At 40.1% G+C, this 72,089-nt stretch overlaps 3 protein-coding genes and 2 pseudogenes across 4 annotated transcripts; 2 read left to right on the top strand and 3 right to left on the bottom strand.

Moving 5' to 3' along the window:
* Positions 1-2,129: 2,129 nt before the first annotated feature.
* LOC117472999 (L-rhamnose-binding lectin SML-like) lies at positions 2,130-8,496 on the bottom strand. Its single transcript, XM_034118467.1, has 6 exons — positions 8,404-8,496; positions 7,836-7,871; positions 7,503-7,553; positions 5,758-5,899; positions 3,253-3,407; positions 2,130-2,337 (listed from the first exon to the last, which is right to left on the bottom strand). Exons 1-6 carry the CDS (start codon positions 8,432-8,434, stop codon positions 2,309-2,311), a joined length of 444 nt encoding a protein of 147 aa, XP_033974358.1. The 5' UTR covers positions 8,435-8,496; the 3' UTR covers positions 2,130-2,308.
* A 1,923-nt stretch (positions 8,497-10,419) lies between these two features.
* On the top strand, positions 10,420-24,433 carry LOC117472611 (annotated as a pseudogene).
* Positions 24,434-31,006: 6,573 nt separating this feature from the next.
* LOC117472993 (actin, cytoplasmic 3-like) lies at positions 31,007-35,227 on the bottom strand. Its single transcript, XM_034118461.1, has 9 exons — positions 35,112-35,227; positions 33,817-33,941; positions 33,586-33,714; positions 32,912-33,022; positions 32,705-32,789; positions 32,408-32,569; positions 32,116-32,307; positions 31,686-31,867; positions 31,007-31,536 (listed from the first exon to the last, which is right to left on the bottom strand). Exons 2-9 carry the CDS (start codon positions 33,937-33,939, stop codon positions 31,393-31,395), a joined length of 1,128 nt encoding a protein of 375 aa, XP_033974352.1. The 5' UTR covers positions 33,940-33,941; positions 35,112-35,227; the 3' UTR covers positions 31,007-31,392.
* A 9,268-nt stretch (positions 35,228-44,495) lies between these two features.
* Positions 44,496-51,047, bottom strand: LOC117472610 (annotated as a pseudogene).
* Positions 51,048-54,762: 3,715 nt separating this feature from the next.
* On the top strand, positions 54,763-61,181 carry LOC117472995 (RING finger protein 223). Of its 2 annotated transcripts, XM_034118463.1 has the most exons (5): positions 54,763-54,911; positions 54,988-55,167; positions 56,395-56,550; positions 57,409-58,298; positions 59,153-61,181. In XM_034118463.1, the coding sequence occupies exons 4-5, from the start codon at positions 57,589-57,591 to the stop codon at positions 59,409-59,411; spliced, it is 969 nt and encodes a 322-aa protein (XP_033974354.1). In that variant the 5' UTR covers positions 54,763-54,911; positions 54,988-55,167; positions 56,395-56,550; positions 57,409-57,588; the 3' UTR covers positions 59,412-61,181. The 2 variants fall into 2 exon arrangements, with proteins under 2 accessions (XP_033974354.1, XP_033974355.1); XM_034118464.1 differs by having other exon boundaries at positions 54,763-55,167.
* The last annotated feature ends 10,908 nt before the right edge of the window (positions 61,182-72,089 follow it).

The raw sequence follows: 72,089 nt of genomic DNA, 5'->3' as shown, positions 1-72,089 counted from the left end.
TACTTTTTTAGTTCAATTGTTTGCTACTTTGTACTTAACTACACCTACAATTCAGAGTACAATCATTCGTTGATGAACTGAGTTCATAATATGGGCTGGACTCATTTAGGGACCAACGAAGTGCTGTTATTATTGTCAGGATAATTAATTCAAGCTCTTCTCTCTTCATCATGTGACCTAATAACTTCAAAACACTGTCTGAAAAGAAAACGAGTCTTTACACAGCAGACACACCTCTTTATATTGAACTTTGGTACTTTCTTTATTTACTATGAATATTTGTATTGAAATGTCAGCGTTTTTCTTCAATACTGTAGCTTAAGTCATGTGACCTAATATCTTCAAATCCATTTCAGAATGTAATACTATCTTTACACATCAGACACACCTCATTATAATAGATGTTGGTCCTTCCTTCATTATTTATTAATATTTATATTGAAAATTCAGTGTTTTTGATGTAATAGCATATATGTCATGTGACCTTATAACTTCAAATCACTCTTATAAATTAATACTAGTATGTAGACAGCAGACATACCTCTTCATATTGGATTTGAGTACTTCCTCTATTTCATATTAATGTTTTTATTGAATATTCAGTACATATTTTCAATAGCTTCTCTGTCATTTGACCTAATAACTTCAAATAACTCTCAGAAATTAATACTAGTCTGTACACAGCAGACACATCTCTTTATATTGGATTTGGGTACTTCTTTTATTTAATATTACAAATGTTATTGAAAATCCAGGGTGCTTTTCTTTCAAGCCCCCTGGCTCATATTGCAGTGCCAGTGTTTGTCCAGCAGGTGTCAGTGCAGCTCCACGCACAGTGATGCTGCCGGCACCACGTGTCTTGTGATTTTTATGTTTTTATACAGAGGCGAAGTCCCTCCCCTTCCGGTGGGACTCATGGGACCTTATTTCGGAAAAAGTTTGTATTGAAGTCAATGGAGAGAGAAAGATTATCTTTCGATCCCGTTTGAATTGTGCCACGAATTACACATATGATGTTTGTCAATCTTAAAAAATAATTTCCATGTCAAAAAAGTCACAGTTTGTCGTAAAACTGTTGAAATATAAGACTATGAAAAATACGCAACTAGAAAGACTACAAATCCCAGAATCCCGGTCCCGCATGCTGGCTCTTACGGAACCGACTAACTCCCCTTGTGTGTATGTACAGCTCTCAACATGCCCAGACTTGTAGTGATTTTCATCCATTTTAATACTTTTCGCCTCATTCTGAAAGAAAGAAGTGAAATGTGCCAACGTGACGGCCGTCTTGGTGTGTGGTGCGAGACGGGAGATGTAGTTCATTGAGCGGTTTCACACAAAAAAAGTGTTACTTCACAGTTTTACGACACATTTTTATTTTTTTGACTTGTAAAATTATCTTTTAAATTGACAAACATCATATGTGTAATTCGTGGCACAATTCAAACGGGATCGAAAGATAATCTTTCTCTCTCCATTGACTTCAATGCATAACTTTTCCGAAATAAGGTCCCATGGAGCTCAACCGGAAGGGGAGGGACTTCGCCTCTCTTTAGCTTCTCTGTCATGTGACCAAATAACTTCATACTCAGAAATCAATACTTGTCTGTACACAGCAGACACACCTCTTTATATTGGATTTTGGTACTTACTTTATTCAATATTATTATTTGTATTGAAAAATTACGGGTTGGGAATAATTTGGACTACCTATGTTGCAAATGTATCATCTTTTCAATTTACACACGGCATCTATTGCACGTATGTCCGTCCTGGGAGAGGGATCCCTCCTCTGTTGCTCTCCCTGAGGTTTCTCCCATGTTCCCCTTTAAACTGTGGGTTTTCTCTGGAAGTTTTTCCTTGTACGATGTGAGGGTCTAAGGACAGAGGGTGTCGTATTGTCATACTGATATTCTGTACAAACTGTGAAGTCCACTGAGACAAATGTAACATTTGTGATATTGGGCTATATAAATAAATATTGATTGAATTTCACACCGCATTTTCTTCAGGAATTGCATTCTATCTACTGCTGTACATAAAGGTGAGGTTTTGCCAACTGAAGATGCAGTGTTAAAGACTCAAGAAAACACTTTATTTCATCACATAGGAGGAATACATTGATTTCATTCAATTAAAATCCTTGTTGAGTAAATACGCTCATATGTATGTAAGCATTTAGATACATGACTTGATGAACAAACTGATGTAACATGACAAACATTTTTCTGTGTCCACTTATTAGTCTGATGTTAGAAATGGAGACTAGGTGTCTTCATAATGTTCTGTTCACGGCATCTGGCAAGCATCAGGCTTCATCTGTGGATTTTTCTTCACCTGCAGAGAATACAAATAGAACAATATCATCGCCATGACTAGTAAGGCGACTTTCAACACCTGTATTTGTGGGTTCTAATACCAGAAAAAACAGTAATGGAGTTAGAGGGCACACCGGGGGTCTAACTTTTGATAATGCAAATGGAATAAATTCTATGCTATTTATGATACACATATGATCATCATTAAAGATCAAACTGCCTGATAGCATATTAAGTAATGTAAATGAGCTCCACCTCTAACAGTTGGAACATTACATGATATTACTATTATAGATATTGATGAACACAATTACAATCCAACAATATAAAATGTATTATTTCGAAATGGCAAATTCTGCATAATAGGTGCTTTACGTATTGCCCTATGGGTATGATGCTAATTATTGTGCAATCTTACATAAGTTAGTGTTTTTTATACTTTGGTGTTGTTACTTGACTTAATTACTTAGTGACACATGTGGGGAAAAGGATAATTTAGTAGCAACAGTTATATGCACCTCAACACAGGTCGGTTTATTGCAGTTTATGAGCTTTTTATTCGCTGTTAATAATGACTTCTTCTCCGCTTAGTGACAGTGGAAGGGCCTCACACTAAAACGTTGACTTTAAATAAATGTATTATGTCAATACATACAGTAACTGTATTAGGTTAGTTGAAAGCAATACTATTACCTATTATATGTGAAATCTGTTGACATAATACATTTAATTTAAGTTCATTTAATGAAGTTTAATGACAGTGCATGATGATAAGAACACAAACATGTCTTTGTAAAGTTAGGGACTAGGAAATGTATCATTTCAATAAGTGTATTGACTAAAAGTATGTGTGTGTTTGTGTGCGTGCATGCATGTGTGTGTGCGTGCGTGCATGTGTGTGTGAGTGAGTGAGTGTGTGTGTGTGTGTACGTACAGTCAGCTTTGGTTGGAGGTGGTGGTGGAGGTGGAGGAGGTGGTGGTGTGGCGCAGGTGTAGGACACCTCCAGGTACCTGGTGTCCTCCACACACTCATATTTACTAAACACCAGCTCAGTGACGGGGACCTTACAGGACCTCTTGTTAGCACAGCTGGAGACAGACAGACAGACAGACAGACAGACAGACAGGCAGACAGACAGACAGACAGGCAGGCAGACAGGCAGACAGACAGACAGACAGACAGACAGACAGACAGACAGACAGACAGACAGGCAGACAGGCAGACAGACAGACAGACAGACAGACAGGCAGGCAGACAGACAGACAGACAGACAGACAGACAGGCAGACAGGCAGACAGACAGGCAGACAGACAGACAGACAGACAGACAGACAGACAGACAGACAGACACACACACACACAGACACACACAGACAGACAGAATGTCAATTAAATCAATGCCTGTCAGTTGCTGAGGAACTACAACATCCATGAAAACCTATAAGACCAGGTACATCATCTTATCTTTGTCAATATCCATAAAACTCACCAACGCTCTGTTCGAAAGCCAGTTTTTCATCTAATAATGTCTAAAAACTTTACTTTATTTGCTCTTTTTTTTCCTGCTGTTATTGGTGAGACCATCAACTTCTTATTTAAGTAAAAGTAGCAATACATTTATGTCAAAGTATTCTTAAGTAAAAGTACAAAAGTATTGTCAAGTATAAAAAGTACTAATTCTGCAGAAATATGGCCTCCATATTTGATATATTATTTAACATTATCAGATTATTAATATTGTTGCATAACGCAATAATATCAGGTTTAAATAAAGAATATTAGGTATAACTTATTATTATTGCTTTCAACCAACATAATGTGATATTTGTTGAAATAATACATTTCATTAAAGTCAACGGTTCAGTTTTTTCAGTGTATAATGCAACATCTTAATCTGAAAAGTCACTTAAGCTTAATAAATAATACATTAATGAATAAGTAGTGCAGTAAAAGTATTTATAGTGCTTGATTAAAGATACTTAAAGGTAGGGTAGGTAAGTTTGAGAAACCGGCTCGAGATCGCTAGAATTTGAACATACACAACCGGAGAAAATCTGCCACTTCCTTCAGACTTCCTTATAGAGCCCCTCCTCCAACACACATGAACGCGCACATGACCAATGAGGGCACGAGATGAGTTTGTGCACAGGTGGAAGGCTGACAGGCAGGTAGGCCATCCGGTTATTTTAGCCGGGCCGTCGTGCTTTTTATGGCGCATTTCCACTACACGGTCGGCCTCGGCCACACTCGGTACGGCTCGGTACGGCTTGGCCGCGTTGGGCCTTAACAGGGCCGACTCACTTCATGCTGCGCTTCCATTACAGTTTAGGAACTGGGGTAGTTACTATAGTAACGCAGTGTAGGCGGAGCCGTGACGTCATCTTCAATGAGAAATCCAGAAACACAACACAACCGTTAGCTGTTAGCACTCAGAGCTCACAGCTCCTTATATATGTTCAGAAACTCGACAAAAGTTAAACAAGTACACACCACAGACTGCCTGTGTCATGGTGAATACAGTCGCTGCTTTATTTATGTCTGTATAGGCCGTTGTTGTGAGTGTGGACGGTCGGGGCATATACTGCGTTAGCTTAGCCAATCTCCATCTAGAAAAACACGAATTTTAAAAGGTTTTTCGCCTGCCGTCTGTCTGCAGACTTGACAAAGCATTAATTCATGGTTTTTACTAACCGGTATCAGTATGTTGTTACTTCGGCATCATTTTGAAACGTGTATTACAATTAAATCACGGTCAAATATGTCCATCTTGTTGTAGTTGTAGCCCTCTTGCCAGCGCTCCTCTCTCTAGTTTAGCATACTCAGCCCGACTCAGCCCTGTTTGTTGGCCCCGATAGAACCACAATTTTCTAGGGCCAGAAAAGAGGGGAAAAAGTGGCCCCGCGCCGTGCCGCGCCGGAACGAGGCCTAGTGGAAGCACAACCAAAAAAGGGGACGGCACGACACGGCACGCTTAAAGCGAGCTACGCGCTGCAATGGAAATGCGCCATTACAGTACTACGGCTTCCACAGATGACATTTTTTTATGGATTTTTTGTCAAAGCACTTAAGATATTCATTGCTATCGGGATGTTAAGAGCATTCCATGGAATATAACAAAAAGTGTATCTCGAGCCGGTTTCTCAAACTTACCTACCCTACCTTTAATGACTTTCCACCATTGGGCCTCACCATGTTTGGCGTATAACTAGGGCTTGTGGCAAAGGGTTTTGATTTGAGGCTGCTAAAAAACTCATTGTTTAAATCAAAAACTAGATCATTTTGATTTAAAAAAAATAGAGAAATGAACATGGAATGAACAGACAAAGTCTCTGGAAGTTCTGGTTTCACCGCAGCTCGCTCTGTTTGTCCTGTAATAAGTAACTGTGGAGCTGTTCTGACCTCAAGTGGAAAAATGAATATGTGGATAAATGAGTCTTACAGATCCTCCACCACCATCTCCGACCAGGGGAAGGAGCAGTAGGTGTCCGGGCCGTCGTCTGGTTGGGCTTTTCCCTCGCCGCACCTGGTCCCCACCCCCACCTTATACAGGATGTGATCCAGCTTTATCTTAGCGCCAACATCTGCAGCAGGAGGAGGACAAAGACAATAGAGTGTCAAAAAATGATCACCATGTTCTTCATTTCCTTTCTACAAACACACACATACTTTGAAGATAGATCTTTTGGTCCCACACTTCTCTCTAGACTTCAACATATCAAACACTATTGGACTATTGTCATGACATTTTCTACAAACATTCATATTTCCAGAGTATGAATTTAAATAAGTTGTATGAATTGTTATTTGGTTACCATGAGGTCCACATTATAGAACGATAATTTTGTCGAATACATTTGTTAATGACCAAAATAAACATTTTAGCACACTGATATTAGCATTTAGCTCAAATACCACTGTGTCTCAGGAAAAGTGGAATACTTGATGTGCATTTAATGGACTTCTATCAACACAGGTCCTGCTCTGGACTCTATGGGTAATACTGTCCTCTGCTGGGAGTCTCATGACATAACAATATTTTATTTTGACAAAATCTGACCTTGTTTCTGGGACTTGAACATGATTGTTGAAGCACAAAATCCCAAATATACAAATGACATATGACTGGTTGCCAGTTCACTTACGTATTATATGCTGCTAATTATTCTCCTTTTTTTTAAGCATGGTGTGCTCATTTTTTATTTTATTACACATGTGCTTTCTTCTTTATTTAATGTGTTAGCCTACTTATTTTTATTTTTATTCATTTGGACTGTCCCTTTGCTACTGTAAATGTACCCGCCCTAGAAAAACTAGGATTCTGATCTACTGAAAAATAAATTTGCTCACCAACTGACTGACATCATTTATAACCATCAACCCTCTGGGGACAGGAAGTTTCCACAAGTTTAACTATTTAGTATCGCACATGGTCTTAAAGTGTGCAAGTGCATTTGGTGCTTGTTTAAATGGCGGATTGGAGTTGGAGAGTTGAGGGTTTGGGGGTTAAATGTTTGAAGTCCTTGGCTGGTTTACCCTCTGCCTTTTCTGCCCAGTGAACAGCGTATGAAGTATACAATTACCTAGGAGCTAATGCCTGTCCAAACTAGCTTTTATGCCCCACACAATTGTCAGTTTTATAGTAAACATTAAATATGATATACCTGTTTTGGTAAATTCTGCTTTACGGTTAAACGGTTGGTATACTATAACCTGTCAAATTGGACCTGTTTCTAAATGTTTTAATGTCGGACTAAAGGGTTATTTAAAAAATATCATGAAGGGTTTCATACTAGTGTTCCCTTTGCAAGTAAAAGTAGTGTTCACTACTTTCATTACTTTCTGTTTTTATTTGATAGCGTCTTGTGCCATTGAAGATTTAAAATGGTTTCTAACTGAATCCTGACTAAGCTGTGCCATATCCAGTCATGCTGTGCTCCTGTGATCTTAACTGAGGTTATAATAACTCAAACTGTTGCCTTTTTTAACAAAAGAATAAGGCTTAATTTTGTGTTAATGAGGTTTCTTGATCATAAGATAACAGATTAGTAACACTTTTGGTAATGAGTTGAATGAGTTAGAAACAGTCATAATGTTTAGTCATAGTAACAATAAAGTGTAACATGACTGAATAACTCTCTTCCCATAAGACGAGAGTGTGTTGAAGGGTGTTCCTGTGTTTCTTACCACATGAAATCTCTGCGGTTTCATTGAGACAGGCGTAGATGACTTCTCCCTCTGTCAAAACACAACCAGATCACAAATCATCATCATCGTCGTGCTTTCTGCCCCTTGTGTTAGTCTTTTTTTGTAATTACAATCAAATATCTCCAGTAAAATGATCAGAGATGTTTAGTTTTTTAGATTTTAAATATCTGTATGTATTCATTTGTTATGAAACTGTAAAAAAGTTATGCAAGTTATTAGTTTGACACCTTCTTTTCTATACAAATGCTGTCAAAAGACATGACTATGAATTTTTCTTTTGAATCCAGTTTAATGTTTCATTGAAAGACTTACCAGCAGCACGAGTGAAATACCAAGCAGTAGCTAGCACTGAAAACACAACACGAGTTTATTTAGGTACAACACACTTTTTTTAACTGTAATTCAGAACATGCATTTAAATGCATCATAAAACAGTTTGATATACATTTATGTTAAAACTTTTTTGCATTTGTGACCTATTGATGTCAAAATGAAATCTGAAAAATGACAGCAGTCTTGAATTGGGGTGGATATACGAGCTGTTATTAAGCTCTGAATGTATTTTAATTTATTTCAACATACATGTAGAGAATCCTGAAGAAAATGGCAAATCAAATTGCATGCAAAAAATAATTTTGTGTCCACAATTCGTGTTAATGCATCATGCTGTTGGACAACATTATTCAGTCAAATAAATATTTATTATACATGTATAATGAACTAACTATGTTTTCTAAGCTTGAAAACCCAAATGATTCCAAATATATACACACATATGTACATATACTGCATTGTATGTATATGAGAAACATAATTAGAGAGAATAAAGAAATACAAATAGGGATGCTGCATATTTGACTAAAGTAGAGTGGGTACTCACATCCGAAGGCGACCAGCCTCAGTGGGACCATGTTAGCGTCTCTCAGCCTCTCTCCTGTCTTCCACCTGCAGACGGTCTGAAAGTGAGAGCAGGATCTGGACGTCCAGGTATTTATGTGTCCGTCCTGACAGCAGACATGCAGACGCCTGCCCCGCCGCTGCAGGCACGCAGGGCCTCCTGACCCAGATGTGATGCGCATGGAAAACCCTGCGGAGCTGCAGGAGAGACATCTATAAATCCACAGGCTCCAGGACCTTTAACACTTTAGATCCCAGCTGCACCTCATTCTCCTGCATGTTCCTCATTAGGAAGCTCAGAGCTTAAAAGAAAAACATCTGGATCTGTTAACCTGGGGATGGAAACTGTGCAAGCTAACAGGCACAAATGTACAAAGTGTGCATGTTTTGAGCACCCTATGACCCTTTTTATACTAGAACATATACAAGGTGTACATAGGGGGCTTTAATCTTTCCTAGAAAACAGACTACAGGGCACAAACACTGACTCCTTTTACCAAAAAACAACTGAGTGTTATTGAGCTACATGTCACAGAAGCCCAAATGATGAAGGTGGGGAACATGCCAGCCAATCAGAGCTTTGTAGGCAGGATATGAAATGAAGACAGCATCGTCTTTTAGTAGAAAAATAAGGACATCATGTGGGGACGAGTATGGACATGATGCTTGCAGCTGTACAGGATGTTGTTAGTCAAGTCACAGAAATAACAACTCTTGAATCAACAAGCACACTTGGAGAGTAACGGACACACAAAAAACACATTTAAACACATTTGTTCTTTTTTAATTCAGCAGGTGAACCTATATGTTCATAAAATAGTGTGTGTATTAAACTAAAACGGAGCATTTTCTGTCAGCTCAGATTTTATTTCTGCTTTTTTAAACTGTAGTATGTGCTCATGTGTTTCATTGTTGGTGTATAGCTGCTGCCTGAATATGCTGAATGAAAGGCAAGTTTTACTATCAATAAAATCCTTGCTGATCTTAAATATCTTGATTTCTTCTTTTCTAAGGTCACATTGTTCGGTTGTCTTACATAATACACTTAAATATTGATATTTCTCCTCTCTTGTATTTATTTGCATTGCATTTCTTTGACGTAGACTGACATTTATATTTTTCTTTGTTGATTAATCTGGTAATTAAATGTCTGGTCTGTGATTAATGTCAACCAATTAATCCTCTATCCGGCGATCTGTGTTGGAAAGTGACAATTATGATGGCTGCCAGGGGCCAACGCGCTAAAACGGCCTGAAGCACTTACATTCGTAGGAACACGCTGCACTTTCAAAAACGATATAAGTACAAAACACAAATGTGACAAAACACACACACCAACTTCACAACACATGGGCAGCATTTAGAAAACTTTGCATTTTGAGTAAATCATGCGCAGGTTTTACTAAAAGTGCTGCATAAATGAACCGTTGTGATTATGAAATGTTTCTTCTTTTGCACGTGTTTTGGCACGTTTGTGTTTTTATATCTGCAGCGTTTTTGAAGCTGCAGCACGTTTCTCCTAACGGAAGTGTTTTGGTCCGTTGTAACCCACTGTGAACAATTATTTTAGATCCACAAATTATTTAAAATGAAATAATTATCTAGTTAATATTATGTTACTCCAATGGTGGCCTGTATATTATGTATGACAGTAGTATAACTTGTATTTAAAACACTGTAAAGTACTATTATCCTTTTATTTATAAGCAGGAAACCTATGACTTTGTGTATGATTTGACTCTTTTAATGTGGAGATGGTTATGCTTTTTATATTAACACCTAAATTACATACATGGTGATACATGTGGATTGTTATTCTCCAATTTAAGTCTGATAATCTTATAAAAAAATGATGTGTCACAACAGTCTTATGAATTACAGGACATTGGCATTATGTGGCTATGAAGTGCATTGCATTATTCATTATTTCAAAATGAGGAAAAGGAAATAATCTACACTTTCTACTTAGAATTCAGAATTAACTGGGGATTTTACAACCATGCACAGTAAAGACATTGATATATTTTTGGGAAAAAACTCCAAATGCTCAAAGATAATTACTGCTCAGGCCCACCAAGACACCAACCACTCTGAAGATGTCCCCACAGGCATCAGCAGCTTCCTGAAGGAGTCCAGGTGGCAGCCTCAGGCTCAGAAATACCAGAATCCTCAGCAGCTCGGGATCAGGAGGCCAAGGTCATTATCCATCATACCTGACACCAGCTCTCTAACTCACACGCAGGTCTGAGGCCTTAAAGTTCCCATATCATGGCCATTTCTACTGATCATAATTCCATTGTTGAGGTATACTAAAATAGATTTACATTGTGCAATTTTCCAAACTCACATTGGTTTCTCATACAGCATCTCTGTATAGTATGTGTATTCAGTCTCTGTCCTAAACGGCTTGTTGGAGCTGCTCCCAGTCCCTCCACACTCACAACAACTTCATACAGACATAAATAAAGCAGCTGTATTCGCCATACAGGAAACACACATTTAAAACGGTTTTGTCTGCCGTTTTTGTGTACACAAGCATTCCTTAATGGTTCGGAAAGTGGCACTGTACCTTAATAATATAAAGGCTTGGATTTGCGTGCATTTCCTGCTCGGAAAGTGGCAATGTGCTGAGAGTGGAAGTGTCCTGAGATTAGCGCCTGCAGGCAGGCTCCATGGACCTGTCAGCTCCGGACAGCGCAAAATGCGTACATGAAGTGCTACGTCATGAACGCAAGAAATCTACCCTCGTGGGGACGCGCTCATGTGATTGGCTTAGAATTGAGGAGACATCTGATTGGCTATAGATAGAAAAAATTACAAATACGAATCGGGTGACCGTCAGGGGAGTCTCAAAAAACCCACACACGAATGCACAGCGATCCATGCACAGAAAGCGGTTTGTGTTTGTAGGTTCAGGGGATTTAAACGGAAAACAAATATGTGAGGATAAAAAATACATATGTAAAACTTTTTTCTGTATTTGGATTTTATTTACATGTATATGAAACGGAACACATTTGTGTGTGCATTGAAAAACACAAGTGTGGATCCGGAAATACAAGTGTGAATCCTTTTGCGGATCATGAAATACAAGTGTGAATCCTTATGTGTGCATGTGTGTATTATGAGACTGTTCTGAGCCCATATATGAGCCCAGTGGCCGTCTGCGAGACAGCAAGAGACAGCGATACCCAGCCCGAAACCAGCCCGAACACACACACACACACCCGCAGCCTGGCTGGGAGTTTGTGTGTGTGCTCACACACCGACTCACAGCCTCGCCGCGTCCCGCCGTCTCAGGGAGGAGAAATCGGCGGAGCTGCAGCTGAGAAAAGCTTGAGGCCCAGGCTCCACGGGAACGCATACGGCAAAACGCATAGGATTAACGCAAACGCAATCGCCAAAAAGCTTCCGCCCACACGCAATATACACCGGATAGTGTCTGCTCACATGAGACAGCTCCGTTTAGATCCAACCGCTGGAAAAGCTGCAGTACATATGCCGAGCCTGTACGTGGCGCTGTAACTTCCTCCACAAAAGCAGCAACTTCCTCCACAAAAGCAGCGAAGAAGAATGGTTGTCATGGCTGCACTTCTGTTTATTCTCCGCGGTGTGGGCCGAGGGAACGGCGCAGAGTTTTTTGCCGGTCAACGTGTGTTAAAGTTTAAATCTTCATACTTCCTCATGCAGCAGCTGATCCAGTAAGTAAACCCGACAGTCAAAATAAACATATTTATAACTAGTTTAGGTAGTTTGAGAGGTAATTAAAATAGCTAAGGGTGATGATCTGACTTGAAGTGTGTGTTTTGCTCCCGCTGCATCACAGCGGGAGGAGCTGCGTGTCTCCGTCCTGTCAGATTAGATTTCACTCGCGTTTATGTCCATATCGAGATAAAGATAAATAATCTGAATTCAGTGTGCAGTGCACTTTTGCGGGGGTGAGCAGCAGAGGTGGGGAGAGGCAGGGCTATTGCGTCGTCATTATCAGAAACGGATGACCGTATAGGCTACCACACGGCCCCGTTGGACCCCCCAGAGCGCTCCGTTCCCAGATCTATCCACCTTTGGACCCGTTGTCGTTTGCAGGGTCCGTTTCTACCGTTCCGTTACGGCGTCATGTAGCTTAAAGGGCTATACGCAAGAGAAATATGCGGATACAACCCGTTTTCGTTCCCGTGGAGCCTAGGCCTGAGTGTGTGTGTTTGTGAGGAAGTCCGCGGATTGGTCCATTTGGACCAATCCACGGACTTAACCTAACGGCTCCGCGGACGTAACGTAATGGCTCCACGGATTGGTCCATTTGGACCAATGGGTTAATTTGGGTATGGGCACGTCACTGTACCCAGGAAGAAAACAATGGAAAAAGAGAAATCTCCAACGAGGCGTTCTGGGGCAGCATAGACAGGTATTTTCTGTGTTAGAGTTTTACTCGCTAGGATGTACTTTGAGGGTTTGTGACTTTGCAGACCGTTTACATGCAGAAAAACCTTCATAACACACGGGACGGGTAATAACCGGAAAAGCATGACATGGGACCTTTAATGGTCCATGTGGAGGTCTGACATTTAAGTTATTTTCTTACTTATCTCACTTAATTTCTTATTTTTGTATTTTATTTTATTAATTTCATCTTATGTCTGCACATTTTTACTGTAACTTATTTTGTTTATCTAAATATAAGTATTCCATTTTATTTTATCTTTGTATTTTTATTTGATTATAAATGGAGCAACTATTATGCAACTTAATTCCCCCCTGCAGATAAAAACAGTATTCTGAATCTGTTTATGGGTTTGCCCATTATTGTAGTTGTTCAGTTATTGGTGATCTTGTATTTTTTAATACTATTTATTTATTTATGTTTATATTCAGTCAAATGTTAAAATAAATAGCTGATGGAATTGTATGTTATTATGAACAACCTTTAGAACATTATCAATGGTGTGGATAAAGATCTGCTCTTGTTCCAGCACCATATAATAAATTTGACCTCTGACCTGCAGTCTGAGTCTGTTCAGGATCTCTGAGATGTTTGTCCTTCGTCACGTAAGCGGCTTATGGCCTGCTTGGCCTTCATGTACATTTATACCGACCAGATCACTATTTATCTTTAAATGGTTATTGGGTTTATGTAGGTAAGAATACCTTAAAAAGGTGTTAAATTTTGAGTAAGTAAGTATTTTCTTTAAAGAGGACATATTCTGCTCATATTCAGGTTCATATTAGTATTTTGTGTCTCTACTGTGACATGTCTCCATGCTTTTCATGTTTGATTTATATTAAAGTGGACCTATCATGCTATATTATAATAATATAGTGTAGGACCATACCTATATAAGGCATATTTATACTTTTTTTTTTTCAAAATACCAAACAGATCATGCATTTTAGCCATGCCTCATTTTGCTCAAATTGCACTTTTTTACCCCTGTTTTTGCAAGGGCTGATTCTGTGAGAACAGCACCACCTACAGGCCTGGCATATGTACTACAGCGTCTCCAGCGCTTTCGAACGGCAATGGCCGTGGCTGTCTCCTCCTGATTGGTGGAGTTGGCCCAATAGCCGTAGCGCCACTTCTGTGACGTCATTGAAGTGTTCAAATCTGGATCAGTTTTTATCAGATCCGTTGCAGCCCCTTTTTTAGAGATTTGGGTATGGAGGAAAATAGAGAGGGTTGTGTTTTCTGACACTTGGTGAGTTCCCTGGAACACCGTTGACACATATTCATGTATAAAAGACGTACAAAAGTGCATTTTGCATGATAGGTCCCCTTTAAGATCTGTATTTGTTTTTGACTAAAACAACAAATGTTTCTCATGTAATAACTGTAGGGAAGCAAGTTATATAAATATAAAATAAGAGCATTAATCATACAGACTATACTTTTCAAAGGTTGGACTATGATTGTTTCTGCACTTTCCTTTTCATGGCTCACTAAACATACTTGTCATAAACTGACATTACTGTATAAGAGAAGTCTCTTGATAATGCTGTCACAACATTTTATATTGTTTATCTTTGTCCTTTTTGTTTTTTCGTACCACAGGTCGTCTCAGGTGAGTTCAGGTACCTGCAAGAAGATCGTGTTTCTTATCTACTATGAATAAAGTGAGGGTCAAAGTCTTATATGTTCTTTCCAATCAGCCCAGCTAGAAAATGTTGGTTCTAAAAACATTCTGAGAATGTTACCATTCACTGTTCTAGGAATGTTTTCAGCGGGAAGTTTTCTTTTGGTTCCCAGAATGTTCTTCTGAAAGGTAGGATAAAGTTCTCTAAAAACATTATTAAAATGTTTGGTGATAACTTTCTTAAGATGTTTTTGATAACATTGTTCGAACATTTTGCCCTACTATTCTTAAAACGTTTTCAAATGGACGTTTTATTTTGGTTCCCAGAATGTTCTTCTGAAAGGTAGGATAACGTTTTCTAAAAACATTTTAAAAATGTTTGGTGATAACCTTCTTAAGATGTTTTTGATAACCTTCTTAAGATGTTTTTGATAACATTGTTCGAACATTATGCCCTACTATTCTTAAAACGTTTTCAGCTGGACGTTTTATTTTGGTTCCCAGAATGTTCTTCTGAAAGGTAGGATAACGTTCTCTAAAAACATTCTTAAAATGCTTGGTAATAACCTTGTTTAACCTGTTAAGCCCTGAGCCTGTTTTTCAGGTCTCAGGCTCGAAAATGACTTTCCCAGAACAAATGACCATATCTTCCCTTCTAAAAGAGTTAAATTAATAATCTTTTTTCTCAAAGTAATGATAAACCTGTGAGTTGGATGTAGAAAAGTCAGAATCAATATAGATGTTTTTTATTTTAAAGAAAATTCAGATTTTACATAGTAAAAAACTGTAAATTATAGTGTCTGTCCAAAAATTCTTTTTTACTTATAGTGAAAACTACCCTTGGATGATGGTAAGGTAGACTTTAGGAATCCAAAGTACAACATATAATAAGTACCCTGTATCAAGATTGATGCAAAACAAGTGACATTTGACCTTTTTAGAGAGATTTAGCAAAAAGAAACAACTTCTGGGGTCATTTTGGTGGATTTTCCATATCTCTGGCCCCCCTTGCTCGATTTTGATGGTTGACACCTCTTTCTGACCGTTAGAGCCAATAGAATCGAAGGGGGAGTCCCCCACACACACTCATTGTGAAAAGAAAAGGTGAGGGCTTCGCGCATGCAGTTTTGCATCAGAGCGAACCTATTTCTAGCTCTGACATCTGGAAACGGAAAAGCAGTTTTATTGCTTATGGATTATCAGAAATCATTTCAGAGAGGACACAGACACATTGGATTAACTTATGGATTAACTTCAGCAGCGTTTTTAACGTTTTAATGCCATTGAAGACCACTTTGGAGAGACTACAGAGCCAAGGTAAAAATGTTAGCATTTTTAGCTACATAGCGTCACCTGTTTTGATGTCTGTTTTTAACGTCGCGAATTCGTATAATTCAGTGATAGGGTACCCATAGATTCTGTGTCACCTCACGATGTGAATCGATGTCATGGATGTGGAGAAGAGATAAATAATAAGGTTTTGTGAGTGATTTTCGGTGTAGTAAATCTGTTAGCATTTTTCGCTCGTTGCTAATTCAGAGGCTCAGTGTTAGCATTGTGGGTTTTCTTTTGAAAATAAAATAAAAATTATCAGTTAGATGAGTTTCTTCCCGTTACATGGATATAAAACATTCATAGTTTATTAAACAAACATGCCCTCAGACACTGTTTCCTGCAAGATGTTGCGGGAGGGCGTCGGTACCGGGGTCTCTCGGGCTTAACAGGTTAAATGTTTTTGATAACATTGTTAGAACATTATGCCCTACTATTCTTAAAACATTTTAACGTGCTTTATCGTTCCGATTTATCAGAAGTCTTTTTTTTTTAAATGTTTAAATGCGACCAGCAGCTAGTACAAGTCACTGTCGGTGTCACATGTACTGGAGGGGACCCAGAATCAGACTCGGAATCAGCTGGTGAAAGTAACATTTGTTTATTAGAAAAGGGGAGCTGGCAGTGGAGGTTGGTTATGGCGGCAGTGGGAAACAGTTGTTCCAGGGTGGGTAGAGAGGCCTGGCTGGTCTTGGGAGCATGGAAGGCCTTGGATTCCTCCTGGGAGAGACATCAAAATTAGTGTGAGGCAAAAGCAGGCAAAGTTGTCAAAGAATATGCTGGCAAAAAGCTAGAGCGGCACGCATCAAACCGTTCACGGCAACAATCCGGCAGGGAATGAGTGCAGGCTGCAGGCTTTCATAGTGTGGCTGATGAGCAGGTTGCAGGTGTGGTTGATTGGAGATTGCTGGAGAGAGAGAGACACACAGTAGAAACAAACACATACAAACACTAACAGGGGTTTCAGGGACGGGCAGTGACAGTCGGTCCGTTCTTCTATATCCCAGCTAGCGGGGAACGTTCTCACAACTTTGGCTAACGTTACCTATTGGTTCTAATAAGGTTTTAAAGAAACGTTTTAATCTGATGTTCAAAGAACCTTTTTAGGATGTTTATTTTTTCAAATAATGTTCCGATAAGGTTTAAGGTTAACTGCAACATAACGTTTTAACTGCAACATTCAGAGGATGTTTTGAGGATGTTATTAAGGCCTGAGATGACAGAAAGTATTTTTATAAAACGTTCCTTTAATGTGATATGTTAACAAAGATGGAACGTTTTGCCTGCAACATTCTAAGGATGTGTTTTGGACGTTGTTGTGTAACACATTACATATGTTCTTTATAAAACGTTCCCTCAATGTTACATGATAACAAATGAAGAACATTTTCAAAGCAACATTCTGAAAATGTTTTCAGGATGTTATTGAGGCCTGAGATGACAGAAAGGGTTTTATAAAATGTTCCTTTAATGTTACATGATAACAAATGAAGAACATTCTCCAAGAAACATTCTGAAAATGTTTTCAGGATGTTATTGAGGCCTGAGATGACAGAAAGTGTTTTATAAAATGTTCCTTTAATGTGATATGTTAACAAAGGTGGAACGTTTTGCCTGCAACATTCTAAGGATGTGTTTTGGACGTTGTTGGGTAACACATTAAATATGTTCTTTATAAAACGTTCCCTCAATGTTACATGATAACAAATGAAGAACATTTTCAAAGCAACATTCTGAAAATGTTTTCAGGATGTTATTGAGGCCTGAGATGACAGAAAGGGTTTTATAAAATGTTCCTTTAATGTTACATGATAACAAATGAAGAACATTCTCCAAGAAACATTCTGAAAATGTTTTCAGGATGTTATTGAGGCCTGAGATGACACAAAGTGTTTTATAAAATGTTCCTTTGATGTGATATGTTAACAAAGGTGGAACGTTTTGTCTGCAACATTCTAAGGATGTGTTTTGGACGTTGTTGGGTAACACATTAAAGATGTTCTTTATAAAACGTTCCCTCAATGTTACATGATAACAAATGAAGAACATTCTCCAAGAAACATTCTGAAAATGTTTTCAGGATGTTATTGAGGCCTGAGATGACAGAAAGGGTTTTATAAAATGTTCCTTTAATGTTATATGATAACAAATGAAGAACATTCTCCAAGAAACATTCTGAAAATGTTTTCAGGATGTTATTATTTTTTTATAAAACGTTCCTGTGATGGCAAATATTAACACGGTCATGGTCAACGTCAGATTTATTTCTAGAGCGCTTTAAAAAACAAACTTGTTGCATTTGTTTGAAAAGGATGTTTTAAAAAAAATCTGATGTCACCATATTTTCCTTTTGAAAAAAACAAACAAGCACGTAATTCATGATAAGCTGTAAGCAGATATTGCATGTTTGCGGTGGCATGTGTGAGTTCCCAGCTAGAAATGTTTGTTACCATTCGTTGTTCTAGGAATGTTTTCAGCGGGACGTTTTATTTTGGTTCCCAGAATGTTCTTCTGAAAGGTAGGATAACGTTCTTTAAAAACATTCTTGAAATGTTTGGTGATAACCTTCTTAAGATGTTTTTGATAACCTTCTTAAGATGTTTTTGATAACATTGTTAGAACATTATGCCCTACTGTTCTTAAAACGTTTTCAGCAGGACGTTTTATTTTGGTTCCCAGAATGTTCTTCTGAAAGGTAGGATAACGTTCTTTAAAAACATTCTGGAAATGTTTGGTGATAACCTTCTTAAAATGTTTTTGATAACCTTCTTAAGATGTTTTTGATAACATTGTTAGAACATTATGCCCTACTGTTCTTAAAACGTTTTCAGCGGGACGTTTTATTTTGGTTCCCAGAATGTTCTTCTGAAAGGTAGGATAACGTTCTCTAAAAACATTCTTAACATTTTTGGTGATAACTTTCTTAAGATGTATGAGCGCATTGAGACAATGAATATGATGTATAAAAACGAATGTATGCATGCCAATATTCACTCACATGCACTTATAATCACACTAAGGTATGTAGGCCCACAGTATTCATAATATCATATGTGTAAAATATCCGAAAATAATCACACTTTTTTCTGACTATAAAGGTTGTGTCTCGTATGTAGGTTCTAACTGTTAGATAACCTATCTGGCCGTGTGTGGTTTGTGAGGGCTGTTGTGGAAGACAGCATTGCTACTTGCCTTAAACGTCAGCCAAAAGAGTGTCCGAGTTAACCGCTCTATCGGTGCACCCGAGTTGTTTAATGATCCGGGGTGACCAGAGTGGGGCAACACTCAGACCGAACTCCTCCTTTGTGCCCAAGAGCCTAAGGAGTGCGTTCAGGTCGAGGGATATTCAGTTGGGGGGCTTTAGTCTTCCCCCCCATAGTGGGTCGAGGGAGGCTAAATTACACCTCCTCTGCCCGGTGCGTGCGCTGGCATATTATATGGAGCGCACGGCTGCCCTTAGAAGCACGGAACAGCTGTTTGTGTGCTTCGGGGGTGGGGTAACGGGAAAAGCTCTGTCCAAGAAACACCTGGCAGGCTGGCTCTGCGAGTGCATTGCACATGCCTACGGACAGGCGGGTATAGCCTTCCCCACTGGGGTCCGTGCACACTCTACACGAGCCATGGCTGTGTCAACAGCCTTATTTAACGGCGTGAGTGTGGAGGACATATGCACGGCGGCATCTTGGTCAACACTTCATAAAGTTTTATCTCTTGGACATGTCTGGCTCCTTTTCATCGTCTGTGCTTGCTGGGGCAACGCAGGACTGGTGAGGAGGGAGGGGGGCTGTGGGTCAGTGGGCATCTGACCCCCTCCCCGGGCGTAATGCGCTTACGTTTTTGACACGCACATGGGCCCATAGGGGCGGGAGGACTCTTTTCCCCCTGCTTTAGGGCAGGAGGGGGGAGTCCTCCACGTCATAGCACACCTCTGTGGGGTAAGCGCGTCAGGGTGTGCTCTGTCAGCCGCAGCCTCTTTTCTCTCCACGGTTACGACCGAGGGAGAGGTGAGTGAGGCGCAGCGGCTGCTAACCAGAAAGCCGGTCAGAAACAGTGAGATGGAACAGTGTTGTTGTGGGAAGACAGCACGTGTATACATCGGGGCTCCGCCCACTGTACCCATAGAGTCCAGTAGAGGGCGGAGCCTGTGAGAGATATAACGAGGGGTTACGTATGGTAACCCTTGTTATATAAACACAAGCGGAGCCCTCTACTCAGGGGCCCTGTCTGTCCTATGCTGCTAGAAAGTCTCAGTGGATGAATGCTTGCATGATAGGATCGAGGGGAGTACCCATAGAGTCCAGTAGAGGGCTCCGTCTGTGTTTATATAACAAGGGTTACCATTATTACATCGTTGGTTACTGTGATCTACTACAGTACATTGTTGGGTACTGTGCATATCTACAGTACATTGATGGTTACTGTGAATATCTACAGTACATTGATGGTTACTGTGATCTTCTACAGTACATTGTTGGTTACTGTGATCTTCTACAGTACATTGATGGTTACTGTGATCTTCTACAGTACATTGTTGGTTACTGTGATCTTCTACAGTACATTGTTGGTTACTGTGAATATCTACAGTACATTTATGGTTACTGTGATTATCTACAGTACATTTATGGTTACTGTGATTATCTACAGTACATTTATGGTTACTGTGATTATCTACAGTACATTGTTGGTTACCAGAGATGGGGTCGTTACTAAAAAAAAGTAATATATTACATATTACATATTACTTTAAAAAAAAAGTAATATATTACACTACTTCGTTACTCTCTACATAAAGTAACTCGTTACTTTACTCGTTACTTTACTAGTTACTTTACTCGCAGGGCCGGCCCGCCCCTCCCTACAGGCAGATCACGCAGACTGCTAAAGTTTCAAATGTTCTCTTTAGTTCAGTTTCCATTGACTGATCCAGATAGCTCTGACCATGGCTGTCCTCTGTCTCCTGCTATCTGTATTTTGCGCAGTATATCTCTGAACGATGCGATGGTGATTCCACTGTGCAAATGGGCAACATTTTCTCTACTATGAAGGATGCTACAAGCCTGTCCATCTCTGCTTTGGTTACCGGTCATTTTTGCTGTTTCGGAGTCGGCGGCGGCGCACTCACAACATCCTCACTCTGGGTTCGGGGGTCCTTAGCTATTAGCTTCACCTTAGCATGTGTTCTTTGCAGGTGTTTGTTGAGGTTTGACGTGGTGTTTACAGCAGTGGATAACGGCTTCTGGCCTGGACACAGTTTGCACCTCACCGTCACATTCCTGTCTATTCTTCGGACGAACTCAAAATAATGGGCATACCTCCACCCCTCGAAAGTTATCACTGACTCAGCCATGTTTATGCAGCAGTGCACATGGAGATGTGGACGCGCAAGTCGCGCAGATTACGTACATATAAACCTGCGGCGGAAACCCCTCTTGTCTGTCAGTGTGATTATGACTGATTTTATAAAAGTAACGAAGTAACGCGTGTCGGGGCAATGTTAGTAACTGTAGTGTGATTACTGAATTATAAAAGTAACGCGTTACACTACTCCGTTACCGACAAAAGTAATATTATTACAGTAACGCGTTACTTTGTAACCAACTCTGTTGGTTACTGTGAATATCTACAGTACATTGTTGGTTACTGTGATTTTATACAGTACATTGTTGGTTACTGTGATGATCTACAGTACATTGTTGGTTACTGTGATTATCTACAGTACATTGTTGGTTACTGTGATTATCTACAGTACATTGTTGGTTACTGTGATTTTATACAGTTGGGACATTACTACTGCTATTTTTAAAGTAACTTCAGAGTTGCTGTAATTTTTTGTTGGAAACACGGTATTATACTCTAAATTGGTATACAGTAATTTACTGTGCACAAACACTGTAAATAACTGTGGATGTCACAGCGATTTCTTACAGTGCACTTCTGGAACATGTTGACATCACTCTGGAACACTCACGCTCCTATTGGCTAGCGCTCCAACACATTGTACATGGGACATCTCTAAGAGGCTGACCAATCACAATAGAGCCGGCCAGCTAACCAATCAGAGCAGACTGGGCTCTGGTTTCAGACATAGGGTGAAAAGAGGTGCTGCAGCACAGGCAGTATGAGAAAAATAAAGAGCTTTTTGAACATTAAATCATGGAGACATGTCACAGTAGAGACACTTTCAGAATATGAGTAATATGCTGATACCTTACAGCTCTCTCTTTTGAGAAAAAGTGAGGACAAAAGCAAAGATTCTGTAACTTTATAACCGAGTGCAAAGGTGTTTCTCAAACACACAATGTGGAACTACCCATGGAGAGTGGAAAGGAAATCAATGAACAGTAGTGAAAACTGAAGACATGTTCCGTCTATCAAAGGAGTTAGTGAGAAGGGAGGTGAATAACTGTGTGAGTCTTTTTCCTCCTGGACCCAATGTCCTGCTGCTGTTAGTGAAGCCTTCTGATTTCACTGAAGAGAACAGACAAACACTGAAGTTCATCCTGAGTCTGTTTGGTCCAGAAGCTTGTAAACACTCAATGGTCATCATGACCCACAAAGAGAATGAGACTTTCATCGTGGATCAGCTGCTTGAAGACTGTGGAGGAAGACTCTACAACATGACTGACAACAACCACAAGTCATTGATGGAGAAGTTTGAGAAGATGCATGGAAACAAAGAAACGTTTCGCACCTTCTCTGAAGACATCAAAGCAGCTTTAAACCTGGTTCTGTGTGGGAGGAGAGGAGCAGGAGACAGAGTTTCCTTCAGTCTCCAACTCATCAGAGTGTGTTAAACATCAGGGAGAGGTGTGTGGACGCCAGGTTTCCCTGGTGGAGCTGCCTGCTTTGTGTGGAAAACCTAAGGAGGAAGTGATGGAGGAATCATTCAGGTGTGTTTCCCTCTGTGATCCGGGGGGCGTCCATGCCTTCATCCTGGTCCTACCTGTGGGTCCCCTCACTGATGAAGACAAGGGAGAGTTAGAGACTATCCAGAACACATTCAGCTCTCGAGTCAACTTGATTCTGTTCACTGTGGAGTCAGACCCTACAGCTCCAGCTGTTGTTAACTTTCTAAAGAAGAACAAGGACATCCAGAAACTCTGTCAGAGCTGTGGAGGAAGACATGTTGTTCTCAACATCAAGGACCAGCAGCAGATCCCAGAGCTGTTGGATGCTGTGGGAGAGACCAGAGTTGGAGGATCCAGGTGCTTCACAAAGAAGATGTTCACCAAGGCTCAGATGGAAAAGGTTCTAAAACTTAAAGCTGAACTGCAGGAAGTTAAAAAGAAAAGTGAGATGGGAGATGTTGAAGAAAGTCAGAACAGAGAGTGTGTCAGGATGGTGCTGATTGGGAAGACTGGCAGTAGAAAAAGTGCAACTGGAAACACTATTTTAGGCAAACATATTTTTAAATCTATTGCTAGCACAGAGTCAGTGAACAGGTTTTGCCAAAAAGCAACAGGAGAGATTGATGGACGACCTGTCGCTGTGGTAGACACCCCCGGTTGGTTTGACACGAGGATGTCTAATGAGGATGTTCAAGAGGAGCTTGTGAAATGCATCAGCATGTTGTCTCCTGGACCTCATGGGTTCTTACTGGTGCTGCAGATCGGCCGAATTACACAAGAGGAAAAAGACTCTGTGGAACTGATCAAGAAATGTTTTGGCAAGAAATCTGGAGATTTCATCATCCCTATATTCACCAGAGGAGATGATCTGAATGACGAAACGATTGAGAGTTACGTAGAGCGGTCTGGTGACTTTTTGAAAAACTGATACTGACTGTGGAGGGAGATACCAGGTCTTCAATAACAAAGATCTGACAAACCGCATGCAAGTCAGAGAGCTGATGAAGAAGTAGGCAGCTGCTACACCTCGGAGATGTTCCAAGAGGACGAGGCGGCCATACAGAAGGAAGTGGAGAAGACCCTGAAGGAGAAGGAAGAAGAAATGCAGAGAGAGAGGGAGGAGCTGCAAAGAAAACACGAGGAGGAAATGGAAGAAGTGAAGAAAAGAATGGAACAGGAGAGAGCAGAAAATGAGCAGAAGAGATCCAAACAGCTTCAAGAGATGGAGGACAAAATCTACGAGGAACGAGAGGAGAGAAAGAGAGTAAAGAAACTGAGAAAGGAAAAGGACAAGGAGATGAAAAGGCAGGAAGATATTAAAAGAAAGGAATGGGAAGAAAAGCTTGAAGGAGCGTTGGAGCAGAGTAAAGAAGAGATGAGAAAGCAAAAAGAAGACTGGGAGAAGGAGAGAGAAGAGTGGTGGGAAAAACAACGTCAAGAAAATGAAAAGAGACGACGAGAGGAGAAAACAAGACTTGAAAGGTTGCAAGAATAATACGAGCAGTAAAGAGAAAAACATGAACAGAAAAGAAAAGAAGAAGATCAAAAGAGAAGAGAACAGGAAGTGAAGGAGAGAAAAGAATTGGAGGGAAAATATAAGAAGGAACTGGAGGAGATGAAGAAGAAATATAAAGAGGAGGCCAGAAAACAAGCCAAAGAATTCAACAAGTTAAAACAGAACTACTCCAAGGACTTTGCAGCCTTGGTGGAGAACCACATGGAGCAAATAGAGGACATGACAAAAAAGCACAAAAGACAAATGTAAGAGACAGAAGAGAGCCATGGCAAAGAGTACAATCTGCTACAAGATCTCTTAAAACTAGGGCTGTCAAGTTAACGCGTTAATAACGCGTTAACGCAAAAAAAAATTAACGCCACTAATTATTTTAACGCGATTAACGCATGTGTATTTTTTGTCCTCGGCCGCCCCGTAGTTTCAGAGCGCATCGAGTGTAAAATACCATCGACAAGCTGATGCTGACAGCCCCGCTCCTGCCGCCCGCTTGTGGCAGACCACACTTCCACGCTCACTGGCAGGCCCGGACTGGCCATCGGGAGGACCGGGAGGGAGTGTGTATGTGTGGCGCGACTCGCGCGAGCGAGGCACACCTTACGTGTTGTTGTTAGCATCTGGTGCTAGCTAGCTGCGCTAACGGATATAAGGAGCTGTTTCAATGACATTTCGCCGACAACTGCGCCGAGCACTTGACTTTATGCAGGTAGCCAGACAGTGGGACATTGTACGAAAAGTCAGCGCAACATTATTGCAGCGTCCAGGCAGCTCCCATTCGAGCATATATGCCTTGAGATCCATCACAGTGTCTCCACACACACACACACACACACACACACACACACACACACACACACACACACACACACACACACACACACACACACACACACACACACACACACACACACACACACACACACACACACACACACACACACACACACACACACACACACACATTGTATGAGAGAGGTTCCAGGTTGAATTGAGGCGAATATTTGTAATGTTCAGAGGTTGTTGTGTTTAATATTCATGAGAATATTTGTCATTGTTCAAATGATAATAAACAAACATATAAAGCATATTTGTCCACTCATATGTTGATAAGAGTATTCAAAACTTGAAAGATATCCCTCTAAGGTACATTTAGAACAGATGAAAAATGTGCGATTAATTTGCGATTAATCGCGATTAACTATGGACTATCATGCGATTAATCGCGATTAAATATTTTAATCGACTGACAGCCCTACTTAAAACACAAAGACAGTGGCCTTGTGGAAAAATGAGAGAGCATGGAGAAAAAGCATGAACAAGAAGTAAAGGAACTAGGAGAGAAATACAAAGACAAGTGTATCATCCTCTGATCGTCCCACTTACTCATAATATCATCCTCTGATCGTCTCACTTACTCAGAAACACCAATAGTAACATTTTACCCGGTAAATATTTTAAATAACTATTGCATGGTTTCCAAACAGTTTGCTGTTTTTCGAAACCAACAATTTATTTTTACTGACTGCAAATGTTACCTACCTTTAAAAATTAATGTTTACTTTCTAATTGTTAAGAGTTCTACCAACCCTCATGGTGAATATAAGCTTTTTCTATTTAATGGACTTAACGTTCTAGTAAAATAAAATCTGTAATTTACAACTCAGTTTGTGTCGGTGCCCCTTTTCAACATGATCCATCTGTGTAATGCATCTGTGTAATTATATGCATCGAGTCAATCCTGCTAGTGCAAGTGTTACAGTCATATCTGTATGTATATAGTATCCTTTGTTTATCTGTTGTAATATTCTTCTGGACACTGGGGGGTGTAGGTGAGCAGGGAGGCATGAAGGGGAGCTCCCCAGGTCAGGTGGAGTGATGTGAACAAAGTTTTAACTTGACTGGTGTATAAAAGCAAAGACAAACAGACTCAAATATAGTTTCTTCCCCAAAGCAATCATGGAACTTAACTCTTGCACTAATACTGCTTAGTCTTCCAACCCTGTGCAATAACCCATACATGTGCAATATATATAATTTATTATACACATACATATTTACTCTAATTCCTGCACTTTGTTTCATTATTAGTATGAATGCTGCATGTCTTTGTTGTTGTACGTTGTCTATTCTGAATGTTTTGATGGCACCTTGAAAAGCTTTTCTCTATTTTCATTGTACATGTATAATGACAATAAATGCTTCTAAAGTTTGTTGTATTTTGCAAGTTAAGGTAGTCTATATTCAGTTTACATGTCCCAACTAGTTTTCACCCTGTTTCAAAATGACTGGCTGAGTTGCAACAGTCATCAGTGTGTGTTCATGTTTCTCAAGTTCATTGTCAATGAAAAACTGTCAGTCCTAATAACCCACATATTCTCCAAATAGAATTGTTAAGCTTGTCACTGACTCTACTCATCCTTTGTTTTATCAAGAAATATATCTTACAATATTCTATAAGTGTTGGGATTCCTGTCCAGTGATCTGCAGCCTGACTGCTGTGAGAATGTGCATGCAATATGATTCCCATTCTTGTTATAATCATTGATTTCATTACTTTTTGTATGAGCTTAATTTTTTGTTGAATAATAAAACTAATCTCACAGTAACCACGTTTCATTTCATTCATAAACATTTTTGGAAAACTATTGTTTAGGATAGAAGAACAAGTTCTTATTTTTGTTGCAGTTTTCCCAGTTATGGAGTTTAATATGTAATAGTAAAATGATTAACACATCCAAGCAGTAATGATAGAATCCTATAATATATATATTATTCGGAAATGGTCCTTTATTCAAACTGAGCACTATGAGTACTTTAATGCTATATATATATATTTTTTGTGATCAATTAAAAAAAATGTATTAACCTGTAAAGCCCTGAGCCTGTTTTTCAGGTTTCAGGCTCGAAAATGACATGCCCAGAACAAATGACTATATCTTCACTTCTAAAATGGGTAATTTAATAATCTTTTTTCTCAAAGCAATGATACACCTGTGAGTTGGATGTAGAAAAGTCAGAATCAATATAGATGTTTTTATTTTAAAGGTCCCATGACATGGCCATTTCTACTGATCATAATTCCATTGTTGAGGTCAACTAGAATAGATTTACATTGTTCAATGTTCCAAACTCACATTGGTTTCTCATACAGCATCTCTGTATAGTATGTGTATTCACTCTCTGTCCTACACGGCTTGTTGGAGCTCCTGCCCCCCCCCCCTCCCTATGAGCCCAGTGTGCTCTGATTGGTCAGCTCGCCCACTCTGTTCTGATGAGTCCACCACCGTTACAGCGGAACATCAGTGATTATGTGTTACAATGGCGTTAGCAACCAGAAAATGACACCAGTAATGACAAACAGATGAGAATGCTGTGTGGGGTCTGGGTGCCGTGTTGGCAGTGGTGGTATGAATAAGGCTTTCTGTCAAACACCTTGATAGCTCTCTTGTACAGCGGTTCTATGGGTTTCAGGTTTGTGGCACAAGCAAACGACCAGTTTGTAAAACAGTATTCAATGTGGGATAGAATCATACAGTGGAGGTATGACTTTGCAGCATTGACAGTTAAGAAAGGTCTAATTTGTTTAACATGTTGCAAGTTGAATTTAATGGTATTGGATACTTTCTTAATATGTTTCTTAAAAGTCAAATTCGAGCCCAGTATGACTCCAAGATACTTGAAGTGGGGGACTAGTTCTATTTCTGCTCTGTTTAAAAACACATTGGATCCTTCGATTTTGACTGGTCGTTTACTGAACATCATGCATACTGTTTTTTTTGCATTTAACTGTAAGCCAGTGTTGAACCTTGTCCAAATTATTTGAGAGACAGGATGAGATAATTTCAGTGTTTTTCCCGTGTACAAAGATGACCGCATCATTGGCATACATTTGTACATTCAACTCAGGACATACATTAGGCAAGTCATTAATGTACAGGTAGGGGGATTTGGTACCGTTGACCAAAACACACTGTTTTCTGTTTGATAAGTAAGATTTAACCCAATGTATTGAATCTGCCGAAAAATTGAAATAAGTCAGCTTTGTAAGAAGCACTTGGTGGTCAACAGTGTCAAAAGCCTTCCTGAGATCAAGGAAGACAGCACCTACATATGGGCTCGTGTCCAACATACATTGTCTCAGTGGAGTGGTGAGCACGGAAACCAAACTGCATTGGGTGGAGTGGAGCGAAACCTTTATCTAAATGTTTGGTGATTAGTTTTGACACCCATTTCTCAGCTATCTTAGAGATACAGGGGAGGATGCTGATTGGTCTGTAATTGGACATCATTGCCTTATCCCCAGATTTAAAGATCGGTGTCACCGTGGCCACCTTCCAGGACGATGGAACTTCCCTCGTGCTGATAGATTGATTTACTAGCATACTAATTGGTTTTATTAGACCGTCAATATTTGTCTTTATAAAGTTGGTGTCTAAATCATCTGCATCCCTAGCCTTAGAACCTCTTAACCCTAAGATTATATTTTTACCTCAACCTCTGTGATTTCCTCCAGGTCAAAAACGGGGTGTGTATCCACAGTCGGGCTAGGTGAGACCTCAGATGGCGGGAAGAGCTTTGTAATGTCCAGAGCACTATTTATAAAATACTCATTTAGAGAGCTGGCCAACACTGCAGGGTCTTTTATCACGGCATCATTGATTTTTAATTCTAGAGCATTATTTTCCTGTTTGGTATGTTTACCTAATAGTTTATTTAGGATTTGCCAAACGTTTTTACTGTTACCTTTCACACCTTCAATTATGTTGATGAAAAAGTCTTATTGTTTGAGTTACCTTATTACGAGCATGAGTACATTTATGTCTGTCAGTGGATAGTCCGGATTTCAAGCTCTGCTTTAATAGGTGGTCTTTAGATTTAATCAAATTCCTGCACTGTAGATTCAGCCAGGGAAGATGATGTTCCTTCCTGTCCCTAAGGCACCCTCTTCTTGAGAAGGAAGACATTGCATCGTTAATTTTAGATATAAACAGATTACTGTTTTCACCAATGTCTTCAGAGGACAGAGTGTCCCCCCCAATCAATCATTTTCACTGCCTCCATAAAACGTTGTTGCAGGTTTTTGGGGATGAAGTGAGAACCCAAGGCAGGGGTTTTAGGTGTAGCCATGAACCTTTTTTTGAGAGTTTCCTGGCAAAAAGAACAAGATTATGGTCAGAAAGACCAGTCAGGAAGTTGTAGGTTTTAACTATTGTCAGCTTTGTTTGTAAATAATAAATCTATCATAGTCTTGGAGGTTTTGGTTATTCTAGTCGGTTGATCCATTAGTTGTATTAAGTTGTGTTTATCCGTGATCCGTTTTAAGCTCTTTCTATTTTGTTTGTCATTCCAGTTGATATTAAAGTCTCCGACAATAATTAGCTCTTTGTTGGAGTCACAGGAATTCAGCAGGAGTTTTACCTGGTCATAGAAATCCACCTTAGCGGTGGGTTGTCGATACAGGCAAATCATGGTGAGGGACATTTCCTCAGATAGTGTGATTTCCACACCAACACAATCAAACTCAATATTAGCTGGGAGTGCAATCTCCCTACAAGTAAAGGTATTCCTCTAATAAAGCAACACACCCCCTCCTTTTCCCTTCAGTCTGTCCTTCCTAAACACATTATATCCTGACATAGATACAAGAGTGGATGGTGACGAATGTTTTAGCCAAGATTCAGATATTCCCAAACAGTCACTATTCGACTCAAGGCGATGTTCTAGTTCATGTTTATTGCAGATGCTGCGGAAATTTAAATGTCCACTGAATAGCCCCTTCGGCTTGCACCGAGGATCCCACACTATTTTAGCTTGATTCACAGTTTGAAACATTTTTGTGCAACAGTGTTTTTTGAACACAGGATTTCTAGGCTTTACCTCGGTGCCATTGTTGACAGTGGAGCAGACAAAGCTAGCTGGTGGTTTATGGATCTCTGCCGCTAGGCTGCTAGCCATCGGCGCGGAGCCATCGGTGCTGCAGTCCTCCGATGGTGTTAGGCCTGCTAGGCCAGCAGCCGTCAGCACGAGAACACCGAGACCCGCCGGCAGAGCTAGCGATGTGTAATAGCCTCCTTACATTGTCAGCGGCTAGCCTGGATTTCATAAAGCCTGTCTGATCGCTATGTACGAGATTAGTCATGTGAGACTGAAGGCGCCTAGCCAGCACTTTGGCATAGATCTTTAAGTCAGTGTTTAAGAGTGAAAGGGGCCTGTAACTAGTACTCTGTCGGATCCTTGCCTTTTTTAAGAAGCAAGGATAACAGGGCAGTGTTGATGTCTCTCAAAAATGAACCCTCCTTAATAGAAAATATCATCTCTACAAGCAAGGGGCCGAGGAAGGGCCAAAAGGTGAGATATAATACGGGTGGAATACCATCTGGGCCTGGCGACCTGACCTTACGCATGTCCATTACTGCACAATTTCGTGGTGTGTGATGGGGGCATTCAGATTTTCAGACTCCATTTGGATATTATTTAAAATAAATCATCGCACGCAGATTGGACAAAGCCACTCTCCGAACTGTACAGATCCTTGTAGAAAGAAACAAAGGTGGTGTTCACGCTCTTGGGATCGGTTAGAACAGTGCCATCTATAGATTTAACACTGAAAAGATCAGCAAAATGTTCATTGGTCCGAAACCTCAAGGCCAGCAGGTGGCTAGGTCTGGCGGAGTGTAAGTAGTAAGTCTGTCTGGTTCTGTGCATAATAAATTCTGAACGGCATCTGAGGAGAGAATTAATTTCTTTTTTGATCAGGTCTTTTTAGAGCGCAACAGAATCGCTGTAATGGTGAAATTCAGCTTCAAATAATGACATTAGAAAAGCTGTAAACATCAAATGTTGGCATTTATTAGGAAGACAATCCTTTAGAAAACTGATACAACAGCCAGATATTGATTTGGAATTGTGTGCATTGGATTTATAAAAGGTAGAAAGACCAATAGAAAAAGACAGTGCTTCCGTTGAACGTTAGCAGTTGATTGCCAGAGGGCGTGAAAGTCATAAGCACAGTTCGTGGAACATGTTCAGAAATGGTGTTTGCAGGAAGTTTTGGCAAGTTGCTAGGAAATAAAAAATGTAAACAGTATCTCCATTCATCTTGGTTTGGCATTTCCTATCTTTGAGTCTGTTCACACAAGATATGGTTGTAGTTATATGGAACAGCTGAAAAGCATTGCAACTTCCCCCTGGGAAGGAAGATGTGGAGCTTTCTAGAAGCACTTGCGGTGGACAATAGCGGGGCCGGACTCGTCGTACTCCTGCTTGCTGATCCACATCTGCTGGAAGGTGGAGAGGGATGCCAGGATGGAGCCGCCGATCCAGACAGAGTACTTCCTCTCTGGGGGAGCGATGATCTGAAGGGGGGGATAAAACAGGTATGTGGTAAAGAAAATACAGACAGGATGGATTCTTTAAGCTCAAATTTTAAAAGCTCAATGTTAAAAAACTGAAATTATATTTAAAAAAAAAAAACATTGTTCATAGATTTATTTAAAATGTTTACCTTGATTTTCATTGTGGGTGGGGCCAGGGCGGTGATCTCTTTCTGCATGCGGTCAGCGATGCCGGGGTACATGGTGGTGCCACCGGACAGCACGGTGTTGGCGTACAGGTCCTTACGGATGTCCACGTCGCACTTCATGATGCTGTTGTAGGTTGTCTCATGGATTCCAGCAGATTCCATTCCTTAACACACAGAGAGTTCACATTGTGTTAGTCAACTTCAAAACAACTAACACGGCCATGACGGTACCCTGATAAATTCACTTACTGAAAAAACGCTAAGAAACTGTGCAAGATCTTTGAAAGCTACAAGAATTAAAGCAATATCATCTGGATTTACAAGGAGGATCAGATTCTAATGCAATGCATTTTTAGCATCTTTTTTTAATCATTTTCTCTAGTGAAACAGTCCGTTTATGATTGTAACCCACCGAGGAAGGAAGGCTGGAAGAGTGCCTCGGGGCATCGGAACCTCTCATTGCCGATAGTAATGACCTGTCCGTCAGGAAGCTCATAGCTCTTCTCCAGGGAGGAAGAGGAAGATGCAGTCTGCATCTCCTGCTCAAAGTCCAGAGCCACGTAGCACAACTTCTCCTTAATGTCACGCACAATCTCACGCTCAGCTGGAGTTTAAGGGAAAAGGAATTTGTTATAAAACTAATAAACAATTAACAAATATTCAGAGTGAAGAGCCTTTTGGAGGTTGTACTGTCAAATGTGTACCGGTGGTGGTGAAGCTGTAGCCTCTCTCAGTGAGGATCTTCATCAGATAGTCAGTCAGATCTCTGCCAGCCAGATCCAGACGGAGGATGGCGTGAGGCAGAGCGTAGCCCTCGTAGATGGGCACAGTGTGGCTGACACCGTCACCAGAGTCCATCACAATACCTGCAAGACAAGAAAAAAATGTAAGGAAAAACCAAACTACTGATGTCAAATTGAAGCGCAACACTGAAATTGGTTTGGCTGCAGTACTTTTAATGGCCGATAGATGTTGCAATCATACATGTTTTAAGTTCTCACCTGTGGTACGACCGGAGGCGTACAGAGACAGGACGGCCTGGATGGCCACATACATGGCAGGGCAGTTGAAAGTCTCAAACATGATCTGTACCAAAGAGAAATAACAGGTGTCAGAGTGGAAGCCTTTAAACAGTTTACCCAGAGGGCAGTACAATCTAAGAAACCTTTCAGAGATTAAACCAGATTGTGACCAAAGCGTGCACACACCTGTGTCATCTTCTCCCTGTTGGCCTTGGGGTTGAGAGGAGCCTCGGTCAGCAGGACCGGGTGCTCCTCAGGTGCAACACGGAGCTCGTTGTAGAAAGTGTGATGCCAGATCTGAAGGACAGGAGAGCGGATTAGTTCATTAGTCAAAATAATTGATTAGTTTACTGAAGAAATTCCATTTAATATTACAATATCCTTCTACTTCACCAACAGTGACATCAAATCATAAGCAATACAAGCTCTTTTGGTACTACATAATACTTGTGAAAGTCATGCAAAAGGATTGTCTGGTAGGCCTTTTCAGTGTTCATTGTTTCTACGCAATAGTGTAGGTCTGATGCGGCTAAACATCCAGACCAATAAGTTGAAATGTATACATTTCTGCATGATGTTCAGCAGATGAGATCTTTGACCTGCAAAGATTCAGTCATGCTGGTCAATTAAACCAATTTGGCATTTCAAGCTCTCCAGGAAATGTTTGATGATTTGAGGTTTAAAGTTCAGATGTTTGACGTGCATTTCACCCATTCTAGTTTTGACAGTGCAGGAGAGTTTCCCACTATAGTAACACAACCGTCTGGACCTCCCGTCACTCGACTGCAGCTGACACATTTTGATCTTGGTCTGAGGGCCATGAGAGTGAACTCAGGCAAACATGATGGAAATGTCCTCACCTTCTCCATGTCATCCCAGTTAGTGACGATGCCGTGCTCGATGGGGTATTTTAGAGTCAGGATGCCCCTCTTGCTCTGGGCCTCGTCTCCCACATAGCTGTCCTTCTGTCCCATTCCTACCATCACACCCTGCACACACAAACATTTACAGTCAGAAGTTACTCTGCATTTAACTGCTGGTGGGATTTTAAGTCATAAGAAGCAGAGTCACAGTCATGCTGATGTTGGTACCTGATGTCTGGGGCGACCGACAATGGAGGGGAAGACGGCGCGGGGGGCATCGTCTCCGGCAAAACCAGCCTTGCACATACCGGAGCCATTGTCAACAACGAGGGCTGCAACGTCGTCATCCATTTCTGAAAAAACACAAATCAGATATGACTTATTTTACTCCCGTAAGTTTGTTTTATTTTTGTGTATTTAGTAAGTAGTCTATGGTCAAACCACCTACAAACTTAAAAACATTAAATATAAGACTTTAGGACTTTTACAAACTAAGAAAGTCTTAAGTTATGCAAGAAGAGTAAGGAATGCCCCTCTAGTGATGCAACACCTAGCATGATCAGTGTTGAGTTTGCACAAACTCTTAAGCACTTGTTAATTTCTCTATGAGATTAAACAGAAACTAGTTACTTTCAGCACATCTTTTGCATTTCTTACTGGAATTACATTTAGTCAGGCGTGGCACTTCAAGTTCTCAAACGTAACCCATGTGACTTGTTAGTCCCATCCCTTAAGGGCATTTCAAACAAGTTCAGGCAGGATATAGACCTGCCTCCGTTCGGCTGAATTCCAGAGTTATTATGCAACATGCGTTTAATGTCTTTATAACTTTACTAATAAATTACCTAATATGTGAAGAGTAAAAAACCCAAAGCCTCCAAGCTATTATGGTGCCATAAATTAAATCAAGTTTCAGGATAATTCAGGAGGGTCTGAAACAGGAAGTGAGAGCTGCAGAAGGGAGCAGCCCTTTCCTCAGCAGTATCACACTCATTTGTATTTCAGTCTTTTGTTAACATTACTGATTTAATTATCCAAAATGTTAAGTTTTGTAGCCTTTGCACAAAAAGTGTCCCTTTTAACTGCAGATTAAAATATATAGAATTGTCCCTTTAAGAACTGAGCTATTTGCCTGATAGAGACATACTTGAATTATACTGACCCGGAAGTAGTTTATCAGAAAGTTAATATTTGGGTAACAAAAAAACTCTTTACAGTATAGTTCACGTATTATGAACATAGCTGGACGGACCCCTTCGGTTAATTAAAAAAACCGGGTGAAAATCTGCTATTTACACTGTCTCAGAATGACTTCAACTGATATTTCAAACGCATTTCAAGGGTGTTTAAAAGCTTAATTGGTTAAACATGCTATCATCACCTGCCTGCTACACACCTGAAGTGAGTCAGTGTTGATGAGTCTGATCAATAAGTCTGTTTCCTTCATTAAAACTCTGCGCGAGCACTTTAGTTTTGAATCAATTCTCTTTAAACTTGTCAGAAAAAGCAGCGCTGGTTCTTACCTGTGCAGGTGAGTCTCTGGTGTGTCTGTCGGAGAAGTTAAGAGGGTGTTTCTCTGCACAGCTGAGCTCGGTGAATGTAACATCAAGAGCCAAACCGCACAGGTTTTATTCACGCTCGTGGGGCTTGTCGCGTTGTCCATAAAAGGAGAGGTTCTCCCAGCGGGCACTCTCATTGGTCCAGGTGAGCAGGATGCCTCAGTTTCTCTCAGCTCGCGTTTTGATTGGCTGCAGCAGGCATCTGTCAGGAGGTGGAGGGACACTGGATACAAACCATACAAACTAGTTTCCAAAAAAACCGGAAGAGTGAGTAAAGATGTGGGAAGTGTAATTGCAACGTGGATGTGAAAACAACCCCTCAGAAACCAATCACCTCTCAAATAAAGTAGTACTCCTTCATATGTTCTGCTGTTGGAGGAGACAACTTGCAAAAGTGGTTTAATTAAAAACTAAGACATTTTAAAGAGGGCTCTTTATTTATGTTTGTTTATTTTGCATTTCCTTTTTTGGCAGAATTTCGGTCCTGTACAAAGGTCTTCTGCTTTGCTTTGCTGAATAAGTCAAACTGGCCTATAAAATACAAAGATTGTTGGGATAACAATGTATGACAGGTTTGGGACAATATAAAAAACACAATTGGTCAAGATAATTGCAATTCGTGGTATTATCCTCAAAATCATCAAAATAAGTTTCGAACTCAAGCTAGAAAATATAGAAAACATATGTTATATTTGTTGAAATATTCATTAAATCCCAACATTATTTCAAATCCGATGCTCTGACAAAAAATTAAAATAAATCTTCTTGTTTACCTGTGCCCACTCGGTCCATGCACTCACTGGAGACTTCCATACACCGCAGGCTTGATAGATTTGAGTAAGAACAATTAGTGATTTATGTTCAGAATGCTATACTCATAATGCTAAATTAGGGTGACTATAGCTTTGGATTTAGCTTAAAATTGTGCAATTTTTTTAAATGGTATTACAATATACAACCACTTTACCTGAAATTAAAATAACAAACTAATATTATATTCCATTGTTTAGATAGGACCAATATTTTGTAAATGTGTGCATCATTTTTTGTGAAAAGACAACATTCATAAATAAGGTCCCCTTGCATAAAAGAGGATACATATGTTCGAAATACAATTATAACAATGAATGAGTCTGTTTTCTTGCACTAAAACTCCTTTACTCCTGTGCTATCACTTTGGCCTCTGCACCAAGATAGCAAGCTAAACACTTGATTCAAGATAATTCATTATTACGGAAATGAATCTTGATCAACTAATTGTGACGGTTCTTTATCCCCATCCACGATAAAATCTCATATCTACCTATCCCTTTTACAGTGGCACTTTTACCAAGGGGGGGTTTGAGGGGTTTGTGGTCAGTTTTGTAATTTAGCTTCATTCAACAATGAAGAGAAACCCTTAAGACTAAATATTAAAACCCAAGTAACTTTTATGTGTTGGTAGCAGAAAGCTAAGAGGAGATCAGCACTCTTCTTTATTACATTTTTGGTTAATGTGTTTTTTTCCTTGCATTTCAGGTTTATCTTTTGATAAAAGTTAAAGGTGACATCACTCTCTGTGACTCCCCAGTAACTGCTGTGGAGTCTTTCCGCTTCCTGGGCACCATCATCGCCCAGGACCTCAAATGGGAGCAGAACAGCAGCTCCCTCATCAAAAAAGCCCAGCAGAGGATGTTCTTCCTGAGGCAGCTGAAGAAATTCAACCTGCCAAAGACGATGATGGTGAACTTCTACACCTCCATCATGGAGTCCATCCTCACCTCATCCATCACCATCTGGTACGCTGCAGCCACAGCCAAGGATAAGGGCAGGCTGCAGCGTGTCATCCGCTCTGCAGAGAAGGTGATAGGCTGCAATCTGCCATCCCTCCACGACCTGCACGCCTCCAGGACCCTGAGGCGGGCAGGGAAGATAGTGGCCGACCCCTCCCACCCTGGACACAAACTGTTCACCCCCCTCCCCTCTGGTAGGAGGCTGCGCTTCATCAGGAGCAAAGCCTCTCGCCACCTGAACAGTTTCTTCCCCTCTGCTACCGGCCTCTTAAACAAGGCCCGGCCCCCGCACTGACACTTCACCTCAGCCACATCATAGACTCTATGCATTACATTAGTGCACACAATGTTTCATTTCATTGTTGTTCAACAACAAGGCCCCGACAAGCCCTTGATTTAGTCTCTGCACTGGGTTTCACAACAAAGAAAACCAAAAGCTGAAAAGGTGTGAGAGTTGCAAAAACTAAATGTTTTTATCTGTTGATTTATAACCTGAAATAATCTTGTTTGCAACTATATTAACTGTCTGTCAATGTAGAGCAGGGGTGTCAAACTCAAATACACAGTGGGCCAAAATTAAAAAGTGGGTACTAGTCGAGGGCCGGACTGGTTCAATGTTTATTGCAAAACGTATTGAAATGAACTTATTGCACATATTAAACCTGGAACTAACTACTGTAAGCTTCAATTATTGCCTATAAAAACAACATTAAACATTAAATAATCAGTTGCATTCATTTCTTACGGCTCTATCTGCAGTTTTTCCGGAGTCATTTGTTATGATTACATTTTTCCACAGGCCAACAACAGCTTCAACAAAACTATTTCCCTCAAAGAAAAAACCAAACATGCCCTGTTGTCGCAAGAACAAAAGTGCAGAAGGAAACATCCATTAAACTCAGGTTGCTGCTGTGATGCTAGTTCAGATACTTGGCATCTCATCTTGGGTGCAAGTTCATCAATGTTTGGGGTCAGGCTCTGAGCTGAGGAAACCCTCAGGATTGAGTGAAGGTGTGCGTGCAATATACCGGCGGGCCAGATCTAATAGTAATTAAAAATTATCCTGCGGGCCGAAATTAAATCCACCACGGGCCGGATTTGGCCCCCGGGCCTTGAGTTTGACACATGTCATGTAAAGTGTATGCTTTAAATGGAGCACTGAACAAATGCCACAATGCAACAAAATAAGCACATTTGAAAAGCAACTTAAAAGTTCCACATTGCAATGCTTTGATACATGTGTAGATTACAGTCATGTATGTGTGTGAAATCCCAGCTTATTTCAGTGTCTATGTTCAACCAGTCATGTAAATCAGAGTTTTGTTTGTCAGGTTCTTCTGTCTGCTACTGACGTTATCTGATTTGAAAACAAAAGCTTGAGAGCAGGAACTCGGGTGGACTTGGTTTTGTTTAAGTTTCAAGCTGCAAGTAAATCCTGCAAATCAGGACCAACGACGTGAGTTCAACTCATTACAATATGTATCCTCTTCTGTTTTCTCTCTCTTGGTTGAAACCTTGCTGTTTTGTGCATCATTTCTGATTGGAGATCTTTAGAATCTTAGCGGATGTTTAGAAATAAAGGTGTGTGAAGATTATGGACCCACACTGGACTGCAGAAAAATTAAAAATGAATCACATGAGAGGTATATTGAATTTGTAGCCAAAACTGATTTGATCTAATAATTAAACTTGAGATCTTTGCTGCGGCCCATTTGATCTGTTTTATAACATCAATCATGCCAAAAAAGCTATTACATTTTTAATCAAGTTAAAAATGTGCCGTGTAGTTTTTTTCAGTTTGTTACCGTCTCTCATCTTTTTTAAGGTCTTCTCCTTTTTCTCTTCTTATCTACTGCTATTTATTTGTTAACCCTTCCTCTTTTTTGGTCAAGCAAATACCCCCAACTATGACATAATATAAATGTCTGTTGTTTAGTTAAAGGATGGCCATCCCCAAGGCATATTTAACAGCCAAAGCAGAAATGAAGAAATACGTTTGGCCCTAACTGTTGGGAGGTAAAGCCTGTCCTGTAGCTGCTGATCACAATTCAGCAAACCAGCTGGTCACTAGACTGTGTCCCTGAACTTGAATGTGTCTGTCCTTGTGTGCACACAAACTGTCTGCCACAAAAGAGTGGCCAATATGAAATATTAAGTATATTAAAACTGAAAAAATCTAAGTTTAAAACGTGTACATTTGGATGTTTCATGTATCACTATCTGCATCTACAGCTGACTGCAGTGCCCTCAAGTGAACATTACAAGCATGGTTTTACTGTACAGTATTGAATTGACATTATGTTCTTGTTTATCTCATTCTATCTACATGCATATAGACTCCTGCATTTACTTGTGCACTTACAACATTCTCTGCAACATTTAGCTTATTTAAAAAAATGTGTTGACATGTATATAGTTTGCTTCATCTGCATTACTTGCACATTGGTCTTGAAAGGTAATCTAGCACTTTTTTTTATTCTACACTGTTTCTTCTTACAGTATTTTATTGTTTTCTTATACAAATCAATAGTAAAGGAGCATGGGACTTAAGATTTTCATTGCCATATCTACTCTGTAGCTACTGTGCATATGACAATAAAGCCTTTGAATCTGGAAAGCAGTGTTCCAGTTATTGTGTCCACACCCTGAACCTGCACAGACATGTCAGAATATTTCACTTCTGCCACTCAAGTGCCTCTCTTTCACTGCAGTATTTTTCATGTTTCTGATCCTCAGAATCTGTTCCCATTTTAAACTTCTAACTTGACCAAACACAGTTAGGATTTCAGGGTGTAACCTGAGTCTGCTTTCAGGATATGGTGGGGGGTGGGTGGGGGGTGGGGGGTGTCCTCACCAGGTTGGACCACGCCTCCTGTGTTTTAAACTGAAGCTTTAACTCATGTTGTCCTTGTAAGGTCTTAACTTCAGCTGGAAGTCAACCAAAAGGCACTCCTGCTGCTGCAGAACAAAATGGGGCGGGGGGGGGGGGGGTTACATTCAATAGACCTGCTGAACTTTTATGGTTTTACCTGGAGGTTGCAGGTACCGGATACCTTTGCAAATGTACAGTGTCTTCTATGTTTAAAATCTGAAGTTCACAATATCTTTAAACTCCATTAAAGTATATAAGATAAAAAAACGGCACATAAGTGATCTAAACTCTAACAAATATTTGGACTTTTACGGTTCTGCTCTGACAAGACATGAAATAGGTGTTCTTGTAAATGAGTTTCTGACCATCTGCTTTCCTTATATGGACTGAAGTGGAGCTGAAGATCCAGCTAGTGACACACATATTGAACTATGTTCTGCTCCTTTCTACTTAGTCTTCACTAAATGCCTTGTATGCCACTAAATCTATGACAGCTGTAGTTACTTTGCATTTCCAAGTAACACAAAAACACATATATCGAAATATTTATATATAATTCATTCTTATAAATAACTTCATGTTGAGCTTCTGCAAAATGTGTCTGTATTTCAAAACAATAATATAATGTCCCTTGAAATATAAGCAATTCCTTATAATAAATTATTCTAATTTTGGGACTTCTTACAACATCCAAAAACTGAGACTTTGATTTTTGGAGGCACTACATTACATTACCTTACATTACATTACATTTAGCTGACGCTTTTATCCAAAGCGACTTACAATAAGTGCATTAGACCAAGAAGATACAAACTTGAAGAAAACAGAATCATATAAGTACATCAGGTTTCAAGAGCCAAAACATTTCAAGTGCTACTCAACTGGCTTTAGGTAAGCCAGTCCTTTGTTAGTACATAAGTGCTTTGTTAGTCATTCTATCGCTGGAAGTCGAGTCGAAAGAGATGAGTTTTCAGTCTGCGCCGGAAGGTGTGTAAGCTTTCTGCTGTCCTGATGTCAATGGGGAGCTCATTCCACCATTTTGGAGCCAGGATAGCAAACCCACGTGTTTTTGCTGATGGGAACTTGGGTCCCCCTCGCAGTGCGGGTGCAGCGAGCCGTTTGGCTGATGCAGAGCGGAGTGCACGTGCTGGGGTGTATGGTTTAACCATGTCTTGGATGTAGGAAGGGCCAGATCCATTCACAGCATGGTACGCAAGTACCAGTGTCTTGAAGTGGATTCTAGCAGTTACTAAAAAGGGAGTGAACAGTATTTAAAGCAGCTATAAGTACATTAAAATGAGAATACTGCTCTACACTTTCAAAGTCCTTCTTTGAGTCAGAAATGACAGAATGTTACTGCCAGTTCTTGTTTTTCTAACCAACCTGAAAATCTGAATGTAGCAGATTTACTATTTTTAACGTTGAGGTGCTGCTGCAGAATACTGAAGAGCAGGATTTGACTGAAGAGAAGTCCCAGTTCATCACTCTGGAGGCAAACAATAATATGCAAAATATAAAATACAGTACAAAAAGGCATAAAATACATGAGTAGCTGTTTGGTTTATGATGCTGTAGAAACCTTTCCACAGAGTTAGTTCGTCTTAGTGATTGACCAGAGCCCACATATTCTGCAGACATGTCTATGTGGCAGATACTGAGGATTTGGAGATGGATCAGCTCATTTATAAATGTTTACAAAGATGTGACGTTCTGTCTCACCTCTCCAATCAGAGGCAGAGTATGACAGTCATGCCTTCTACATCCTCAGATCATAAACATCGTGCCCTGGAGTCAGGCAGAGGATTGTCCACATTCTCCGGCTGGTTCAGGCCTGTTTGAGGAGCCGGGGGAATGTGAGTCTGTCAAACCACACACTGTCTGTGAAACTGATTAACATGCAACAACACAACAAAGACCAAAGAAGGTGTGAACACAGGAGAAACTTCCTGCCTGCATGGGAATCATCTGTTTGTTAAAAAAGAGCTTTTTATAAATCAATCAATGTGCAGAGACCTGAAACCTGCAGCAGAGATAATAATCCACCACAGTCTGCCACAGTCTTTGTCACAGGAACAGTTCTGTTGACTGACAGAGATTATATTCAGGTTTCAATTCTCTACAGGCCGATATACATGGCAATGGGCTGAAACTAGGCTGCGGGAAGAACTGTCAACTCATTCAGAAATATAAAACTTGAGTTTGTAAAATGGTTGGCGTAAGAGCAAAAGAGAGGAAAATGTTCTGTGTGAAGGATATTCCAAATCAAATCATGTAGTGCTGCAGCTTCTGATCATTAGCACATCTGCAGATTATTTTCATTTATTATTTTTGTTTGTTGAATGTTAGAAAATGACATTTAAAATGCGCAATTGGAAGGTACAGGGATCTCACTGGTGTTTTGATCATGATTTTAAGCTGTCTATATATGCAGATGATATTCTGGTAACCCTATCCACCCTAGCAAATACATAGTCTTATATGGAAGCATAGAGACGCCCACACACTCCCTATCACAAAAACCTATATAAAAAAGGGAAACCCCAAAATAGAACAATAGGGCCACTTTAAATCACTGTACAGATATTACTCACCTCAGACCAGCTCCTTTTATTTGGAAAGCAGAGTGGATGATTGAGTATGATGAGTAATGAAGAGTAATGATTAGAACAACCATGACCTGAGAAGGTGAATCTCATTTCTTTGTCCTCATGGTGCGATGCTGAAGTTGAGTAGAAATGCGTCTGATGTTCTGTGACTTGTGTTCTTTGTGTTGTCCAAGACGATAGAAAGTTAACAGAACAAATATATATTATATTGATAACCACACTGTCAACTGTTGCACATCCCCACTTAAAATGTTTTGATTAAAGTTCATACTACTTGTTAAACTCTTCTCGTTTCAAGACAGCAAAATGTTTCTATTGTTTATTTCATACATAAAAATTCATTTTTTTCTTAACTTTTGTAGTCCTTGAATTTCTTTTATTTCCTCTTATTAAGTTATTGTTCTGCACCAATACACCAAAGTCATTCCTGTATGTGAACAACTTTGCAATAAATAAGACTTTGATTCTGATATGTTTCTTTAATCAGTATCAGACTAGTAAAACATGACATGTTCATTGCATTATGTAGCATGTTAAAATATTCCACTAACCATCATCACTGTTAAGTTATTGTTTTATCAGTCAATGCTATATTCAGTTGTGGAAGAAGTCATTCGATTTTTATGTCAGTAAAAGTATATCACAGTGTATGCACAGGTCCAGCAATCAAAACTTTACTCAATTAAATTAGCAAAAGTATAGTATTATAATATTCTTAAAAATGTGAAAGTATACAGAATAGCCCATTTCAGAATAATATATATTATATAACATCATTTTAATTATTAATGCATTGATGTGTTAAAGGTAGGGTAGGTAAGTTTGAGAAACCGGCTCGAGATACACTTTTTGTTATATTCCATGGAATGCTCTTAACATCCCGATAGCAATGAATATCTTAAGTGCTTTGACAAAAAATCCATAAAAAAATATCATCTGTGGAAGCCGTAGTACTGTAAAAAGTACGACCAATCATTTTAGCTGGCCCTGCTAAAATGATTGGATGGCCTACCTGCCTGTCAGCCTTCCATCTGTGCACAAACTTATCTCGTGCCCTCATTGGTCATGTGCGCGTTCGTGTGTGTTGGAGGAGGGGCTCTCTAAGGAAGTGGCAGATTTTCTCCGGTTGTGTATTTTCAAATTCTAGTGATCTCGAGCCGGTTTCTCAAACTTACCTACCCTACCTTTAACAGTTTATAGTTTCTAAAACTGGAAAACTGCTTTAATAAAAAACTAAACATTGCAACTAAACAATATTCACCCAAACATGTATTTTAAAATACCTATAGGTATGCAATGAAGTAACATGGAATAAGAATAATATATTTATTGAACCAAAGATTAACGTAACAAATGAAGATACACAAACAAATGATATGAATGATAATGACAGGATCAGGAATCATATTTAATGCTAATTCTCACTGCAGTGACTAAATGCATCTGGCTGCAGATCATTGAACAGGAATCCCAACACTTTAAGAACAAGCTGCTCACAGACAGGGCGCCCTCTAGTGGCAGCACATGCTATGAATATTGTAAAATATATTTCTAAATAATCCCATGTGTTCATACCAGGATCACTCCACCCGTGCTGGGGAGCTCCCCTTCATGCTTCCCTGCTCCCCTACACCACCCAGTGTCAACAAGAACATTACAACAGATACACAAAGGATACATACAGATATGATGACTGTAACACTTACAATATCAGGAGTAATGTACTTAATGAAAGCACACCATGTTAAAAAGATGCACCTAGAACAACTGATTTGTAAACTATTTAATTTATTTTTATTTGAGCATTAGGTCGATAAAACAGAAAGAGATTATCTGCAATTTAGAGTTGGTTATACTCTTGACATTGAAAGGAAAGAGTTCTGTAGCTATTTGGGGAACATTTGCGATTAGTAAAAATGAATCTTTCTGGATTTCGAAACACCAATCACATTATGGAAACAAACCGATGTTATTCAAAATATTTACCAGAAACCTGATGTTAAATTAAGTTGACATCACGTTCCATGTGCTCACATCATGATGATCATGAATCAGTGGAAAGATTAGGCGATAATGCAATTTTCTTTGAATTTCACTTCTAGTTTTCTTTTCTGTTCAAGTTGTTCTCTTTCCTGATTGTATTCTTCCTGCAGCGCCTGAAGTCTTGTTTGCTCCTCTCGTCGTCTCTTTTCATTTCTTGACGTTGTTTTTCCCACCACTCTTCTCTCTCCTTCTCCCAGTCTTCTTTTTGCTTTCTCATCTCTTCTTTATTGTCCTCTCCTTCTAGTTTTTCCTCCCATTCCTTTTTTCTATTTTCATCCTGCCTTTTATCCTTGATATTATCTTTTTTTCTCAGTTCCTCTCCTCTCTTTCTCTCCTCTTGATCCTTGTTGATTTTGTCCTCCATCTCTTGAAGCTGTTTGGATCTCTTCTGCTCATTTTCTGCTCTCTCCTGTTCCATTCTTTTCTTCACTTCTTCCATTTCCTCCTCGTGTTTTCTTTGCAGCTCCTCCCTCTCTCTCTGCATTTCTTCTTCCTCCTCCTTCAGGGTCTTCTCCACTTCCTTCTGTATGGCCGCCTCGGCCTCTTGGAACATCTCCGAGGTGAAGCAGCCTACTTCTTCATCAGCTCTCTGACTTGCATGCGGTTTGTCAGATCTTTGTTATTGAAGACCTGGTATCTCCCTCCACAGTCAGTATCAGTTTTTCAAAAAGTCACCAGACCGCTCTACGTAACTCTCAATCGTTTCGTCATTCAGATCATCTCCTCTGGTGAATATAGGGATGATGAAATCTCCAGATTTCTTGCCAAAACATTTCTTGATCAGTTCCACAGAGTCTTTTTCCTCTTGTGTAATTCGGCCGATCTGCAGCACCAGTAAGAACCCATGAGGTCCAGGAGACAACATGCTGATGCATTTCACAAGCTCCTCTTGAACATCCTCATTGGACAGTGTCGTGTCAAACCAACCGGGGGTGTCTACCACAGCGACAGGTCGTCCATCAATCTCTCCTGTTGCTTTTTTGCATAACTTTTGTCACTGAATTTGTGCTGGCAGTAGATGTAAAATGTTTTTCACCCAAAATGGTGTTTCCATGCTGTTCTGACTTTCATCAACATCTCCCATCTCACTTTTCTTTTTAACATCCTGCTGTTCAGCTTTAAGTCTTTTGTTAGTGTTATCTAACTCTAGAACCTTTTCCATCTGAGCCTTGGTGAACATCTTCTTTGTGAAGCACCTGGATCCTCCGACTCTGGTCTCTCCCACAGCATCCAACAGCTCTGGGATCTGCTGCTGGTCCTTGATGTTGAGAACAACATGTCTTCCTCCACAGCTCTGACAGAGTTTCTGGATGTCCTTGTTCTTCTTTAGAAAGTTAACAACAGCTGGAGCTGTAGGGTCTGACTCCACAGTGAACAGAATCAAGTTGACTCGAGAGCTGAATGTGTTCTGGATGGTCTCTAACTCTCCCTTGTCTTAATCAGTGAGGGGACCCACAGGTAGGACCAGGATGAAGGCATGGACGCCCCCCGGATCACAGAGGGAAACACACCTGAATGATTCCTCCATCACTTCCTCCTTAGGTGTTCCACACAAAGCAGGCAGCTCCACCAGGGAAACCCGGCGTCCACACACCTCTCCCTGATGTTTAACACACTCTGATGAGTTGGAGACTGAAGGAAACTCTCTCTGACCTAAAATGGCCTTGGCTGCTGAAGTCTTCCGTGCTCCTCTCCTCCCACACAGAACCAGGTTTAAAGCTGCTTTCATGATTTCAGACGTTGGTGTCATGATCAAACCTGCATCCTCAAACTCAAACACATCACAGCTCAGAGGCTCTCCATTGTTCTCCTTTGCAGTCTGAACCAAACGTGTTAACAGCTCTGGATGGACAAGGTTCTGCCTCAAATATCTGTATCTACATGTTCTGATCATGTCTCTTAAGGGAGCATGTTGCATACAATTGTCTATGATACCTGAACCCTCCTCTCTGGATGGTGATATCAGAATCAGTGAATGATCAAATGACTGATCACTGAAGCGTTTCAGGACTGTGCAGAGTCTCAGTTTGTGTTCTTCAGTGAAGTGTTCAGGCTGTAGAAGCAGCAGGAACACATGAGGTCCAGGATCAGAGAGCCTCACACAGACGTTCACATGTTCTGTCAGTTTGTCTTCAGAGATGAAGGAGTGCAGCAGATCTGGGGTGTTGATCACAACTACTCTTTTCCCCTCCAGCTCTCCACTTTCTCTCTGACAGTGGTCTGGGTCTTCCTCTGTGTTGAACACAGTCCATCCCAGTATGAAGTTCCCCACTGAACTCCTCTCAGACCAGCTGTTCCCCAGCAGAACAACCCTCACACAAAACTCACGAAACCCTCTACAGCACCATCAGGTGAGGACCACTCTGAGGAAAATCAGACCTAGCAAAGCTGCAGGCCCAGACGGAGTGCCCGGCCGGGTACTGAAGGCATGTGCGGACCAGCTGACAGAGGTGTTTACTGATATATTCAACCTCTCATTACAACAAGCTACTGTTCCAACATATGGGCTCAGAACAGTCTCATAATGCACACATGCACACAGAAGGATTCACACTTGTATTTCATGATCCGCAAAAGGATTCACACTTGTATTTCCGGATCCACACTTGTGTTTTTCAATGCACACACAAATGTGTTCCCTTTCATATACATGTAAATAAAATCCAAATACAGAAAAAAGTTTTACATATGTATTTTTGATCCTCACATATTTGTTTCCCGTTTAAATCCCCTGAACCTGCAAACACAAACCGCTTTCTGTGCATGGATCGCTGTGCATTCGTGTGTGGGTTTTTTGAGACTCCCCTGACGGTCAGCCGATTCGTACTTGTAATTTTTTCTATCTATAGCCAATCAGATGTCTCCTCAATTCTAAGCCAATCACATGAGCGCGTCCCCACGAGGGTAGATTTCTTGCGTTCATGTCACTTCATATACGCATTTTGCGCTGTCCGGAGCAGGGTGGACAGAATTTATTTTACCGGACAAATTTGAAACTTACCGGTCATGTTTCAATAATAATAATAATAAGAAGAAGAATTGTGTAGCAGAGTTTCCGTTAGCAGGTAATTACCGGACTATGACCGGATATGGCTAATAACACGGGAGTAAGGATCATCTATTTTCCTCTCTCCCTCCCACTCTCCTGACAGCCCGTCAGTTTCTCATGCAGCTCGCTAAAACTTCACTCGCGTTTATGTCCATATCGATCAGATCCAGCTCTCCTGATCGGCCTTTATAGAGAGCACCGATCAAACTATTAAGAGTGAATATCGGCCGATAATGACCGGCGGGGCTCCCCCCGTTGACAGTTTACTGTCTAGCACTGGCTTCGTAGTGCACTGATCGATTAGGCTAAGCTAACCTGTAGCTGCTCCCTCCACACTCACAACAACTTCATACAGACATCAATAAAGCAGCTGTATTCGCCATACAGGAAACACACATTTAAAACGGTTTTGCCTGCCGTTTTTGTGTACACAAGCATTCATTAATGGTTCGGAAAGTGGCACTGTACCTTAATAATATAAAAGATTGTATTTGCGTGCATTTCCTGTTCGGAAAGTGGCAATGTACTGAGAGTGGAAGTGTCCTGAGATTAGCGCCTGCAGGCAGGCTCCATGGACCTGTCAGCTCCGGAGAGTGCAAAATGCGTACATGAAGCGCTACGTCATGAACGCAAGAAATCTACCCTCGTGGGGGGGCGCTCATGTGATTGGCTTATAATTGAGGAGACATCTGATTGGCTATAGATAGAAAAAATTACAAGTACGAATTGGGTCACCGTCAGGGGAGTCTCAAAAAACCCACACACGAATGCACAGCGATCCATGCACAGAAAGCGGGTTGTGTTTGCAGGTGCAGAGGTTTTAAACGGAAAACAAATATGTGAGGATCAAAAATACATATGTAAAACTTTTTTCTGTATTTGGATTTTATTTACATGAATATGAAACGGAACACATTTGTGTGTGCATTGAAAAACACAAGTGTGGATCCGGAAATACAAGTGTGAATCCTTCTGTGTGCATGTGTGTATTATGAGACTGTTCTGAGCCAATACCAACATGCCTCAAATCCTCAACCATCATTCCAGTGCCTAAAAAGACATCTGTGAAGTGCCTAAATGATCGCCCAGTCGCGCTTACACCAATAGTCATGAAGCGTTTTGAGAAACTGGTGCTTTCCCATATCAGAACAATCATCCCACCGGACCTTGACATGCATCAGTTTGCCTACAGGCCAAACCGCTCCACAGAAGACGCCATCAACTCAGCCCTCCACACCTCTCTGACACATCTGGAATTACCAGGCAGTTATGTGAGGATGCTATTTGTGGATTTCAGCTCCGCATTCAACACCGTCATGCCCCACAAACTGGTCAGCAAACTGAATATTCTTGGCTTTGGCTCTTCACTTTGCTCGTGGGTCATGGACTTCCTGACTGACAGACCACAGCAAGTCAGAGTCGGTAAGCATATCATCCCCCCTTATACTAAACACAGGAACCCCACAAGGTTGTGTGCTTAGTCCCATGCTCTTCACACTCTTTACCAATGACTGCACCCCCATCCACACCTCCAACTCCATAGTCAAATTTGCAGACGACACCACAGTAGTCGGTCTTATTACAGACAATAAGGAGACAGCCTACAGGCTCGAGGTGGAACATCTGACGGACTGGTGTAAGGAGCACAACCTTGTCCTTAACACCTCCAAAGGAGCTCATTGTTGATTTCAGGAGGACAAAAAAGGAAGTCCATCTCCCCCTCCACATCCATGGAGAAGCAGTGGAGAGCGTGGAAGACCTACGGTTCCTTGGAGTCAACATCTCCAATAAATTAACATGGACCTCAAACACCTCAAACCTGGTGAAAAAGGCACAGCAGAGACTGTTTTTCCTGAGGAAACTGAGACAGGCCAGGCTTCCACAAAAACTGCTGGTAAACTTCTATCGGTCGACTATTGAAAGCACCCTGACCAGCTGCATAACTGTTTGGTACACCAGCTGCACAGCCGCAGAGCGGAAGGACCTGCAACGGGTGGTGAAGGCTGCTCAGCGCATCATTGGGACTGAGCTGCCCAACCTTGACAACATCTACAAAAGTCGACTGCAGAAGAAAGCCAGCAGTATCATCAGAGACATCACACACCCCGGCCACTCACTGTTCGAACTGCTGCCGTCCGGCAGACGGTTCAGGTCAATAAAATCACGCACCAACAGACTGAAGAACAGCTTCTTTCCCAGAGCTGTGGCCTCCATCACTCCCATCCCTGTCCAACCACAAAAATCACTATAACTTTGAACATGCACACATACAAACACACTACCTCCCATCAAAGACTGCAGCCAAAAATACCATATGTTATTTATTTGTATATTTATTAAGTATCAAACTGATATTTTCAGTAACTATTTATATTTAAACATTGTAGCTTTTCTTTATTAAATAATCCTTAAACATTTATTTTAACATTCTGGTAAAGTGCATTTAAAGTGGACCTATCATGCTATATTTGAATAATATAGTATAGGAAGCATATTTATACTTTTTTTTTTTCAAAATACCAAACAGATCATGCATTTTAGCCATGCCTCATTTTGCTCAATTTGACATTTTTTAGCTCTGTTTTTGCAAGGGCAGATTCTGTGAGAACAGCACCATCTACAGGCCTGGCATATGTACTACAGCGTCTCCAGCGCTTTCGAACGGAAATGGCCGTGGCTGTCTCCTCCTGATTGGTGGAGTTGGCCCAATAGCCGTAGCGCCACTGTCCTGACGTCAGGACAGTGTTCAAATCTGGATCAGTTTTTATCAGATCCGTTGCAGCCCCTTTTTTAGAGATTTGGGTATGGAGGAAAATAGAGAGGGTTGTGTTTTCTGACACTTGGTGAGTTCCCTGGATCACCGGGGACACATATTCATGTATAAAAGACGTACAAAGGTGCATTTTGCATGATAGGTCCCCTTTAAGTGATGACCCTGATTATTGCTACTATCTCTGCTTTATCACTGCTTTTATGGATGTGTTCTTCTTTATGTACTGCAGTGAGAGATGCCAACTGAATTTCGTTACACTGATGTGTGATGACAATAAAGATATTCTATTATATTCTCAGCTCAGACACTGTGAGAAACAAAGAGTTAGAAAAACTACTCTTCAACTAAATACTTGGGCAGTGGTAATGGATACAATTAAATTGAATTTCAACCAATGAAAATGTCACAGAATTAAAGAGTAAATGTGTGAGCTATTATTATTGGAAAACTTGCTAAAATTCTAATAAAATAAAGAGGTTTGCAATTATAACCATGCAACTCAGTTCAGTTAAACTCACTGGAAGGTGGCAGCCGCCCATAGATGCTGCTCCTCTTCACAGGTTGCAGATCATCTGACACTAAAAGAATACAGAATATTCACATTTGACATTTGATTAAAGGGTGTATAGCTGTGTTTTATCTACTTATTCCGGATATCCTTAAAATACACTGCAGCAGCATGCAAAAATAAATAAATGTTTTGAAAGTTTTAAGGAGAGGGTGAAAGCAGAAGGTGAGTTATATTCAATATAAAGTCTGAACTCACCTGTTGCTGCTGTCGCCATAATGTCACTCTGCAGGTAACATCAGAGACGTATTCAACTGGAAACCAACTGCTGGGTTTAAGAACCTACAGTATGAAGAGGATATTTTACAAATTCAAGACGTATTTTTGGTTTTCTTAGTTCATAATATGAATTTCATTCAAATACATTATCTAGACAAATTCCTACTCAGATACATTTCATTGATCTGAGACAAAAAACAATTCTCTAATAATTTAACACAATTACTGTACGTGAAAAAAACTGAGATTCAACCACTCCTTCATAGCACGGATGTGGCTCAGAGTGAAATGGAAGGCCAACTGATCAGATAGTCAGTGGTTGGATCCCCCCTGCAGTCAACGTGTCAAAGTAACCTTGGGCAAGATACTTAACTCCAAATTGCTCCCGTAAGCATGTCAACGGTATTGAAGTGTGTGCAAGTCGCTTTGGATAAAGGGTCAGCTTAAATACATGTTATGTAAAAATACTTCTATGTATAATCTTTATTTTTTAGGCTGAGTTTGCTTTAAAAAAACACATGATCTTTACATTCTCAGTTTTAGCTTGTATTTTTAGCATTAGCAGTGGTTAATAAACTGGTACAAGTTAATGTGTTACCAAAGGTGGTACAATTGCAATTGTCATCTTGTTTTTATAGCTGTTGTAACTGGTAATGAATATCAAACAATGGTTTTAACTTCCTTGTTCACCTCAAGTCTGAACTTCAGTGTCCTTGTAAAAAAAACAGATCTAGACTGTTGTTTCATTGCGTAAAAAAATATTAATGAATAGGACGAAAAACCTTACCATTGTTCGACTGTTTCTCTGCTGCTTTCGTGCTCGGGCCACAGGTTTGTTTGGAGCAGGTAGCCTTACGTACAACATTAGGAACTATATCGTGAACTGCCGGTACCGAGTACACTTTCTCTGGCCTTGTTTATACTGTACTGTAGAGTTTATAGCAATAAAGTAAGTTATGGCTTGGCCGTATGATTCCAGCAAACCCCTGAAAGGATATTGTGTAGCAAATCAGAGGCAGAGAAGTGGCAGGTCTTTACACAAGGGGGTAAGAGCAGGCAGGGAGTTAGTTTAGTGTCAACCCCCCACAAATCTGCTGCAATACTTTTCGGACCAAAATCTTCAACTAATTAGAGCGAAGTCAGAAATATCACAAAGCCCATTTCATGTAGATCCAAACATTTGGAAATAACTTAACATATTAGCCTATAATATATTTGTATAAAATATAAATAATTCATTTGCATATTTACAAACCACACTGTATTTTTGTACTTTACAAAATGATAGGTCTGCCATAGAACTGTTTGTGGGTATTCAAATAATTGTCGATAATGCTTGCCTTTTTGGTGGTGTCCTTCTGGTTTAAGCAGATTTACCATCATCAACTGATATAGACATAATTGTAATTCAACTTTCTTGAAGAGTTTATCACACTTGGGACCCATTTAAGGGGACAAATCCAGTGTCAGTTTACGAAAGCGGTGGTCAAAATAATTTTTACTCTTCAGTAACCGCATTGTACTAAGTGTAATGTTGACCTTGAGATCTACCTAACAAGGCCTTTTACTCCCAAACATGTCATTGGCATATCGTTTTATAACTTAATTTCTCAGAATAATAGCTTTATTGTTTTTGTGTTAACTACGGATTTCATTAAAATAGACTGCAGCTCTGCAAAAAGCACAACTGAAGTTAAATGTATATTTTGAAAGTTTTAAGGAGAGGGTGACTGCAGACAGTGTGTTTTACACTGTAATATTCTGTTCTATGGACATATAAGTGTCTACATAAACAGATGAAGCGGACTACTTCTCTCATTCCGAGTGTCCATCTTTATTCAACTGGCGCGTAACATGCACACATCATTAAGTCACCAACGTGATCTCTGTAATCAAAGATCTTGTATTCACCAATATTCTGACACTTGGTGAGTTCCCTGGAACACCGGGGACACATATTCATGTATAAAAGACGTACAAAAGTGCATTTTGCATGATAGGTCCCCTTTAAAGTGCAAAAATGCATGACTGAATTGATATGGTGGACAATGTTGTTTTTTTGGAGACCAACCTTTACTTTTTATTGTTATTTTCAAGGGGAATTATCTATAATAGCTAAGGTAGCTAGCTAACTGTGGGCATATTCTAAAAAATTAAGCAACATTTGAAACTAAAGTAACATGAGACTGTGTGAAAATATATAAAAAATACCTTCACCTTAAAGGGGACCTATCATGCAAAATGCACTTTTGTACGTCTTTTATACATGAATATGTGTCCCCGGTGTTCCAGGGAACTCACCAAGTGTCAGAAAACACAACCCTCTCTATTTTCCTCCATACCCAAATCTCCAAAAAAGGGGCTGCAACAGATCTGATAAAAACGGATCCAGATTTGAACACTTTACTGACGTCAGGAAAGTGGCGCTACGGCTATTGGGCCAACTCTCCACCTATCAGGGGAATGTGGGGTTGGGCCACGGCCGGCCATTGCCGCTCAAAAGCGCTGGAGACGCTGTAGTACATATGCCAGGCCTGTAAGTGGCGCTGTAGTCTGCCACAAAAGCAGCGAAGAAGACTTCCTGCGCATGGTTACCATGGTTACCCTTCTGTTTATTCTCCGCTGTGGCTTTTTTTCTCCCTCCCCGAGGCAAGCGTTTGCTCCTGCCGCTTTAATTCAATGCAATCCCTCCCCGTCGAGGCAAGCACTAACAAAGCACTGACAAACACCCACCTCTCCGCCTCTTCCAAGGAATGAGGGGATGGTGCGGCAGAGTTTCAGTTAGGTTTTCTTTCGCCGGTCAAGATGTCCGTTAAAGTTTAAATCTTCCGGACAAAATTAGAAAAGTGCCGGTCAAAGGTCTTCTTTGTTATTTATTGAGCTTTAAAACAAATGAATAACGACTCTATAGGCCTATAATAATATAATAAAACACGGAGGACGGAGATCTATTTTTCTCCCCCTCTTCTGACTTCATCAGAGCACGGCTCCCCTCTCCTGCAGGGGGGCGTGGTCAGCTGCAGCTCACAGAATCAGCCCCCTTCAAAAACAGTGCTGGAGAACAGCAAATAGAGCGAAATGAGGCATGGCTAAAATGCATGATCTGTTTGGTATTTTGAAAACAGAAACGTATAAATATACCTTATATAGGTATGGCCCTACAATATATCATTTAAATATAGCATGATAGGTCCACTTTAAGTTGACTGCTGTGAGCAGGGTTCGAGTTATGTGAGAGCCAATGGGAGCTGAGCTCCCATAAGGAGGGGTCTGAGCTCCCACGGACGCAGTGAAATCATACATATGTGGGGGTCGCTAATACATTACCAACAACCATTAATTTAATCAAAAATAATGCATGTGTCAATGTAATGAGTATTATTTACGTTAACGAGGTAAATAGGCTAAAAGAAAAACATGTTTTCCAGAAGAACTACGCATCTCTTGAATGACAATATGCCTGCACTGCACCTCCAAGGTGCGCAATACAATCTATGCCTGTGAGCGTGCTGCGCGAGCCGAGATGATGTGTGTGTGCGTAGTTGAACCTGTTCATATTTAAGTTTGTAGCAAGTAGAGGGCTGCTGTGTGTGTGTGTGTGTGTGTGTGTGTGTGTGTGTGTGTGTGTGTGTGTGTGTGTGTGTGTGTGTGTGTGTGTGTGTGTGTGTGTGTGTGTGTGTGTGTGTGTGTGTGTGTGTGTGTGTGTGTGTGTGTGTGTGTGTGTGTTAGTTTTAAAGACCCCCATAGAGCTCAGTTTATAACTCGAACCCTGGCTGTGAGGCTTCAATGTCCAGTGTCTTGGGAAAATGGAGACCTGCTCTTACTGCATCCACTTACCGTTAATTAGCATCACTTTCTTCAGGTGTGTTCATCTTACACAGAGGAACGTACCCGGCTAACAGATGCGCAGACTAACCCGTTTCCTCGTTTTTATTCAGCTGTTCGAATGACAAGTAAAAGTGTCACACGTCGGGGAAAGAGAAACTTTAAGGCCAAGTGATTTCCACTAACACCCAGGAGTTAGTTGTACCTGTCGCCGGGGGATATGTGTGAGAAACCGGTCTAACGACGACGCTGTTTGGAATGAAGGGGGGACACTAATCACCGGTGACTAAACGGTAAGAGCAGTGTGCGACAACCCTCATTCATACATCTTACACTTGTAGTTTCCTGGTTGTTAAAAGGCAGATAGTTTGCAAAATCGGTTATTTTGAATGTAAAACATATGAAGAGAATCTCAAGGTGAATTCGGCTTGGATGACTGCTTAACAAAGCAAAGCGTTACATCGAAAAAAAGGCAGTCCGTACACACTACAACGTTTTCTTTCCTTGCTTCTGCCATGATGGTGTACCAAGCATAAATAAATTGCCATTTGTCCAAAATACGTGTTGGTTGGTAGGCTATGCCGAATTTAGAGCAATTCAAACTGCGATAGTAGGCTATTTTTTTTTTTTTTTTGCAGTTTCCGGAAGGTATTTTCCATAACGTTATACATTGTAGACTAACTTGCCGACTTTTTGCATTGAGTTTGGTGAGGAACCTTTTCACGATTTGGACACTATTTTAATTGTTTTTTTGTGTGTGTTTTAAACGTAGAAGCCTGTATCGCTGTTACAGCTAGTCCTGAGTAGTCTACAAATTGCTGTTAGATATTTATGTATATTTTTAAAACCAGTTCAGAGATAATCAGGAACTGATAGGAGATCAGCTGATCTGTTGTTGATTTCCACCTGGTTAAATCTCACAGGACCTTTTTAAATGAATATAATAAATAAAAGCCAACCATTGTGACACTCTATAAAACACTATAATGAGATGACTTCTTACATATTGTATGATATCTCCTGTTTGAGGTGTTTCAGCAAGAAGTATGGCTTGGTTATTGATTTCAGAATGGCTTTAAATGATACAGAAGCAAAATGATACCAAATGCCAAATCTGTCATTTCATTAAATGGGTCTGATCTGCTCCATTTTTGTCCACTGAGATACAATGGTTTTCATTAAAATTTCAAGCAGAATAATCAAATCTACTCAAACAGCTGTAGATAAGAAAGATGTTAGGAGAGAGGTGATTCGGTTATAGCCTTATAGGGCCAGCTTTTTTTATTGGAAAGCTACACTGTAACAGGACATGTCTGCCAAGAGGACAGACATACAGTGTGCCAGATGATATACGTTGCAGTATAGATGATCTTTTGTACATTTTGAGATGTGTTGATAGCTTTAGGTGATCCCTGCCGGGTGTTCCCAAGTGTCAGAACATAAGCGCCAACTTGTTTTGCATCTTATTTCCCTTTTTCAAATAAAATGTGTGATGCAAATTTCTTTCCTGTTGACGCCAGATACACTGGAACCTGAATCCGGTTGTGTAGTACAGTGTTACTGTGTTATTTGGATACAGACCAGCATCGCCAGTTCTTCCTAAACCTGTACAAAGAGCAGTATAGTACTGACTGCTAATGTCTTCAAAATGACTGTAGCTCTCCATTACTGTGGAGGTAAGTACTGTCTCTCTTTCAATAGATTCATCGGGTTCTCTTTAAGCTTTGGAAAGGGAAAAAAGGTTTTAGATAACTTTATTTATATGTTTCAACATGATACATGTGGTGACTTTAGGTTCTTAAGTCGAGTTTAAATCTGATTTATGGACACATTTATAAGGTCAGGATCCAGGATTAGAGATTTAGTAGTACTTGAATGTACGTCAACACGATCACTTTTGATTTGGTAAAAAGTCATATATATATATATATATATATATATATATATATATATATATATATATATATATATATATATATATATATATATTCTTGTGTGATACATCATGTGTAACAGAGGACAGGGAAGAACTTATTTCAGTGGGCACCTTTCTATTTGATTTCCAACTTTGAGCATTGTTTAGTTGGCAAATGTTCCCTTTTTAACATCCTCTTGATTTGTAAATCCTAAAAGAAAAAACAGTTTTACTGTGTGCTTGCACTTTTTGTAAGTCTGTATTTTAATTATACTTTTCTCACAACATGTCAGCTGTTTGTATGCAGAGTGCACTGTCATCAGGATGCACACTTCTGATGACTTACAGGAATTATCATGTACAGAGACAGTATGAAAACCATGAGAATGATGTCAAAGTGCAGTTGGAAATCAGTTCTTCAACTACAGATCAAAATGCTAAGTTTTACCGGAAAAGCTGTTGACTTTTGGCGTTTTTTAGTTAAGAGTTTGCTTGTTGGGATTTATTTTCATAATAAAAAGAAATAATGTAATTTTATAAGAAGTAGACGTTTTTATACTGTTTTCCCTGTTTTGTTAGTCTGTAAAATGTAATCCTGTTGTTGTATTTTCATCTATAGATTACGTTTTGATTTGGACACTTAGGCCGCAGCAGGAGCATCTTCATAATTTCTTCATCATCCTCCATCCTCCGTGGTACTGATGCCTCCTGTCCCTGCTGACGGCTGAAAGCTCAACATCCTCCATCTGTTCATCCCCTCAGAGCTCCACCCCTCCTTTAAATCGCTCCTCCGCAAGTCATGAATCCCTACAGGGACACAAATCCATCTCCATATTTACCTCCTGATCCTTATGACAATTCCCATCATCCACCTCAGTCCTCCCTGCCCTCTGCTACAGTCGTCCAGACGGGTTTCAGCTCTGTGACACTTTATGCGGCCTCATCAAACCAAGATGGAGGTCAAAACCTGGTCCCATCACCGTATTCAGACCGCCCCACCTCAACGCTTCCAGCCTCAGATCCAGGCTCCGTCTTCAGCTCCCAACCTCAGTCCAGCCTACTTCCAGTCCCATCTCCAGCTCAAACCCCATCTGCTCCCACACTGAACCCTTATCCTGCCCTCGTCAACCCCCCATCCAGCCAGGTCTCAGTCATCACCTTGTCCCCAGACCGCCGCCCGTCCCCTCTCCAACCGCAGTGCTCCGAGGAGAGCTGCCCGGACCTGGAGTGCTCCATCTGCTTCAGCCAGTTCAACAACGTCTTCCGCTGTCCCAAGATGCTTCAGTGCAAGCACACGTTCTGCCTAGAGTGCCTGGCGCGCATCAACGTCAAGTCGGCTGATCCCAACGCCATCCAGTGCCCGCTGTGCCGAGGCCTCACCCCCCTCCCCACCCTGGGCCTGCCCCGGCTGGCCACCAACTCTGACATGCTGTCCTACCTGCCGGCCGCCATGCAGCGAGTGTACAGCATCCGCTTTGTGCGCAACAAAGGGAAGCTGCAGGTGAAAAGGTAACAATATATAGCTTTTTAAAGAAATACCATTTAACAATTCAACAACATGCTGCCTATGTTTCTCACTTTTAATGCTTTTTTTTTTTAAAAGCTTCATATTTATGGGTCTCAGGGTTCTCGGACTAACCTACAACATTTTAAAACTACATTTAAAATGTAATGAATTTATTTCTTTGGTATTGCTGCTTTTTATCTTTTGATTTATGGGATGTTGGTTAAAATTAATATGCAATGTAAATTGATTGCAATATTATCAATTGAATACAATTTTTTAATTTGCCCAATGTGCCAGTTTTTTACCCAAAAAAGACAAATGTATAGGCCTACATTTGTATTTTTTGTGTTTTTATTCAATTGATAATATTGCAATCAATATGTTTGTTCAATGAATCACATTCATTCAATTTATCATTCTCTAATTGATTGTTGTTGTAGTGTCGATTTGACTCATACAAACAACAAATCTCTAAATCATATGTCCGCCGAGTTGCCAGAGAAAATCCTAAGAGGCCCTATTGTGCTTTTTTTGGTTTTCCCTTTCCTGTAGTGTGCTCTATAGGTTTTTGTGATTTAAATGGTCTGAAAAAAAAAATCCCAAAGTTCCCTCCAGAGGTGAAAAGAGGTGCTGAAGCACAGGCAGTATGAGGGGAACAGCCTTTTAAAAAAATATTAAAGCATGGAGACATGTCACAGTAGAGGCACTTAATACAAATATATAAAGCTGAAAAAGAGCATTATCAGGTCCCTTTTTTAAATCAACCATAACAATGTTAGTTTATAATTACAGAACAAATAGCTCCAGCAGTGAAAGATTATCACTCGATCAATAACGCTCTGTGTTTCTCATTAAGGTCGACTGAAGGTCACCTGCGCTGGGGTCGCAGGTCACTGACCTCTCTGAGGTCCATGAACCGCTCACTTGACGTGGGGCTTCCCAGCCCACCCGTCAGCGGCCGCTCAGAGGCGCCCGGCCTGGGCGGAGCTCTGTTCCGACTGACGGGCCGGCCCGTGTGCCGAGCCTTCCTCCTGACCGCCGTGGTGATGATGATGGTGCTGCTGACCAGCATCATCATCTTCCTCCTCCATATAAACAAGGACAGCGGTGAGTGACATCACATCCTGTCTTCCTCCTGCTTTCATATCTGTGTTTGGGAAAATGTTCTTACAATTCCACCATCCTGAGGGAATTGAATGCAGTTAGTGAGCAACATCTGCCTCACTGCTCTGGCAACAAAAAGAAGAACATTTCAGGCTGCGAGACAACAAGCAACTCCTAACTCTGACATCTGAAGAAAGGAAGAGCTGCTCATTCAACACTCACACCTGAGCTGAGACAATGGACTATTGTTTTTTTTAAGTGCCACAAGTTCCCAAAAAAATCACACAACTATACTCGCCACTCATAACACAAACAGAGGTGATAATCTTGGAAAATGTTTTGCCGTTATTAACCTGTGCCAAAAGCTTTAAATGTTTGTTTAGCTGGACTTGAGCACTTTCTGTATGAAGTCCCAGTGTGTCAGTCAGGTAACAGGGGAGGTGGGACAGCACTGCAAAGTGAGAAGCAGCAGACTTTTATCTTCTTCACATCACTTTTCTCCAAAAGCCTCAAGTACACACCCAGTTTTGAGGAAAACGCACAAAATCGTCACTTTTTCATGTTGCACATAATACAAGATGGCCAACCTAAAGGTCATTTGATGGCAGTGAAGATATAAATGTGTTAGTCTATAAAAGCATTAGATTCATTGCAGTTTTATTATAATACAAGGTCAAAGGCTATGGTGGCTGCACAAGTCCTCATAAAACACTTGATTCCAACCATATAAAAAGGAATGTGGTATCACTTTGTTTATGATCTGAAATAATGTACAGTAATAATCATATATGAACATGTTACCAGGTGGCACCTTCTTCTTCATCATCTTAGTTCATCTGGCAGATCTCAGCACTGTGTGTGTGTGGGGTCTTTAACACTCCTACCTCCTGTTGGAGCTGCAGCCCCGCCCCTATAGCTCTTAACCAAATGCTGTAAACGGGAGCCATGCAAATCGAGCTGAGCCACAGTTAGTCTGACGCAGAGAGCCGAGGATTTTCATGGATGCTGTGACATTTAAAATGTGCAGCTGGAGAGTGTAAAGGGTCAGTTCGAGAAAATAAGTCCTTTTTCAACTAGGAGATTTCTCTACAGTTTACATGCATGCTGGTTTTCGGAGATTGTAATCAATACAATAGAGGTGATTTGAATGTATTATAAACCTCAGTGTCTTTCTCTGACTCCATTTTTTTTTTTAAACCAAAAGTTACAACAGAAAGTAGACTTGTTGCAGTTTAACTCTTTTTAAATGTTTTTTTTTTCAAAACTTCCAGCACAAAAAAATAATTCCATTACTCTTATTTTATACCGGAGACAAATATCTAAACACCTGTACGTGTACAGTATGATATTGTATGTATGTTAAGACTTTTAAAGAGCCGTAAAGCATATTTTACCTGGCCAATCAATGGATCTCTGTGACAAAATTCAACTTTTTCAAAACAATCGTGGCCTTATTCTCATGATCTGCTGAGCATAGAGGGAAGTAACCACAAGCGAAACTTTTCCCCAGAACACTTTGACTTGCAAATAAAATGTGCCATCCCAAAAATTCCTCCATTAAGATATATCATGAGGTAAATACTGCGAAAGAGAGGAATCCGTTTTAATCAGATGTTTATCGTCCTGTGTGAACTGTTGCTTCTTCTTTGTGTACTTTGTATTTTTAGGCTCCGGGCCTGTTTTACTGTGCAATGTAAAATAAATTATTTTATATATTTATATAAATGTTTTAACAAAGCTTGCCTCTTGTTGAACTTGAATAAATTCCTTTTTGAATTACACTTGAAGTGATTTCTTGAAAGTGGAAAATGGGAAAGAAAGGTTGATCAAAAATGTATATATTCTGAATGCATGATTTAAAATACATGTCTTTTGGTTTGTAAATGTGGCTAATGCTGTCTATAGCAGAGTTTTAAAGATTACATATAGTCAGGAAAGATATTTAAACAATATGTAAAAGGTTTTAAGCCTGATACTGCTTACAGGATCCACAACTTTCTTTATGCCAACTAAAATATGTTCTTCATACGGTAACGGTCTACAGAACATTTTTTGTCCAGAAATACCTTCTATTATAGTTACACTCTTTATTTGTTAACTTCTATGGGGCATTTTACTTTTAATTTCTATTTTATTTGTCTTTATTTATTTGTTGGCACCTTCTTATAACTTATCTGTATATCATATTTTATTTTGTTCTAAAATGGAACAAATGTCCCGAAAACCAATTCCCCTGGGATAATTACATTCACTGATTCTGATTCTACATGCATCACCTGTAGTAACTGGGCTCTAATAGAAAGCATGGTCATACTGGTGCATTAATGGAGGATACATGTATACATTGTTCAGTAGATTATGTCAACTCATTGCTCAATTGAAGTGTTCCACATTCTTGATTTCCCAGCAGGGGGAGCTGTAGCACCAGGTCCCGCTGCAGCTGAGTTCTTCCTGTTTAGCTAATGCTCACATACTGAATGTTCAGAGGGAGGTCAGACATGGCTTAGTATCAATGCTTTAGGATCAACAGGGCTACATTTAGCTCATGAGTCCGGTATATGATTAATAATGAGATAAACCTACAGCATTTGATGTGGCGAGGTGGGAAGTACAAATACTTTGTTACTGTATTTCAGTAGATGTTTCTGGTATCAGTTCTACTCCAAGACAACGCTTTACTTTTACTTGATACATTTGTAACACAATACCTGTACTTCGTACTTCTTACAGTTTCATAACAGGCTTTAGTTTGAATCAGCATTTGGTCATTGATCATTATTATTTAGTCATTGTGTGCCTATGTTTTTATTTAGAACTTTATTTTACTTTTTCTTTAACAACAAAGCAACTTTGAAATACATATAGTACCATAAACAAAATACAGGAGTGTGCATGTTCTCCAGTCTTTTTGTCCTGTTTAAATCTGATTTTGTAAACTGATTGGTTTTTGCAACAGTCTCTGTAAATAAACAAACACCAATGCACACGTCCGTTTTCTAGATTAGACAGGTATATTTGAAACTGAGTAAATAAAGGAAATGCAATGTAATCTTTAAGTTGTTTACATCAGTATGATAATAATAAAGGTATATCTTATTTTTCCCAGTGTATTATTTTATGTGTGATGGGAAGTGTGTACAAGGGGAGGGTGTAGAGCAGGGGTGTCAAACTCAAATACACAGTGGGCCAAAATTAAGAAATTGGTACAAGTCGAAGGCCGGACTGGTTCAATGTTTATTGCAGAACTTATTGAAATGAACTTATTGCACATATTAAACCTGGAACTAACAAAGCTTCAATTATTGCCTATAAAAACAACATTAAACATTAAATAATCAGTTGCATTCATTTCTTACGGCTCTATCTGCAGCTTTTCCGGAGTCATTTGTTATGATTACATTTTTCCACAGGCCAACAACAGCTTCAAAAAAACTATTTCCCTCAAAGAAAAAACCAAACATGCCCTGTTGTCGCAAGAACAAAAGTGCAGAAGGAAACATCCATTAAACTCAGGTTGCTGCTGTGATGCTAGTTCAAGCCATGATACTTGGCATCTCATCTTGGGTGCAAGTTCATCAATGTTTGGGCTCAGGCTCTGAGCTGAGGAAATCCTCAGGATTGAGTGAAGGTGTGCGTGCAATATACCGGCGGGCCAGATCTAATAGTAAATAGAAATTATCCTGCGGGCCGAAATTAAATCCACCACGGGCCTGATTTGGCCCCCGGGCCTTGAGTTTGACACATGTGGTGCAACAAGTCCTCCAACTCATACGACCAAATATGTCGTTTGTTCAAGCACTTAATACGTCCTATAATTACGTTTGAAAGTTTTCGCCCTCTAGTGCTCCCGTTGAATGCAAACGTTACAGATGGTCGTTTATTTACAAATAACCCTCTCTGTAAAATCCTAAATTGTAGGATAGTTTGGCCATTAAAACGCGTTTTGATTAGATTTCTAGCGAGAAGTGTATATTGTACTTTTAGAATCCACGTCCATGTAGGATCTATAGTTTGATAGATATTACGAAGATGATTTGAGGTATGCGGTAGCTTCCATGTAAAGTTACGGGTTGAAAACAGCATTTCCGGTCTCTGCGTTTTCATAATAAAACCAATGATCAAATGATTTAACAGTGATATCTGCAGTACTCATCAACTAAAAAACATCAGTTTATCCTTGTTATTTATACGACATTAATTGGTTTAAATTGTGTACAATGCTTTTGTGTTTTTCCCATAGGTTTTTCTCTTTCGATTCTAAGAGACACCTCTTTTTTCAGAGGTTTTGATAGGCTAAAACATCGATTGTTTAGTGCATGTCGGGATATGGTGTTTATGCGATATGAAATCGGAAAAACATATTTTTTTAAATAAAATAATACTTTATTCCGAGTGTTCTTGCTTTTCTCTTTGGAAGTCATCACATAACGGCATTGTAATACACGGTTCGGCTGCATTAAATATTACACATCTGCCGTAGACCTTTTGACAAACTGTAAGAAATGCCGCCAAAACTGAAAACGTGACGTGGATCATAAATATATTAGCAATTAAACAACATCTTCCATTTCTTTTCACACAATACGTCTCCTTGCAGTATCAACACTAATTCGGCTGACTTTTATATTTGATCCATTTGGTAGATAGGCTGTATTTTCACCAAAACGGTGCACAGCTGATAGAAAGAGATTTTTTTGTAGTTTTTAAAGATATTATTTACTGAACTACCTTTCCAACTCCTCATGCAGTTGACTGTTACAGGTCTATACAGGTTCATGGTACAATGCATAAGCTTCAAATCGAGAGACTGAAACTGTATTTTTCTTTACCGTTCTGTTTTAATTTCACAATAAAGTTAATAGTCATATTATGTTTGATATTATTATGTTTTATTAACTACACCACTGGTTTTTTAACCCGCACCGCCTAGTGGTTAAAGCACGTTATTGAATGTTGTCGTTGAATACGTTTTATTTGATGAAAACATTTAAATATTAAGAGTAGCCTACATACAAAATTGGTGGAAAGTAGAAGGCATGATAGAAATATAGAATAGAAAATATCAAGAAGATACTGTAGTGATCTCTACAATAAAACAGTTTAGTGCAGGACGTCCAAAGATATTAACAGGAGGTTGTGCAAAACAGACAAACTAATAAGGCTTTATTTAAACATTAACGAATACTTTAAGTTAAGATCTTCTTTTGAATAAGAAAAAAACGTTGGGGGTATCCACAGATAAATATGAAGTCTGACAAAGTACTTAACGTCCAATATATTGCATAGTTTATTTTGGCACTTGACAATCACCTTCCCTGAATTTGACTCAGGTGTAACTAAAGTCTGATTTAAGGGTTGTTTATATTTCACATCATTAATCAGAATCTGCAAAGTAACTAAAATAAATGTAGTGGAGTAAAAATACCAGGTTAACCTCTGAATTGTAGTGGAGTAGAACAAAGTAGTATGCTGCTGAAACAAAAACATTTCCCAACTTGGGATCAATAAAGTATATCTTATCTTATCTTATCTTAAGATGATCGATGGCTACTGCCATATTTGCAAAATTTGCCTCTGAACCTTGACAAGTGCATGTTTCAGGCTTATCAATGAACAACAGGAGGGGTCACAGACATAAGACCAGCTGTTAAATAAAGCTCTTCTGACCTTAGGTGTCATGTGGGTATATTAATTCACCCATTTATTAATGATATGTTTTACATTTGATAACACCACTGTGTTTCGTATCCCCTAAACCTCCAGGGTGTACAGTTTAATACTGGCAACTTCTAATTGTGGGAAATACGAAAACGTCTTATAAAGAGACGTCCCATAGAACATGTTGCGAAACACACAATAGCCAGCATGTGTAGGGGGGCTGGACCCGGGGGCTGGACCCGGGGGCTGGACCCGGGGGCTGGACCCGGGGGCTGGACCCGGGGGCTGGACCCGGGGGCTGGACCCCCGGGGGCTGGAGCCCCGGGGGCTGGACCCGGGGGCTGGGGACCCGGGGGCTGGACCCGTCCAATTCCAGTTTTGGAAAGAGTACAATATACACTTCTCGCCAGAAATCGAATCAAAAAGCATTTTAATGGCCAAACTATTCCACAATTTAGGATTTTCCAGAGAGGGTTATTTGTGAATAAACGTCCCTCCAGAGCGTTTGCAATGAACGGGCCGGGAGCATGTTGTTTCTTACACGACCACTAGAGCACCTCTAGTGGTTGTGTAAGAAACAACATACACTTTAAAACGTGTCTCTGGGTCGTAATAAGGGCATGAACAATCGGCCTATATGGTCGTTTTTTGTAGGAGGACAGGCTGATGTGGTGTAGAGGTTGGAGTGACAGCGCCCTCTAGGGGCAACTGACATGAAAAGATGTGAATGTAATCCTGTCTGGAGAGGAAAACTCTTCTCCTGGCTTCATGTTGTTATTAAACACCAATTGTTCACCTCCTCCCTAAATAAAGATACTGTCTGATTGTGTTCAGACCTACTGACCCTTTTTATTTAAAGGGGACCTATCATGCAAAATGCACTTTTGTACGTCTTTTATACATGAATATGTGTCCCCGGTGTTCCAGGGAACTCACCAAGTGTCAGAAAACACAACCCTCTCTCTTTTCCTCCATACCCAAATCTCTAAAAACGGGGCTGCAACGGATCTGATAAAAACTGATCCAGATTTGAACATTTCTCTGACGTCAGGACGGAGGAGCTGACCTATCAGGGGAATGAGAGGTTGACGTGGCATGGTAACAGTATGGTAACACGACGCTCGTAACTCGGCCCCCTCCTTTGCAGGGGGGCGTGGTCAGCTGCAGCGCATGCAAAGAGAGGGTGGAGGAGAGCGAAATAGAGCGAAATGAGGCATGGCTAAAATGCATGATCTGTTTGGTATTTTGAAAAAGAAAACGTATAAATATACCTTATATAGGTATGGCCCTACAATATATTATTCAAATATAGCATGATAGGTCCACTTTAAAAAAACATATGAGTTGTTTAATATAAAATCACCTTAATGGCGAGGTAACTGTTTCCATGACTCTTCTGAACACTTCCACTACTTTTTTTTCTGACACTGAGGGAGGAGGGTGCTCTGTAGTTTGTTGACCTGATTTGACAACAACAATTTAATGAACACACACACACACACACACACACACACACACACACACACACACACACACACACACACACACACACACACACACACACACACACACACACACACACACACACACACACACACACACACACACACACACACACACACACACACACACACACACACACACACACACACACACTTTGTTGGATAAGAGCTTGTTGATGAAGCCGGAGAGAACATCCACATTGTTTCATGATGCCTCTTTCCCAGGATCCCCTCCTCTGCATGGGCATGTAGGCGGGGAGGGGAGGGGGTAACATATTATGTAATTATAATATATTACTGTTGTGTTACCAGGAGAAACTCCCTCTGGAGGAAACAGGGAATTTAGCCTTTGCAGACCATTTAAATGCACAAAAACCTATAATCAATCAATCAATCAATGTTTATTTATATAGCCCAATATCACAAATGTTACATTTGTCTCAGTGGACTTCACAGTTTGTACAGAATATCAGTATGACAATATGACACCCTCTGTCCTTAGACCCTCACAACAGAGGAGGGATCCTTCTCCCAGGACGGACAGACGTGCAATAGATGCCGTGTGTAAATCGAAGAGATAATACATTTACAACATAGGTATTCCAAATGTTTGGAAATGCATGTGTCTATAATAATAAGATGAATCCACGAGGATGTCAACAATCCTGGGAGCCATCAGGGAAGTAGTATGATGAAAGTCAGGCAGGACCACAGAGATAGGTTCAGCCACGACTCGAAATCCAGGACTCAGGATCCAGGACTCAGGACCACAGCAACAGGATCAGCGTACCGGCAACCCGGCGTAGATAGACACCAAAAAGAAATTTGGGGAAGCTGGGTTATTCGGAACATGAGTGTACACAGGTACAGACAGAGAGAAGGAAGAAGTAAGGTCTAAGCCTATGTACAGATGAAGCGTCTTATTTTGGACAGTTTAAAGTGCGAGGGTCGTGATCGGTTCATGCACGTTCCGTGATGGCCGGCCGGCCCCCAGTCAGACTTGATACCGCCCCCATGATAAATACATTTAATTATTGTGAAGCCAGCTGCAATGGATCATTGATCCACCAGGGGGTGCAGTGGGGTTCCACACTGGAGTCATGTGAAATCAACTTCTAAATAATAGATGTTGTTTAGTCGGAAAAAACGAACGAGCCGGCTCTCCCGATTTTTAATCCTAATTTAATCATCATCATTGATGTTTATGTTCGCCGAATTGACATGAAATCACTGACAAATATGAATATTCTGTATTCAACTTCATTGAAACGATCAGGATGGGTGTTATTTTTCCCCACAATGACCAAGTCGCTGCAAATGATCCCATGTATTACATGTACATGGCCACATTCTCAACAAAGTTACGTAACGAAACATTCTGTATTCCTTGCTTACTTTTTATTTAATGCTTTATAACAGCTGGAATAGTTCGTTTAGAACAGGCACCTCACTCGCAATCTGCTCCTCCGCAACGCCTACCACCTACCTCCGGCTGAAATTATGAATGTACAGTAAGGCATAGTAATCATAGATAACACGGCAGGGTCCGTTACAGTTTGTTTTCATCTGATTTCAAATATTTCAAATGTCTGAAGTTAATAAATACATTCTCAGTGTTCAAGTCAATAATAGTCATATAAGAAAAGTACTGATCTAATAACAGAGATTTTATAAGGACTTTTCAATGTTCGACATCGCTCATGTGAAATACAGTAAACTGGATGTTGTGGTGCCGAGAGGCGGGGTATCAAAAGTACAAGCTAAACTTTTATTTAGCATCTGAACACACTTGTAAACAACGTGATGCCCGGGAAGCGAAGACCCGGCGGAAACAGCTGGTCTGGTTCACTAATGGCGCATTTCCACTACACGGTCGGCCTCGGCCACACTCGGTACGGCTCGGTACGGCTTGGCCGCGTTGGGCCTTAACAGGGCCGACTCACTTCATGCTGCGCTTCCATTACAGTTTAGGAACTGGGGTAGTTACTATAGTAACGCAGTGTAGGCGGAGCCGTGACGTCATCTTCAATGAGAAATCCAGAAACACAACACAGCCGTTAGCTGTGAGCACTCAGAGCTCACAGCTCCTTATATATGTTCAGAAACTCGACAAAAGTTAAACAAATACACACCACAGACTGCCTGTGTCATGGTGAATACAGTCGCTGCTGTATTTATGTCTGTATAGGCCGTTGTTGTGAGTGTGGACGGTCGGGGCATATACTGCGTTAGCTTAGCCAATCTCCATCTAGAAAAACACGAATTTTAAAAGGTTTTTCGCCTGCCGTCTGTCTGCAGACTTGACAAAGCATTAATTCATGGTTTTTACTAACCGGTATCAGTATGTTGTTACTTCGGCATCATTTTGAAACGTGTATTACAATTAAATCACGGTCAAATATGTCCATCTTGTTGTAGTTCTAGCCCTCTTGCCAGCGCTCCTCTCTCTAGTTTAGCATACTCAGCCCGACTCAGCCCTGTTTGTTGGCCCCGATAGAACCACAATTTTCTAGGGCCAGAAAAGAGGGGAAAAAGTGGCCCCGCGCCGTGCCGCGCCGGAACGAGGCCTAGTGGAAGCACAACCAAAAAAGGGGACGGCACGACACGGCACGCTTAAAGCGAGCTACGCGCTGCAATGGAAATGCGCCATAAAATGTCCGTGTACAGTATATCTGGTACTAATGTATAGCGGATCTTTGTTAAGATCCATATGTCACGGATAGAACTATATATTGAGCTTTAAAACAAATGATATATATTATAATAAAATAAACACCGGCTGTTGTTATGCCTGCTGTAACGTTTACTTTCTCCGTTCTCCGCTTAAGTAATTATTACTTCCTGGTTAGCTTTCCGCTCGAAATTTAAATCTGAAAATGGCAAAATAACGGAGAAAAAAACGTTCACAGAGAAGACGACAACAATTGTCACTTGCACTTGTCATTTAGCATCTGAACACACTTGTAAACAACGTGATGCCCGGGAAGCGAAGACCCGGCGGAAACAGCTGGTCTGGTTCACTAAAATGTCCGTGTACAGTATATCTGGTACTAATGTATAGCGGATCTTTGTTAAGATCCATATGTCAGTAGAGATGGGATGGCAGAAGGTGCTATATATATATATATATATATATATATATATAATTCCAAAGCTGGTAAAGACCTTTCAAATTTAGCAATAATAGTCATATAAGAAAAGTACTGATTTGTTCTTGAATCAACTTTTTTATGGAAAATGTTTTATGTAATTTTATTTCATTTTAAATAAAATGAAAGACATTCACAGTTAATGTAATTAGATATACATTATTAATGCCATACATTTTTAAATGTAATTAGATATACATTATTAATGCCATACATTTTTGCATAAATATTTATTCAGTATGCTCAGTAGCTGTCTAACAGAAGTTAAATCCATTTCTCACTTATTCTGACAATGTACTTAACCCCAAATAAAAGAACCCAATAAAAATAGTTGTTAAATAATAGTGAAGTCACGTTGTAATAACAATAACTCATCTCTCTCGGTTTTTTTTGTTTTCTTTGTGTGCTTTGCCAAAAGCCACTGTGTCAAGTGTCCTAGTTGGGTTACCGTAACGAACAGCAGCCGGCTCTCGATTTTTAATCCTAATTTAATCGTTTATGTTCGCCGAATTGACATGAAATCACTGACAAATATGAATATACTGTATTCAACTTCATTAAAATGTTATTAACGTGCCTAAACTCAGTAATTCACTAAAAATTACTGATCCCTCCGCGTCGCGGAGGGATCTTGATCCCTGGGTGTTATTTTTCCCCATAATGACCAAGTCGCTGCAAATTATCCCGCTTATTACATGGCCACATTCTCAACAAAGTAACGACATGACTCCCAATATTAATTAAAATGCTTTTATGGATTTAGAAAATATTTTTATTGATTTAAAACATAGTTCTATGTATTGATTTAAATTTACATGCATCCGCTAAGAAAAATAGTCCGTTGTTACCGTTTTTTAAACAGTCAGAATGAAACGGCAGCTCTCAGCTGTGTGTTCACACTCCTAACTCTGATCTTTCTTTTCCAACAGTTAAGTTAACTGTAGGTTACTCTGAGTGACAAGCTTACAGTTAGTGAAGTAACACTTTTTTTTTGTGAGTCACGACCCTCGCTGTTTCATTCTAACATAACGCTCCAAATATGACTGTTTCCACTCGGACTTCAATACAGCAACACCATTGTTTGGTTTCCATGGTAGCGTGTCTCTTTAGTAGCGTGCACTCCTTTCCTGTAAATTACAGGTCCAGCCAGGCAAAACAGTAATATGAAATATGAACGTTAGTTTTTAACTGAAATGATCAAATAAAGTCAAAATGTCACAGTGTTTACAAACATTGACCATACCGTTCACCAGCCCCCACCCCACTCTTTGTTTAAAACGAATTGGCCATCGGAATGTGTGTGTCCCAACCCCCCCCTGTGATATCTCTTCACAGGGGGGAGAGAGTTAGACGCTCGTGAATTGTCAACGGGGGGGGGCCTCTCTGCACGGAGGAGCCGCGGAGAAGTGAATCACAGTGATCTGCTATTTTAAAGTAAATTCAACACATATCGACCCTAAATATAGCATATATTAAGAACGAGAAAGTGTTAACATCGTTTTTTGTAAACATATGACCAATGTGCGAGGGTGATGACATCAGAGCATCGTCCTATGGGCTTAGCCCCGGACAGGTACAACAGGTATTCACTCAGAGGGGGGTAGTTACCCATTTACATGTCAAAAAGCAACATACAGTAGGCGGGTGGGGGATGGTGAACGTTTACATTTCTCTACAGCAGTGGTTCCCAAACTTTTTGTGCCCAAGGCACACCAAAGGACAAGTAAAAATCTCAAGGCACACCTATTGTGCGAAATAGCCCTTATAACACGTGTTATCACTCATATCATGTAAAATATCTGTAAATGTGCATAATTATTTACTAATGCCAAATAAAATGTATAGATAGAGCAATCAGTGGTTCAAGTTAGTATATTCCTCAGTGTAACATATCCACTAGTTGCAAAGCTTAAACATTTTTATATATTTTTTTATTTTAAGGGAAAGGATGTTTTCACTACTCAGTTTGTCAACTATGTTACGGACAAACTTGATGTCATTACAATCATTTGATTAAGTCCTGCACTTCAAGTAAAATCAAATTTGAAAGGCTCTTGAGTCTATTCTACCATATATCCAAAGATTTTTTAAAGTTTAAAAAATAATTGTATTAAAGTTTTGTTTTTTCATGTGATATGTTCAGCACTGTCATTAAGTTTAGGGATATTTTGTATTATAAAACTACCATACAGGTCATTTTGATAGTTTTAAGAGATGTCATGTAAAACTCCAACCTGTGTAGATATACATTATACTATAAAGGATATCAGAAGCACTATTTTAGATATTTTAAATTTGAAAAAATGAGGTGCAACATAGTTGACAATGAAAGTCAAACATTTGACGCAAATAACATAGTTGACTGGATCCATCATTTCAA

The sequence above is a fragment of the Trematomus bernacchii genome, unplaced genomic scaffold, assembly GCF_902827165.1.
Source record: "Trematomus bernacchii unplaced genomic scaffold, fTreBer1.1, whole genome shotgun sequence".
In the NCBI taxonomy this organism is placed as follows: Eukaryota; Metazoa; Chordata; class Actinopteri; order Perciformes; family Nototheniidae; genus Trematomus; species Trematomus bernacchii.
Note: the sequence above shows the minus strand (reverse complement) of the source record. Positions and strands in the feature narration are given on the sequence as shown.

Bases quoted from the DNA above. Each gene is read 5' to 3' on its own strand.
- LOC117472995 (XM_034118463.1), top strand. From the start codon at position 57,589: ATGAATCCCTACAGGGACACAAATCCATCTCCATATTTACCTCCTGAT. The intron at 58,299-59,152 runs GTAACAATATAT...TTTCTCATTAAG, and splicing joins GGGAAGCTGCAGGTGAAAAG to GTCGACTGAAGGTCACCTGC.
- LOC117472999 (XM_034118467.1), bottom strand. From the start codon at position 8,434: ATGGTCCCACTGAGGCTGGTCGCCTTCGGAT. The intron at 5,900-7,502 runs GTAAGAAACACA...CTCCTGCTGCAG, and splicing joins AACCGCAGAGATTTCATGTG to ATGTTGGCGCTAAGATAAAG. The intron at 2,338-3,252 runs GTACGTACACAC...TATTCTCTGCAG, and splicing joins ACCTCCAACCAAAGCTGACT to GTGAAGAAAAATCCACAGAT.
- LOC117472993 (XM_034118461.1), bottom strand. From the start codon at position 33,939: ATGGATGACGACGTTGCAGCCCTCGTTGTTGACAATGGCTCCGGTATG. The intron at 32,308-32,407 runs GTACACATTTGA...CTTAAACTCCAG, and splicing joins CTACAGCTTCACCACCACCG to CTGAGCGTGAGATTGTGCGT. The intron at 31,868-32,115 runs GTGGGTTACAAT...CTGTGTGTTAAG, and splicing joins CTTCCAGCCTTCCTTCCTCG to GAATGGAATCTGCTGGAATC.